At 42.0% G+C, this 72,089-nt stretch overlaps 7 protein-coding genes across 7 annotated transcripts in view; 5 read left to right on the top strand and 2 right to left on the bottom strand.

The window, feature by feature from the left end:
* Positions 1-5,190, bottom strand: part of LOC308156125 (autism susceptibility gene 2 protein-like) — a gene marked incomplete at its 5' end in the record, with an annotated part of 19,897 nt that extends 14,707 nt beyond the window's left edge. The window contains 2 exons of the mRNA XM_080529483.1: positions 4,754-5,093; positions 5,177-5,190. Of these exons, the coding sequence (XP_080385609.1) occupies positions 4,754-5,093; positions 5,177-5,190 (354 nt within the window). The remainder of the gene's footprint in view (positions 1-4,753; positions 5,094-5,176) is intronic.
* Positions 5,191-8,749: 3,559 nt separating this feature from the next.
* On the top strand, positions 8,750-21,045 carry LOC308154926 (polypeptide N-acetylgalactosaminyltransferase 9-like; the record flags this gene model as incomplete). Its single annotated transcript, XM_080528145.1, has 11 exons — positions 8,750-8,990; positions 10,265-10,448; positions 10,687-10,853; positions 11,355-11,529; positions 13,323-13,520; positions 13,799-13,916; positions 16,234-16,419; positions 16,693-16,830; positions 16,962-17,057; positions 20,625-20,792; positions 20,899-21,045. The coding sequence occupies 11 exons, from the start codon at positions 8,750-8,752 to the stop codon at positions 21,043-21,045; spliced, it is 1,818 nt and encodes a 605-aa protein (XP_080384271.1).
* A 6,963-nt stretch (positions 21,046-28,008) lies between these two features.
* Positions 28,009-35,625, top strand: LOC308156126 (sushi domain-containing protein 2-like; the record flags this gene model as incomplete). Its single annotated transcript, XM_080529484.1, has 16 exons — positions 28,009-28,075; positions 28,297-28,495; positions 28,701-28,852; positions 29,023-29,190; positions 29,509-29,683; positions 29,860-30,061; positions 30,249-30,334; positions 30,427-30,695; positions 30,907-31,050; positions 31,661-31,819; positions 32,390-32,641; positions 32,897-33,080; positions 33,607-33,701; positions 33,883-34,059; positions 35,357-35,453; positions 35,589-35,625. 16 exons carry the CDS (start codon positions 28,009-28,011, stop codon positions 35,623-35,625), a joined length of 2,463 nt encoding a protein of 820 aa, XP_080385610.1.
* Positions 35,626-39,134: 3,509 nt separating this feature from the next.
* Positions 39,135-40,223, top strand: LOC308156128 (heat shock protein beta-1-like; the record flags this gene model as incomplete). Its single annotated transcript, XM_080529486.1, has 3 exons — positions 39,135-39,525; positions 39,614-39,677; positions 40,067-40,223. 3 exons carry the CDS (start codon positions 39,135-39,137, stop codon positions 40,221-40,223), a joined length of 612 nt encoding a protein of 203 aa, XP_080385612.1.
* A 17,817-nt stretch (positions 40,224-58,040) lies between these two features.
* On the top strand, positions 58,041-62,298 carry taok3b (TAO kinase 3b; the record flags this gene model as incomplete). The annotated part of the gene is made up of 8 exons (XM_080530129.1): positions 58,041-58,169; positions 59,386-59,622; positions 59,810-59,938; positions 60,211-60,414; positions 60,690-60,929; positions 61,468-61,680; positions 61,801-61,983; positions 62,137-62,298. Exons 2-8 carry the CDS (start codon positions 59,437-59,439, stop codon positions 62,296-62,298), a joined length of 1,317 nt encoding a protein of 438 aa, XP_080386255.1. The 5' UTR covers positions 58,041-58,169; positions 59,386-59,436.
* Positions 62,299-67,603: 5,305 nt separating this feature from the next.
* On the top strand, positions 67,604-68,648 carry m17 (IL-6 subfamily cytokine M17; the record flags this gene model as incomplete). Its single annotated transcript, XM_080529487.1, has 2 exons — positions 67,604-67,729; positions 68,178-68,648. 2 exons carry the CDS (start codon positions 67,604-67,606, stop codon positions 68,646-68,648), a joined length of 597 nt encoding a protein of 198 aa, XP_080385613.1.
* Positions 68,649-71,838: 3,190 nt separating this feature from the next.
* tescb (tescalcin b) overlaps positions 71,839-72,089 on the bottom strand; it is a gene marked incomplete at both ends in the record, with an annotated part of 4,103 nt that continues 3,852 nt past the window's right edge. The window contains 2 exons of the mRNA XM_080530342.1: positions 71,839-71,916; positions 72,071-72,089. The exon at positions 72,071-72,089 is cut by the window's right edge and continues 29 nt beyond it. Of these exons, the coding sequence (XP_080386468.1) occupies positions 71,839-71,916; positions 72,071-72,089 (97 nt within the window). The remainder of the gene's footprint in view (positions 71,917-72,070) is intronic.

The raw sequence follows: 72,089 nt of genomic DNA on the forward strand, positions 1-72,089 counted from the left end.
AGTAAATCCCATGTAAACCCTCCGGTTGTTGGCCTGACAGGGGCTTACAACAAGACTTCAGTGGAAGCCAACTTCAAATCTAGACTGTGCATTCAGTTTCATCCCCCATGAATAAGGGATGTCATCTGCATGGTAACACTAAAAGTCTCTCCATAATGCTCAGTCAAGATGAGTGTGTTCGTGTTAGTCAGCTCCGAGCTAAACAGTAAATGTGCTGCAGCCTGTGCAGTGTGCCGTCACATATCAGCCTCCACCAGGCAGCTTAATATGCTCCTCAAACATTTCACAAAGGACAGAAGATACAAGAGGCCAGAAAAACAGGGGTGTTATGCTATTCAAATCCAATTTGTGTCTGCGGGCAGTGCAAAGGCCACACAATCAGCTAATGGCATAGTAAGTGCTGCTTTAGGCTGCGTTAACTGTTGTAAATCATTAACTAGGCCTACGTGACACCACTTTCTCAAACGTGCAACGCAAGCAGTGGAGTCAGGCGATAATATCACAAAGCATCCACTAACACTGAAAACGCGAGAAATAAGCACTTCTTTTGCATTTCTCAAGACAGCGGAAGATGCAAGACAGCACTTTTCCTAATGACGGTCTACGAGACCTGGATGAATTAGTGTCAACAATGAAAACCTATTCTTTAATTAATTCATCAAAGCACGGGACCTGATGGAATGTGAAATAGCTTGAATAGATACATGTCATGGTGAATGTCTAATCTGTGTGTAAAGCTTCAGGTCTACAGATAACACAGCTGCTTGCTTAGCTGTTCAAGAGCTTAAGCTCCTTATAGACCTGAGATGAAGCAGTTCCAGGGCTCTACATGTATATACAAGTTACACAAATACAGTATCTGGCTTTATATGGATGATGTTTCAGTTATTATCCTCCAGATCACCGACAGAGAAAATGTAGTGGAACCTGTGGATCAATGAATGAATGGTCTTAATGGTCTTTATGATCAAGCACTTAGAATGGTTACTGAGGCATGGCCTCTTCTGTCATTCTGAACTGTCAGGTGACAAACCATCATAGGCCACACCACCATCATACTGATACACACAGCAGCAAGTGAGATTCACGTTTAAGACCCCTGACATTTTAAAGATGCCATAGTGGCTATCCAGAGAGGGTCACTTTTCCTGGGCATAGTTATGGCTTATTCCTAGGCATAACTATAAAAATGTTGTGGCCTGGGGTGGTCCAGGGGTCTAGCACCATGGCCTACAGTGCATACAAATATGTCCATATTGGCATGAGTTTGAACAATAAAAAATAAAAATAAAAATGTAATCGGTGGCTAGGAAACTGTGTCTGTATGTTTGAGGGTCCATGTGGTCATTTGAAAACGTAAAGTCTGGGCTGAGTTGGCATGCCATTTCCCAGTGTGTGCCCCACAGAAATGAGAGCTAATGTAAGAACTCATATACTACTGTACTGTAATACTCTTTCCCTGTCTGACAGGCTGGTCCTCTGTGACAGGCTGGTCTGGTCCTCTGTGAATCAGTTGAGCATTGCCCTGAGAACAACACTTAGGTTGTGGATTTGATTCCCACTGGAACCATATATACTGAAACATTTATGTCAGGTCAAGTAAGTAGCAAATACGATCAGAGGATTTGTTTTGAAGATATAACTGGTGGGTGAGGTGGAGGATTGATTTGATCACATAACGCTGTGTTAACTTTTTTAACCCTAATCCACCAACATAAAGAGAGAGAGAGAGAACAAGAAAGAGAGAGAGGGAACAAGAGAGAGAGAGAGAGAGAAAGAGAAAGAGAGAGAGAGAGTGAGTTGTTTGCACTGTCCCCTAAATTGGAACTCTAAAATTGGAACAGTGCCATATATGGCAGAATAGGCCTACTTATGCAGGGCTAAATAGTATCCACAAAATGGGGCCAACAGTCATTATTAAGCCACTGGATTGAGGTCACGCACAACACTCTACTACATATTCACTACATCTAAATACAACTCCCTGTCAGCGGTCACAGACATGATGTTCCATGTCAGTTTGAGGCGGTTCTGGGTGACTGATGGTTTATTTACAGCACAAGCAGACAAGCTGCAGAACAAAGGGTAGGAAATCACAGAGGGTTTTATGGTAGGGAGAGTCTGAGCCGGCCTGTTTCCTGTCTCACAGGCTGGGCTGCAGGCCCGGGGGGTGATGGTCTGATGGACACACACTTTCACAACGGCTCTGCAAGTTTTCCATTATGTGGAGCTTGGAAGTGGGCAGGGATGAAACATTAAACTTTTGGGCTTTACCTGTGGGGAGGGGGTGGGGGGGGGTTGAGACGAGAGACGTCACTGTGTGCCACCAGAATTAATCATAATCCGAGCCGAACCAAAATCCTTGGATGTAGAGAGAATAGCTTTTGTTGCAAGCGGCCAACAGACAAGCGAGAATACAAAGCAGAGGGAGTAGGAGGGCATGGGATGACCAGATGACACGGAGGTAAATCAATGACAGCCTGGGGGGTACAACACAGTAAAAGGTCCCAGACATGTGACTGCAGAGAGGCTAGGATTTTACAACTTTCAACGGAAAATATTAAGCACTTGTCCACACAAGGTTTTTAGACAGACAGAGAGAGAGACGCACGCACGCACGCACGCACGCACACACACACACGCACACACACGCACACACACATAAACGGTATACAGTATGTAGCTTATGCCAAACATCTGGGAGGCACATACTGTCTGTGTCTGCCAGTGATGATGGCAAACAGGACTACATGAAAAACACATCCACTTAGTTATGCAAGCTAGGGTTGAGATGTCTGCAGCTGCTTGGAGGATGTACAGCAGTAGGATATTAAACACTTGTAACAGCCTGACAGCTCGCTCTACAAATGACTAATCCTAGATTTAGTATTCATGAAATGTTATCCAGTCAAATCCTGGGAGCTCAATCATCATAAAAGAGAGTGTGCGGCAGGCTCTCTGCTGGAGTGCTTGCCTTATTAAAGGAAACAGACTGTGTAACTAAGAAGCATTTCAGAGTTTAATGGGTTCATCAACACTCCTTTTAGAATGACAAAGTTTAAGCTGGCTAACACAAGTGGATAGACAGTTAGATTACATGCTCGGTGCAGGAATATGAAGAGCATTTCAAGTGAGCATGCATATTCAAGAAACAGGTGGGTGCTAGTAGTAGATGAGGTGTGTTCCCCTTTACACACTTGAGTGCAACATGAATCCAATCAATTATCATTGTAATTACAGGTGACATACACTGTTATTATACTCATTGTACCAATTTCAGTGCAAATCTGGAGGCTTGGTGTTAAGACATCCACCACATTAGGAAAATCATGTTGATTTGACACTATGAGACAATTGAATGCAGCAGCAAGTATTTCCAAACTGATTCATATGTCATCATCTCGCTGAATTATTTGGTGTTGCCTAACCTAACCTCTACCTCTGATAAGCAATGGCTGATAGGAAGAGACAAGAAAACACCACCAAAAACAACAATGACTGTGCGCTTTGTTGTTTTTCAGCTTCTGACTTCTGCTTCGATGTAATCATGAAAGCAGTTTCTCTTTCAAGCATTAACATGTCTGTCATAACAAGGTCTCGGACACTATCAAAATGACAACATATAAGTCAGGTTATGTGGGGGGTGGGTCCTGTCTGTCTATGAGTCAGCTTGCGCTTATTACGGCATATTATCTGTCACTCAGAGTCACTTACCACTAACATGTTTACGATTAGTCACCATCTGGCGGGAAGCATTGAGAGAAAGGTCTTTAGCATTTTCAAGTGATTTGTGGTTTGTTTGAATCTCAAAAGCCTTTATGGATGTTTTTTTCCACCTCTTTTCAAAACACATGATCTTCTGTCTGGGAGACGTTCCAAGGCAGAGTTGGGGGCACACTACAGGCTGTGTAGGTCAAATGTCATTTCGCAAGGAATCATTTTTAGAGTGTCTTTGAAAATGGGCCAGTGTACAATTGACATAATCTCCAATATCATTGAGGGGATCGTGATGACTCTGACCACCCAACTAGAGCAGTTATTTCAGAAACATACTGAAATTAAAGTAAGCCTGATTAGATGGACCATGGACACACTTGCACTAGAACTGACACCTCAAAGCGAATATACAATTATTGGACTCTGAACTATGTTTCAGACTGAGGCATAATTGTAATGGACTGTTTAAAATAAACAAAATGTTTCAAATGAATTCATGCCTGAGGCTGATAAAGTTGTAAAGGAAGAATTGCACCAACATGTACACCTCAAAAGCATGAACGTATACTGGATGTTGTTGCTAAGACAAACAAATAAGAAGAAGATGGGACAGGTGCAGGGTGATAGTAGAGGATCAGTTACTGTAACCTATTGCTGGATATGTCAAATATAAACAACACACTAGCAGAGCCACCACTGGACATCATGACACTGAAGTAGTCATCAAATACACAGGTAGGCTAACAGATCTCCTTAATCTAGCCATGATAGATTGCTGGAACTTGTGATTCACTTGGTCACCATATCACCATTCAGTCTGCATGGCACCAGACCAGACTGACAAGTAAAAACGAAACAAGTCATTAGTCTGGTCCCAGTCATTAGTCTGGTCCCAGGCAAACTTACCTCGTCTGCTGATCTAGGCTATCTATGTTGACATGTTTGCTCTGTAAACAGCTGATATGGTAGAAGGCATAGCCTGATAAGTTACCAGATTCAAATAAAGAGATCTGTCAAAATGACATGTCCTTCTTACCTCTAAATGGTCCAGACTCAGAAAGCTGGCTATGGCAAATCCATCAATAATAATGTCCTCCTCTTGAGCCACCGACCCCCGTCTCTTCCTGCGAGAGGGCCGAGGGGGCCGGACATACTGCACATGTGTACATGTCCCATAATCACGCAGGGCCTTATTCACGGCCGGGCTCGGCCCCCGGTCAGATCCGGACGAGGGACTCCGATGTTGGACATTGTCAATCGCATCTCTCCTCCGCACGCGGTCCCGTTGGGATCTTGACCTCCGGCTGCGCTTTAATTTCTCGTCCATTTTAGAACAAGGCGCACGAGACGACAATGAAACGTAGTAGGCTATTATTCTGTTTTTGTACAAGAGGAGAAGCAATTTCCCAGCTTGACAAATCAAATACACACTTTTCTAAGACGTGAGAAAACCACTGACCCATTAATAGGCATGCCTTGGCTGCAAATATTCACAGAATGATTTAATACACTAAAAGATGCTGACCGTGGTTGACAGTCCTTGTAATGACAACACCACGCCAACAGCTGTTACTTTGTTGCGCGAAATTGTAACTCATTGGAAAAGACCTACACGCTTTTGCAACTAAAGTTGCAATGTCTGGCCGCAGCGACACGGCGAGCTGTCACACAAAGCTACAACACGACGCCGTATCTATCATGTCATGTCGGGCACTGTTCTTTCTCACCGCCCAATCCATGGTCAGTCGGTCCAGTGTAATAATAGCCAAATAAACCCCGATTATGCTAAATGAGATAGCTGCAGTGTATTTAAAACACTCTCACACTTCGAATAGGCCTATGGGTTGGCCGAGAAGACTAATAATATTGACTTATTATAGCCTCAGCAATATCGAGAGAGAGAGCCATTAGAACCGTCTACGACGCAATCTACATTTCGTGATTTGTAGGCTAAACCGTCAATTAAAACGTCTCTGTTTTGTTCAAAGCTTGTCAATCTCTCGCCAAAGTGAGCAAAGCAAACCCCCCATCCAGAAAAGGAATCGTCTTTATCCCGAGTCGTTCGAAGAAATCCTCCAGTATCAATCTTCTTCTCTCCGTGTATCTATCGGCTCACGGCTGGGCATTGTGTGTTCCGTGCGCTTTGATCTGGAGTAAAACGTGAGGGTAAATGGAGTTAAAGAGACGCGTTAAATTTAAAGCCCACTTACTTCGCCCTACATAACATTTTCGTTGGTACAGTAATTCCCAGTAGCAAACTGACGTATTTCCGCCACCACTGCACGGGAAGTGCCTGGAATGATTATTGATGGATCTATTCTAGACTTATAATGAAGTGGACACTCTGCACTGTGTTTGAGGTTCTTGAATACTCTTCGTAAAGAGTTTTACATGCTTTATAGTAGTTTACTTTCTGTCATTAATAATGTATGTATCATAATAAACATTCGAACTCATTGTTTGAAATAGTTACTTTATCAATACTTTATACATTATTAGTAAATGGTTAATATGTACAGATACTTTCAACCCTTTTTAAAGGCAATCCTAATGCAAAGTGGAAACACACCGTTCTTCTATGAACAGAAAATGTAAACGCTTCTATAACGGATGAACATAGGCTACATATTTTGGTTATGTGTGACGCAACATCTGCAACATCTGCAAATTAGTTTATCTCTTGACAGGCTTTGTTTGAATCTGACACCGATTTGTTGGGTCTCAAGTTCAAGGCATTGGGCTATGGCAATACATGCACTCAAAAGGAAAACAACAAAAAACGTTGTAGATTTAATCTGACATTGGTTGATCAAGGTGCAATGGCCTTGAGTCTCAAAATAAATTTTTTATTTTATTTTTTTGACAAAGGGCATTTGTCTACCTTGTAATTTAATCTGATTGATAAGAAGAAGAAACGTGTTTAGAAATAAGAGTGACAGAAATTGTTAAAAAAAATAGTAGTCAACTTTTGGAAGGCGCAACCACAGATATTTCATTGGCGTAACACTGCTCTCTGCTGGTGAATTATGTTAACTTAAAAGCTGCAGCGAAGTGATTATGATCAATGGCATATTTACTGCATTTCTTGTGATTTAGAAGTCAACGGTAATGCCTGTAACAAATTACAGTGTCTTAATGCACTTGATGCCGGTATTGTTACATCCATTACTATTGTCAACATATTAGCTACAACACATGCCATCCCATTAGAAGATTGATTTTTAGAGGATGTAGATTCTCAAAAAATATAGTGAGATTTTCACACTTGCATGACTCTCATGTAATACAAACATGCCATTGATGGAACCTTTCATCACCATTGCCAGTGGAGGGCAGCACAGACCTCCCCTTTGTCACTGACAGAAACTACTGAGGGGCGTCGTCTGTTCTTTAAACTTCCTTAGCTCCTTATGTAGCCTTCTGCTGAATCTCCTGACAATATTCTGATGCTCAGTTCTTGAGATCAAAGAACACCTTAGCAGCCATACAAGTGTGACCCACCTCTATGTTAGATTGAATACAATCCCTCTCTGTTAAGCAAAGTGAAAAGAGAGTCATTTCATTTCTATTCAGAATTCAAAGAGACTGCTATTTAAATATCCAAAGACCTTCAGAACTCTCATTATCCCAATGATCAATGCCTATTGAGTCTTCTTTATTGCTATTTTGGCAATTTCTCCAGCCTGTGATGGACTGTACATTAATGATGCACTGAGATGCACCGAGAGCTCTGTTCATCCACAGTGTGCATCCAGACGTCATCCCCATTCTTACCTCTGCTGTGTCTCTATGTGAGATACGTGATGTGAATATCTTCATGTGGGCTTCTGTGAGGCCATGAGGTTTAGCAATGGTTCACAGGAACACCTCCTTTGTTGATTACGTGGATGGAAGGACCAGGATCTGTATCTAATGAGACTGAGAGTTAGGGGGAAAATAACATCTTGCTTTCCTTAAAAAATGCATGGCCCCACAGATGCCCCTGAAACAGACTGCTGACGTGTCCCTCTGGAGCATTTTGGGCTTCTGGTGTGGCTCCGGTCATTAGGCTATAGCAACGGTCATTAGAGCAATGCAAATTCAGCACCTGCCTGCTTTATGTGGGCTATCCAGGGAAATTACTGTAGTCTATACAACAAAAACAACATCAGCAAAACTACACAGAATGATGGCCTGAAGAGAGGTCCTTGTACATTGCTAGTCTTGGTGTTTCCTATAAAGTCTTCCAACACCCTTGACTGACCTTGGTAGCTTGGTTTCTTGAGGATAATAAAACCATGTAAAATTGTTACACACGCACACACACACACACACACACACACGCACACACACACACACGCACGCACGCACGCACGCACGCACACACACACACACACACACACACACACACACACACACGCGCACACACACACACACACACACACACGCACGCACGCACGCACACACACACACACACACACACACACACACACACACACACACACACACACACACACACACACACACACACACACACACACGCACAGAGAGAGAGAGAGAGAGAGAGAGCGAGAGAGAGCGAGAGAGAGAGAGAGAGCGAGCTTGAGATGCTTTCTGCACGATATCGGGCGTTGGGGTTGCTGCGTTAGTAGCCAACCTGCCCCTGCAGCTTCTGATTTCGCATACAGTCTACGGATAGAGAATTATGTGGCGAGGTAAAGCAATCTGTTGGGGCTAAGAGTTCGTCTGACAATCTCTTGAACCACTTTGGTGAGAATGCCCTGTGCAATGGAGTGGAAATGTGATCATCCTACATTGACTCAGTATTGCATACTGCTGTGGTCATCTCTACAAAACAACCGCTTTGCCTCCTATAATATCGCCGCGGCTACGATTATGGTGCTGAAAGAACAGATCATTTTCTATTTGAATGCACAGAGGTGGCTTTGAGGATACCTGCCTGTGGACAGAGACTTGTCACCAAACTTGGTGTGTGCGTCTTTTATCTATCCTGAGATAGATGCTGATGGTTTGAAAGGTTCTATTCGGTTTCATGGCTGTGGCACGGCGGATAAAAACTTTGTTGACTGTCAACATTTTTGTTTTTGTGGGGCTTATACTGTTCTCGCTTTACTGCAGAATTCAGGATCGCTCAGAAGAACTGATGAAAGGCGGTAGGAGCACTGAGCAAATATATAACCGCAGAAATGGCAAAGTTAGTAACTTGGTTGACAAACAAGCTATTCTTCAGAGACTGGAGTATCTTGAAGGCGTGATATACCATCAATTAAACGGTAAATTCATTCATCATTTAATCCGTATCAGGTCAGGATTAGTTGTATTTACATTTATAACTGGGATCATAAGCATAAGAGGTCAACCAAAATGTTAGGGAATATAATGGGATTGAAAGGATAGTATTAAAGCTGACAAATAAATACTGCTGTAAATACTGAAATAGTCTCATAATATTGTATTTAAGGTCATGAACAAACAAACAAACAAAAACCTATTATCATATAAATGTATTTCCAATTTCAGTAACTTATGAACACATTTAAAGTACATTCATGCACCGTTTCAGAGAATTTGCCACATCTCAGCTTTCCTTAAACTCCTGGCATTTACCTAACCTGGCCCACTTCCATCTCATCCATATTCATAGACCTGGCAACATCACATTCGGCACATGTGTCTATTCTACTATCTACTCAATCATTCACAAATAACTCAGACAAAGGGCTTTATTTTTCTGCTAAAATCTTATTATGGGGTGGTGGTAGCCTAGACGTTAGAGAGGCTGACTATTAGTCATTTTAAGGTCGCTGGCTCGATCCCTGCCTCAGGAGGGAGCTGCATGTGCCCATGAGCAAGGACCCCTAATTGCTCCAGGGGTGCCGACTATGGCTGACCCTGTGCCTAGAGCAAAAAATAACATTTTCCAACAGTTAATTGCAAGGCACATAAAACATTCTTTCTTCTTTTCTTATTAGAGCCTCAAGCTTGCTGCAAGATAGTTAAACCAGTTTATTCAAATAATAATGGTTTGAACACTTTCCAAAAGTTTTGTCCATGTCAATCGGACATACTCACTGTATGGAATGCATAATCAGTGCAGATATTTGTTTAGTTAGAAACCAGGTGCTGTTATGTGACTTTCAGACAGCATAATATCTCATTATTCTCACATTATAGTTATACTATCTTGTTCCCTTCTTGTGCATTCCTCTCCATCAACACTGAGAATAACTAAAGAATAATAATAAGCCTCAGCATATTTCTATCTGTCAGATTTTAGGCAGATTCTGAGGATTTTCTGTATAATTATTTAATCCAATACCATCACATTGTTTACAGACAGGTGCAGTCGACCCTCCAATGCATGTCAATGTTCTTTACATCTTTGTAATTATTTTGGAGGACAATGTTGGACAGGTTAAGTATGTGCAAAAGCTTACATTTTTATTCATAGTGGCACATTAGACAGTGAAACTAATTCTAATTAGTGAGGAACTACTGGTGTGTCTTTAATTCTTCTATGGATATGCCTTGGTTTGGCCTTCCCCAGGTCTGGCAAAGCCTCTTGGGCCTGTAGAAGGACCATTGGGCCAACGACATGGTAGGGCCCCTGCAACCCTGAAAGACCATGTTCACGATCCAGACTGGGACAAGTACGAAGAGTATGGCTACAACGCACAGCTGAGTGACCAAATATCTCTGGATAGATCCATTCCTGACTACAGGCCAAAGAAGTAGGTGTCAGAGCCTGTTCGCAGCAGTTATTAACACACATCACATTTAAATCAAATGATATACAGTTTATTTTAGGCCTGGCTTGGAAAAATCATGCAAATGCTTAATTTCTGATGGAGCAGGATGTTTCAAATAACTCCACACTTTACTTTACTGTGTGCTTATTACTGTGCAATAACGTAACTAGCAAATATATTGCTATGATTACAATTTCTTTTTAACCACATTTTTCCACAGGTGCAACTTTATGAGCTACCCAGCTGAACTCCCACAGATCACAGTGGTGTTCATCTTTGTGAACGAGGCCTTGTCTGTGATCCTACGGTCAGTCCACAGCCTGGTCAACCACACACCTGCGTACCTCCTCAAAGAGATCATCCTGGTTGACGACAACAGCGACAGTAGTAAGACAAAGGCGTTGATGTTATTGTGTTATACTGTAAAATGCATAATGCAGTTAGTATGACTGGGTTTACTTGTCATTGTGGCAAAGCACTTTCTTTCTAATCTCACCCATCATGACGACCTTATTTCAGCAGAGCCAGAGCTATTTTTACACTAACTTTGTAAATAGTGGCAGGTTGTTTACTCCTGCTGGGAGCTTAGTAATTGATTTTCTTATCAGGGGAAGAGATCTTGAGCACTCACATTAATCAAACAGGCACTATTTACAGGAGAACATGTATGTGTGTGTGTGTGTGTGTGTTCCTGGGGCTGGTGGGGTTTTTTGGGGGGGGGGCTGTTAGAGAAAGGAGAGAGAGAGAGAGAGAGAGAGAGAGAGAGAGAGAGAGAGAGAGAGAGAGAGAGAGAGAGAGAGAGAGAGAGAGAGAGAGAGAGAGAGAGAGAGAGAGAGAGCAGAGCAGAGTAAAACCTAAACTTTGCTGATTTTAAAATGTGTATGGCAGTAGATCTAAAGGTGAACCTGGACCAGTATATGAACAAGCAGTATCCAGGCCTGGTGAAGATCGTGAGGAACAACAGACGAGAGGGGCTTATACGGGCCAGGATCCTGGGTTGGAAAGCTGCCACTGCACCAGTTGTTGGCTTCTTCGACGCACATGTTGAGTTCAACACAGCGTGGTGAGGCAGAAATTCCATTTCTCCAGATTGACACTTCATTTAAAAAGGCTCACATATTGGGCACCATTTAAACATGAAAGTGCACTGCTGTCGTCACACCATAACACTCTCAATATTCATGGTGGATTTATTTATGACCCCCCCATCATTTCTCTCTCCATCTGATCCCTCGATTAAATAATATCTCAACAACTCTCCCTCCATTTCTAAGTCTAGAAGGGATTAGAAATCACGTGAACTGTTTGTTTCACCAATTACCACATTTTTCTATTTGGATTCAAGAAACCAGATATATTCTTTCTTTGCCTTGTTTCATCCATCATATTCAATCAAATATGCACATTCCACAAAATTCTTTTTTAGGTTAATATGTTTCGGGGCGGCGGTAGCCTAGAGGTTAGAGAGGCTGGCTAGCAATCGGAAGGTAACTGGTTCGATCCCCGCCTCAGGAGGGAGTTGCAAGGCACCTCTAATTGCTCCAGGGACGCCGACTATGGTCATGTTCTCACATGAAAGTCTGAATCGAGACCCGGAGCAAGTGGATGAGTTTGACATTGACATTGACATTGTTGCATAAATTATTTCTCTGATTTGCGTTCTTACAGCCCTTCATGTAAACAAAGTAACATACGCAATCGAAGCAACAGACGTGGTAGTTGAATTTTTTTTAATTGCCCATTCGTCCCTCTCTTATCCAGATCAACACGCCTGCACTGTTGTTTTCCTATGGACTGCCTCGAGCAGCGTTCTCACCAAAAGCAAAGTGAAGCAAAGTGATGGAAAACAAAGTGTTTCTAACCAGAGCGAAACCACCCTTTTCAAGCGGAGCATCCGACGGGTATTTGCTCCGGGAGTTACTTCGAATGTGCGTTCTCACCGCTCCAAACGACGCAGAGCAAAGCGAACTTTATCCTAAACTCTGTTTCAAGTGAAGCAAATGTTCTAGTGAGAACACCCCCTAAGGCTGACCCTGTGCCTAGAGCAAAAAATACCAAATTCCAACAATTGACTGACAAGTTGATTGCATGGCAAATAAAAACATTCAATTAATTCCCTCATCATACCTCCTCAAGTATACCAAGCTGTTTGTGAGACTGAATTCATTAATGCAAGAGCCACAGATAGTGTTTGTGCATTTATCAGTCAAGGCCTTCATATTTGCATATCAGAGGAATTTCTTTTCCACAGCAATCGAAAGATAAGTGGCTATAGTCGTTGCACTATCCATCTTCTCCCAGCACCACTTTGGACACAGCAATTTATTCAGTCAAGGTGACACTCTCTCTCAGAGGTTATCCCTGTTTGTTTGAAATTAGATTGCAGGTGTGTAGACTCCTACACTGCACTCCAATTACAAATGTTAGGACCACAACAGGACAGGATAACTTTGATTCAATGCCATCAGAAAAAAAGTACCACATTGAAAATGGAGAAACCCCCCGAGAAAGCACTCATGACCCCCTTAGTGTATGGCTTTTGCTATATCTTAAATGTATTTTTTAATTTGTTTTTTAACTATATATAGCAGTGTGAAATGGGGTTATCAATTAATCATGAAAGAAGAATAGATGTCCAGTGTAAGGATAGATGGAACCTCCCTCGACATGCAATAAGTAATAAGGATGATTTTATGATGATAACTTGAAAACTGTGTTTGGATGTATTTTCATGTCCACAGATGTATGTTCATACTACCACAGATCTATTTTTGCCATGAAACATCATCAGGATATGATTTAATATTTATAAAACGTGAATTTATGAAATTGGGACCATGTTTCCTCCATCGACAGGGTAGAGCCAATCTTGACCAGAATTGCGGAAGACCGAACACGTATAATTCTCCCGGCGATCGACAACATCAAGTATAACACCTTTGAGGTTCAGCAGTATGCCAACTCTGCCCATGGCTACAGCTGGGGCCTCTGGTGCATGTACATCACCCCCCCTCAGGCTTGGCTGGACAAAGGAGATGAGAGCGCCCCCATCAGGTAACGGAAAGGGACGATAAAAAACACTGATGTTCCAATGTGCTTTTGTATAAAAGATACATACAATTAATAATAATAATAATAATAATAATAGTAATAATAATATTACTAGTGCTATTACTAGTAACAAATAATTAAATACAAATGATTGTATTTATACAGCACCTTTCTAGATACCCAAAGTGCTCACATTGTAAGGGGGAGAACTCACCAAGCAACCAACTTAGAAAACAAGATCACTTATGTTGTCTTTGTGTGCCACCATTGGTTGTATTCAGGACTCCTGCAATGATTGGTTGCTCCTTTGTGGTGAACAGAGAATACTTTGGGGAGATTGGACTCCTAGACCCCGGCATGGAGGTTTACGGAGGAGAGAACATTGAATTGGGCATGCGGGTAAGTTTATAATGTGTAGCCTACTAGAGGTCATGCTTATTCTAAGGGTATGAGGTGTTTGCCCCTATTTGGCATTCCAGAGACCTTGGTAGGAAGGTACTTGGGACAATTCTTAGGATGAAGTTGATTTCAACAAGGTAAAATCCCTTCTTTTGGCAAACCTTTGGCATATCATTACAGTAATATTACTAGGCAACTCGGAACCCAGACACACAATTCAAAATGACCCAGTAATGCTGGGTAAAGTCCTCTATTAGCCTCAGCTATGCAAATGGTTTATTGAACAAGCAAATCATTATGTAATTTGTACTAAGAGTTTTTAAGTGCTTGGAAGTGATGCATGATGTTCAATTAACCTGCTTCACAGTAAAAAGAATGTGGGTGTGATTTAATGGAATATCAATGCAAAAGCAGCTATTGATTTTTGCCCCTCGTTCATTTGAGAGATTGAAATGAATAAGACCGAAAAGCTGCTATTATTTATTGTTGAATATGGGAATATATTGAAAATAACATAATTTGTCCACTGTTTTTACTTTTATGTTCTCTCACTGCATGTTGTAAATATTGTATCAACTGAGATCAATATACAGTAGTATCATTAGGCTCTGTACATACAGTGAAACAAACTATTTGGCATGGAAAGTTGTCCAGTTGCACCACCTGGTATCCTACTGACTCACAAGAAGGTTTCCTTGGAGTGTCCAGAATGCTTGGTGTCTATCATTAACATCATTATCATCAACAATCATTTTAAAACTAATAAGGTATCACTTTAGGACCTTTTTCTTTTTCTCTTCTTACTTTGATGTGTGCCTGCAACCATTTGTTTTGGACTACAGTATATCACAGAATTTGCACCATTTGGTTGAATTGGTTTATGGGTACGGTTTTGTAGAGAGTAAAAGATTGTCTGTTGTGACTTTGGTGAGGAAGTTACGGCCCAGTGTGAGAACTGAAACTGATCCAGGACTCAGCAGTCAGCTACCAGCATCCCACTGGCAAACAGGCTGTTGACTTTCCATGTTTCTCACTTCATTGCCTTAGACATGATCGCAGTGACGTGACTGCAGAGTACAAGAAACTAGAGGGCACATAAGAGATGGATGGATGGTAAAAAGTGAGAGAAGGTGAGGCAGAGGGACACAAGGGAACAGAGAGAAATAGATGCAGACAGTTGGCCAGATTTGCAAAGCATTCACACCAGTACAAAATGTGAACCCTATTACTCAGAGAAAAATCAAGATAAAAACATGAAACTTCTGCTAAATACACTTTAGGATTGAATTCCCTTGATATTACTTTCTGTTCTCCATTGTATATTTCATTCCCTCTTGAACAGGGTGTTGAAATGGGCAGGGAAAGAAAGAGGATACACAGAGAGAGGGCCAGCACAACAACTCAAATCCAGTGAGAGACAGTTGATTGTAGAGCTGCTGAGTTATTGTCAACCATACACAACTATTGTAAGCCCCTACTCCACAAAATTGGAATACGAACAAATGGTAACTATCTGTGCTTGCAACACTTGGAGTATTGAGTGGCACATCGCTCTAAGAGATCACTGGCAACACCACCAACACACTATAATCATGCACGCAATGATTTGTCTGTTTAGTCTGAAAAGTGGCCAACCAATTCAACAACATGGCAATTGTAGATTGTCGGCAATTGCTTCAACAGCATTTGCCCCCAAAAAATGGAACGTCAAATAGTGGTTCATTTTCAACACACATTGAAACAATGTTCTTCTTTCTTTGAAATATTGCTCATCTATTGGCTGTGTTTGTCTTTTTGCTGAACATGACCCCCCCCCTTCCTTTTCTCTAGCATTGTGACTGCTTGTGGCACTTATCCTTATAGAACGTTTTTCCTGCGATGATTGTGATGATAGTCTCCACTCTGGATAAGCGTCCTTGGGTTTTATGAAAGGCGCTATACAAATCCAAGTTATTATTATTATTAAAGGGGTAATCTGGGATTGGTAAAAAAAAATTAGTCGTTGATTATTGAAAAATATAACTTATACATGCTTCACAAACATAGTTCACTTATCCTACCTCATCAGAACCCCCCAAATAAGCCTGTTCTGCGTAAACAATCTAATTGTAAAACTATATTCTTTAACTCATGGAGTCCTGAATTGAATGTGAGTTCTTACATTTCTTCAGCCCCATTCCTCAGTTGATTACCAAAAAAGTGGTCGGGAGAACTCTTTGTTATTGTTTGAATCCAAGATTGCCACAATAAATGAAATAATCCATAATTGTGAAAGTATTTTTCACTCTACAGTGAATTGTCCCCTACTATTATTCAGGTATGGCAGTGCGGGGGGAGTATGGAGGTGCTGCCATGTGCACGTGTGGCACACATCGAACGCACAAAGAAACCCTACAACAACGACATTGATTACTATACCAAGCGCAATGCATTGAGGGCAGCAGAGGTGTGGATGGATGACTACAAATCCCATGTTTACATGGCCTGGAATATCCCCATCAATGTGAGTGCAGTGTAGTTCCCATAGGAGAACAATCAACTGGCCTATTGTGTTGTAATACCTTATATGATATGATTTGGCCATCATAATGTTACAGTACATAAAGTTACAGTACATTTTCCAGTGCAGCGTTATGGAAGTTTGCTTGTAGACATACTGTAGACATGGATCCTGTCTTAATGTTAATTTGTGGGTTTACAACATGAGCTGCCTATTGTAGATTACAGACCAGTATTATTGTATGAGGACATGTTCTGGATTATTTTCTGCCTCCAGAACCCTGGAGTTGATTTTGGGGATGTTTCAGAGAGAATAGCTTTAAGGAAGAGATTGCAATGTCACAGTTTCGAGTGGTACCTGGAGCATGTGTATCCAGAAATGCGTGGCTACAACAACACCATCACTTATGGAGAGGTAAACATGACTTTTTTAGGCATTAGATGAGACATAATTTGCATAGATTTGCATATATACAGCAAATTCAATTGGTCCTACAGTAATATATTATATTAATATACAGTATTGTTTGTGACAATGTCTTTCAGGTGCGAAACAGTAAAGCCAGTGGTTATTGCTTGGACCAAGGATCTGAGGATGACGACAGAGCAATTCTCTACCCGTGCCACGGCATGACTTCTCAGGTCAAGAGATGACTTTAACTGACTCTGTTTTTGCTTTGTTTTGAGCTTCAGGATTTACAGTAGAAGCAGACAGGAATAGCCTTTTATCTTCATCTTTTAGTTTTTCTTTGCTCATTTTTAATCCTCACATACACCTCACTCTTCATTCCATATTGACCTGTGCAGTATCATTACAAACCCTACATGTTAGAATACTCTGCTGAACTATGAATACAGGTCACTTTACTGGGGAACTGCTATACAGCTACTGCTGTAAACATCTGGATTTCAGTGAAGCACATGTTTTCCTTTCTCCACTTGAAATAAATCACAGGTACAAATACTGTGACATATGTGGAGAAAATGCTGTGGATGTGGAAAGGAAAAACAGCCATTCATACTGCTACATGGCATCCTATTTTGTCATACCTTTTAATCATCTGAATGACATCCTCTGGTTCTATCTTACACACGCTATGAAAACATCTACACACACACACACACACACACACACACACACACACACACGCGCACACACACACCACTGATGATTTCAGCCTGTTTTCATCCATATCATCCAATATGTCAATATCCATATCAGCCAATATGTCATCCATTGCTATGCTTTTGAATTTTGCCTGCTACAGTAACCATGGTTCACTTTACTTGATTTTGTCTATCTCTTATCTAGAGTAATCCTGTTACGTAATTAGTTTGATAGTTCTTGTCACACTTAACTTGATCACTCACCATCACTGGGAGTGGTGAAAACAAGTGATTCAAATGATTTGCCTGTCCTAACAGTCTAAATCTTACACCATGATAGTGCCTGGTACAGAGGTCAAACACAATGCCAGCAGCAGGATTTGGAGTAGGTGGGATTCTGTATTGCTTTCTTTGAGTCAGATACACCAAAGCATGGCGCTTCTCCATTGACCAGACCGGGACGGTACAGGACGGCACGCATTTGTATCTTATCCGTACCGCATGGGCGAGCAGTCATAATAAGCTATAAATGCGGCGCATGCCCAAGCCCTTTAATATAAAAAAAATAATTTCAATGTTTGTCTCTCAGTGTGTTTGATCATTTTGGTTAACACCTCGCTCCACTGGAGCGCACACTGGGTTCAATGTCATAGCGGGACCAAGTAATTTGATTGGACAAGAGGCATTCCATCCATCAGATTTCCAGAGCAAATTTACAAACTCAGCCAGTGACAGCTATTATGATGCAATAGGCCTATTATGATGTCATCAATAATTAAAAAGAACATCATAGCTGTTGCATTCTAAAAAACAGGTCATTTCAGAGCATCGCCTCTTGAGAACTATCGCCTCTTGCTTTTACAGTATAGAAAGTTGACTTTATGAGAAGACTCACATAACGTGATCAGATGAATCAAACCCAAAGTGACCCAAATGCCCCCCAAGAGCATGAAGGTCTGAAGGAAGACAATGAGAACAAGGGAAAGAAGAAAACAAATGCATTTTTTGCATTTTTTAAGCTGGCTGCCCTCCTCACTTGCTGTGGAGGATGTTTTGGAAAGAGAAAGGAAAGACGACACTCCGACTCAACTGATATGCCTAACGCAAATGATAACCACAGCAGACCTACCTCTGGACCAAACCACAGCAGACCTACCTCTGGACGAAACCACAGCAGACCTACCTCTGGACGAAACCACAGCAGACCTACCTCTGGACGAAAGACAAAAGGTCACTCACCAGACCCAAGAGACCCTGACAACAAGCAAATGACAACTGGTAAAGAAAAAGAAAGCAAGGGCAGTGGTCAAGTCATACCTGAAAGGTCTAAAGGCAGCCGACCTTCTTCAGCTCAACAGACTCTGGAAAAAGGCTGTGAGCTGACCACAACACAAGACCCTACCCTGCATTCACCTACGACTCAAAGCTCTTGTAGCTCACGTTCGCGGACCTCCCTGAGAAGCATTAAAGGCCGTCAGGAGCTACAGTGGACTGGCAGCTGCCAGGTGTCCCTACCTCATCTCTGTCAGAGGAGGAGAAAGGCAGCCGACCTTCTTCAGCTCAACAGACTCAACAGAAAAAAGGCTGTGAGCTGCTGACCACAACACAAGACCCTACCCTGCATCCACCTACTACGACTCAAAGCTCTTGTAGCTCACGTTCGCGGACCTCCCTGAGAAGCATTAAAGACCATCAGGATGCTACAGTGGACTGGCAGCTGCCAGGTGTCCCTACCTTATCTCTGTCAGAGGAGGAGAAAGGGAGGAGACCAGTGAGCGGAAGATCAGCAAGCAGCTCTGACCGTGAACAGGAGACTAAAGAGGAAAAGAGCACACCAGACAACAATGGTTCTGGCAAGGATGATGACTGCAGACATGACAGCCCTACCAGCATATGTCTGAACGCAACCACTGGTGACCACATATACGGACTGAACGCAACCACTGGTGACCACATATACGGACTGAACGCAACCACTGGTGACCACATACGGACTGAACGCAACCACTGGTGACCACATATACGGACTGAACGCAACCACTGGTGACCACATATCCGGACTGAACGCAACCACTGGTGACCACATATCCGGACTGAACGCAACCACTGGTGACCACAGCTGTTCCAGAGGAGTGACACCAGAGTGTCAGCAGTTTGTTACCGAGATCCTGGAGGAAATGTTGAAGGAAGACGAAGACGAAGATAACCTTCTTTATGATTGAGAATGTGTTGATCTCTCATACCTCAAATGTCATCATAACCATTAAATATATTCATGCATTCATCTTCAAAGTATTTTTGTGTTCATTTGAATGTCGGGGGGGGGGAAATGCGACATTACTGTAACTAGGTCAAAACGCGCGACTATCATGCACAAATCAGCCTAATGTTAGATAGATAACTTAACATTAAATATGTCTACCATCTTTTTAATATTGCCTTTAAATGACTAAATAACTCAATTATGATTATATAATGATTGAAGCACTTTGAGCTGGAATGTTTGCAGGAAAAGCGCTATACAAATAAAAAGTTATTATTATTATTATTATTATTATTATTATTATTATTATTATAACTCAGTAATTTGACAAATTACATATTGTGTAATACAGTAGTTTTTAATTGCCTAAACGGATAATGATTATGTGTATATTTGGCTAGTAGGTAACATGTACAGTTATGTGAAAAACACAGGACACCCCATGAAAACCATTGTCTTTGTCAACATATTTAAACATGGACATTTGATCTTCATTTCAACAATATTGAGAGATGGAGGTAATATAACTAAACAAATAAAACTCAAAATATATCTTTTAAAAATGTAATTACAAATAGAAATACAATTTTCTTTTTTAGGACACCCCCACATTTATTACTACTTAAAATGAAAATTAAAAATTAGAATAAAGTGATCAGGTGCAAATGATTAGAACATTGTTAGAGATCATTTTGGAGGAGCCTTTCTTATTTAAATTTAGACATTTAGTTTAGTTTGCTCTTGATGGTTGAAGTGAGTGGTTTCACCATGCAAGATCATTGAATAGCTATATTTTGGCAGTGTATGAACAACACCTGACATTGAACTATGATTTGCAGCTCGCCCGTTACACTTCCAAGGGGCTGCTGCAGCTTGGTCCTCTGGGATCCACCACATTCCTTCCTGACACCAAATGTCTGGTTGACGAGGGACGAGGACGCACACCATGTCTCAAGAAGTGTGAGGATATCTTGCGGTTGTCACAAAGGCTTTGGGACTTCACTCAGGTATAAATCTTTCACTGTACATCAAGGTTTGGGAGTAAAAAAAGTAATCTTATCAAAGCTGCTAATAAGCAACAACAATAACAGCCGTTTCTTCTTCCCTGTCTAGAATGGCCCAATAATCAACAGAGATACCGGTCGTTGTTTGGAGGTGGAGATGTCTAAAGAGGCCAACTTTGGCTTGCGGCTGGTGGTCCAGAGATGTTCTGCCCAGAGGTGGACGATCAGGAACTGGATTAACCCTCCACGCCACTGAGGGCAGGCTGATGAGGCCGTCAGACCAAGGAGACCAACTGATGTCTACAGGAGGACATGCAACACTTGTACTTGGAATGGGGTTCCTTTGGATTACAGGAGAGTGTCTGCTCCTCGAGGAATTCGAGGAACAACAAGGAATTTCAATAACATTTCAGCTCAAGAAGCATCTTGACTACATGAAAATTAGACAGACTTTGTATGTACCATATCCAATTTGTTGTATTTATTATTTTATTATTATTTATTTTTTACTGTATATCTATGTATATAAAGGTTACCTAAAATGAGGAGGGTAGCCACCTGAGATACAATACAGAGGCCGCACACAAAGGGCAAATATTAGAACGTTGCTCCTTGCTTTTTCTGTCATACCAGCAAAACAAATCCATGAAAAAATCTGTTCATTTTTCAGTGTGTTTTTTTCTTCTTCAAATCCCTGAATTGAATGATGTGCCTTCAACTATATCTTAACCATTAATGCATTATTCACAACTATAGAAAATACTACTGTAAATCCAGCACGTTTGGTGTTCCCATTATGAGACAATTTGTATTCATATCAATAAGATTGTCAAGAAGAAATTGAAGGCATTTGTTGTGTATACACATTCATCAAGATTGTGACAGTACACACGGTATGGTGTAAACATTGTATTGCTGCTTAAAGGTCCTAATAATGTGAGGGGTATGATGTATTTTTGTCTACAGTATGTCTTGATGTGTGTGGGTGTAAAAGTGGTGGCTGAAATGGAAAGGGTGATTTTGAGTGACAGGCGATTGACAGAGAGCTCAATCTAACAGAGTGCTGTTGTAATTGCTTTTAGCACTTGAGTTTGATGGAGAGGTGCTGAGATTGGAGATGGCCCTTAATGGTGGCAGAGTAGGGCATGTCCTTGCACTTGCCACAGTCACCTTAAGCTATTTTGACTTTAAAAACAGTCCATATTAATTCTGAGAAATGAAAATTACTCACACACATGCACATGCAATCATACAAAATGCATGCATGTGAACATAATGTCATTTGTGACATTGAATGTGGATGTCATGATGCTCATAGTGAACCTACTAAACAATTCGTAATTATTTCAACTGTCTTGAATTCATTGTCATCACACCATTTTTACATAATCATATATTACATTATCAAATAATGACAATGTGGCAGGGTCAAGAAAACACTGAATCAGCTATGTGTCTCTGCAACACTTGGAATCTGAGAATACAATATTTGAATGAAAAATGCGCGAGGATCATGAGATACAGAGTGTGATAGCTGTGCTTGCTTTAATCTTGCAAAGACAAATGGAGGCTGCCTCTGACCGAAGACTTATTGCTGGTTCCGTACTGGGACATAGGCTGTTAGGCTGTAATAAGCGATCCCTCACCATGCTACTGTATATGCTGGATGATCCCTCTGCAATAAAGCAGAGGGTTTGGCTGTGAGGGAGAGGATAAGTAGGCAGCATGCCGAATGGACCTCCATATCCCTCTCAGCAGGGGAAAGGCAAAAATAAAACTGACAGAGCTACTGTACTGTGATATTTACACTAGGATGAAACCAATCCTAGTTCAACTTTACACTTAATACGCTTACACAATACCTGTCACACAGGGAGCTGAGCTGATGCTCCAGTATGTCTTTGTAGAATGAGAACACAGTAGAATGAGAACACAGTAGAGAGATCTAGGATTCTAATGTAAGGAGTCTGAATGTCTCAGTTTGCCTAATCTCAGTGCTAATGCTCTACAGTATGATGATACAACTTCAGTGTACAAAAGATAGTTATCAGAAATTCAGAATCCCATTCTTCAAATATCATAGAATATTATTTTATTATTAAAATAGCGCACTTTGAGCTGCAACATTTGCAGGAAAAGTCCTATACAAATAAAGGTTATTATTATTATTATTATTATTATTATTATTATTATTATTATTTAAAGAATGTTCAACATACAGGAAATAAGGTCCGATACAATCTTAGGGAATGGGCATCAATTGGTTGATTTAAAGGATTTTGTTGGATCAGTTCAAAATGGCAAGAGCGCTGTGAGGTAAATTTAAAGTAATCTCAGTCATTGATGTTCAAACTCTGAAATCATAGTCAGTAATCCTTGTCTTATTGGAGAGAGAGGGAGGGAGAGAGAGAGAGACAGAGAGAGTGAGAGAGATAGAGAGAGCGAGAGAGAGAGAGAGAGAGAGAGCAGGCTGGAGAAGGCTTATCAGAACCCAGCAAGCAGTAGTGTTTGTTTGTATGGTAGGTATGGAGGAGAGGATTTCTAACCTGATACCCAGAGCCATGGCTCACTGCCACCACCAACTGTCTGCCAACACAGCCTGGGGCCACATCGGAATAACCCTCCAGCTATTTGTGCCAATCTGCTTGTGTATGTGAATGTGTGTGTGTGTGTGTGTGTGTGTGTGTGTGTGTGTGTGTGTGTGTGTGTGTGCGTGTGTGTGTGTGTGTGTGTGTGTGTGTGTGTGTTTGTGTGAAATAGTTTGCAAAGAAATGTTGTATATTTAGAACTCTGCTTACACCTTTTGATTAATTCAAATACAGTTAGACAACAATCATATAAAAATATAATAAATGATCAATCTGAATCATCAATTGCAATAATTAATAATTATACTGTTCAATACTGTTCACCGAAAAAACAACCGATTATATTGTGTAGTACAGTATGTACATGTACAGTAATTGTACTGGAGTCCTTGCCTAGCTGCACTCTCATCATCTAAGATCTATGATTAGTTTTTTCTTCATCAGATGAAAAAACAGCAACCTACAGCCCAGACTGTACAATGCTGTACCTAAAAAAAATCAAAGGTCGTTACCTAATTGTGATGCTTTGGAAAAAGATAACACACAAATTAAATCACAATAGCCCTCATCTAAGGATACAGTTCTGTCATTATACCAATTTCTTTTGATGCTTTGTTTGTTTCTTTTTTCTTATGGTACAGTGGCTGATAATTGTTTTGGTTTGGGGCAAGAACAGATAGAGGGCTGGCATCAAAGTATTAACTGTATCCATCTGTGTCATTTGCAAATTCCTCTGCCATCTGCACTGCAGCCATCAATAAAACATGGATAGTGTCAGTGGATATTACTTTTTCATAATTGCAAAAGCAATGAATTTGTCAGGTACTGTGACGCCATATACTGTACCATCACATATGCAATTTGCATGCAGAATTCTAATAACACAGTTTCCTCTGGGTTTTACATTTCAATATTAAATGTTGATGTATATTCAGGTACAGTATATAATAAACTGAAATACAGTAGTTTAAACACACCATCCATGTGTACTGTGTGTAGAGTTGACATAGTTTAAGAAATCAGTTAGGTGCTGAGATCATTGAAACAAAACATGCAGCTTTATCTTGTAAATACCCAAGAGGAACGATATATACAATACAGTACATTGTCACTCTAGGTGACATCCGTCATTACCTCCAGAGAGACACTCAGCAGCTCTGCATCAACCGAAGACATAGCCATTTACTGGTTTTGATTGAGGAGATGACAGCTTCAACTCCCTCTATACATTGATGGTTTAGAGCAGAACTATCCCACAAGCTGAAGGGGTCATATCCTCTCCTGAGAATTGAAGGTAGCCTATTTACTGAAAAATGTATGCCAAAATGTATGCCATTTTGTATGCCAAAATGTATGATGTTTTACATTTTGGCATATGAAATTATTCCAAATAGTGACAATACCAGCGCTCATCCGTGATCAGACTTTGCTGAGGTGCTGGAACTGAAGAGTATCAATAGAGTGCAAAATAATAGCATCCGCACACTCAAACACTGTGCAAAAAAACATAGTTTATTGCGAGCTTTCGGTCATAGACCTTCTTCATAGCCTGAAGAAGGTCTATGACGAAAGCTCACAATGAACTACGTTTTTTTGCACAGCGTTTGAGTGTGCGGATGCTGTTATTAGGCATATGAAATTATTAAATGCTTTTCCCCCCTCTTTTATGAAGAGCAGCTGTCAAAGGCTGTTTCATTGATACATCTCGGTATTAATTTCTGTATTGTACATGTACAGTTTGAAATTGAGTGGCCTCTGTTTTCTATCATTGTTGCAGGATACAATTGGTGTGGACCACACTTGTTTAATGTAACAATTCCATTACTATATCCACATACTGTAGATTGTCATGATAACGGTTAATGAGATGTCTTTGCTGAAGACAACAACTTCCCAAAAGGTTGAATTCATCTCCAAATGCAGGAAATGGGCTGACACTGCTGCTATCTGCACACACCATTGCCAATCAAGTGCCAATCAATGAGGGCTTGGAATACATTGATTTGATTGCATTAGTTGTGCTCCCTGATCTTACTCCATTGTCCCTTGATAAGCCATTGAGTGAATGGCACATTCACATGCAAATCATCAAAATCTTCCAGTTGTTCCACTGTATTATCATATTTTCAGTTACATCTTGAATCCTAACAATTGCACACTATTTGCCAGCTTGGTGTAATTTGCATTTTTATCTAACAATTGTATGTACAGCTATGCAGCACAACAGCATGACATATATCTCTAGACCTTAGATTAGATTACATTAAACGTTATTGTCATTACAGAGTACAAGTATAAGACAATGAAATGCAGTTTAACATTTTACCAGAAGTGCAAATAGTGATATAAAACATGATATAAAACATGACAGTGATAGTGATAGGTACAGTATGGCAAGTACGGTAGTTAGAGGTATACAGTTATGAGCTATGTACAGTTAAGGTAGCTATTTACAGTATGGTATGTACAGATGTATAATTAGAGGCTATATCAAAAACAGGTATGTGCAATGTGTAAACATAATTAATAGTAGGGTAGTATTTGGTAGTATTTGTAAACAACAGTAGTACAAAGGGTAATCGAGTGTTCACATTGACCAGGGGTGTGAGCAACCAGCAGTAGTGCAAAGGCTAAATTGGATTGCTCATAGTTGCTGGGGGGGGGATACCAAGAGTTATTGTACCCCATGTTGGGGGGGGGGATTGTTCAACAGAGTGACAGCTCTGTGAAACAAGCTGTTCTGGAGCCTGCTGATACGGGACCTGAGGAGCCTGTACTTCCATCTCTTAGATGGTAGAGGATCAAACAGACCGTGGCTGGGGTGCGAGGTATCCTTGATGATCACACACCACACCGCCAATTGCTGGACCACCTGCATGTAGGCCGACTCGTCGTTGTTACTTATCAGGCCTACCACCGTGGTGTCTTCTGCAAACTTGATGATGGTGTTAGAGCCAGGCATCGGCACACAGTCGTAGGTGAAGAGGGGAGGGAGTAGAGGAAGGGGGCTCAGCACACAGCCTCGGTGTCCAGGGTCAGGGTGGAGGAGGAATGGCTGTCCAACTTGACGAGCTGATGACCCGCTGGTGACCCGCTTGGAGGGGATGATGGTGTTGAATGCTGAGCTGAAATCAATTAACTGACTTCCTCTTATGCACGTCACTACATATTCAACCCTCTGTTGTCTACACGAAGATGTCATGGGAGGATGACCATGTTTCCCCCGTGTCATAGCCAGACACGGGGGAAGACAGTCAAACACAACATGCATTGCGCTCACTGCTCAATCACAGTGGAATGCTACTTGGAATGCTGTAGAACTAGCTCTGTTTAACACATCTGAGAAGGATGGGTTTGAGAACTAAAACCTCCCACAAGGTCGGTCTCAAGTGGCTTTCCACTTCCAGAGGTTACCACGGCAACTAAGTGACTCCCACGTCGCACCGTTAGGATCAATAATGGATATTGTACATAAATCTTCCTTCTGAGAGGTGAGCCTGATAAGGAAGCCTGATAAGTTCGTCATCACACCTACAGTAGATTACACGTTTCTGAAAATCATTTCTGAAACAAATAACACTGAATATTTGAATTCTCTTTATTGTGTTTTCAGCACTGTTGCAGTAAAACAAGACATTCCAGTAACCATCTGTTGATTTAAATGATTTCAGTATAGAATTTAGGTCCCTCCTGGTGATGGACAAATGAGAAACATAGCTGATGCTGTTTTGACCTGGCAGCAGTTTTTTAGTCTGGGCAGATTTAAAGGATAATTGAATGCCTTGAGCTCAATTGGTATTACAAAAAGCTTTCTTTGCATCAAAGTTACCAAATGTCCAATTGCTTGTTGTACACCTCTGGTCTACACCTCTGGTATAGATGGGATACAGTATAGTATGTGCTGTACTGAAATACCCTAAAGGGACAGTGGCACCGGTCCTGAACAACCATCATCAGTCACACCAGGAGACAGAAGACACCCACAGTTATACATACAGGTATTTCATCATAATTAACTGTACTCAATGATAAGGTACTGCAATGCAATTTTATGCAGCTTGTTCCCTCAAAACCATGTCTGAATCTAATCGTTCAAACTTGATCAAGACCCAGAAAAGAAGAACTCTACCCCAATACCACAGCACCATAGTAATAGTAGAGAGACAGTCCTGAAGTTCTTATTTGGATACAAATGGTCAAATTGCTACTATTGATTGAAACTAAACACCTTCTGGTGCTCAAAAACATCTCTCCACTCAGTGATACTTCAAGGTATGTTTCTAAAGGCTGATTGTATGGCAGCTATCGCCACCTGCAGGTAAAGCTTCCACACTGCAGTCTTAAATCTCATTGGTCAGCAGTAGGTAGTGTAAGGGACATGTTCACACACAGGCAGTGCAGGGTGCATCAGGCAACATGACATGCTTGTGTTATCACAATGACCTTTGCTACCATTACCGAATAGAGGTGTTTATAAATGCTGGTGACCCAGAGGTGAAGGATCATCTGACAGACTGTTAGGCATGCTGCTCTATAACTCTGTAGGCTATTCAAGAAATTGCACGTATTTGGATGTACTTCTTATTACATGATATAAAACAGAATAAAGGACAGACTGTTACTACATCAGGATGGGACGAGCCTCTCACCTTGCTCTGATTTTCATCTTTTTGATGTCAAATGTATACTGGATATCAGGTGAGTAGACTAGCATTATAATAGCAATTCATTGTGAGTTGGTCCACATAAAATACATTGAATGGCTACAGTAATACAGTAAATACTAAGTTGTTGTGTCACAGTAAGTGTCTGTGTATACTGTAAATACTGTGCTGTACTGTGCTGCTGGATCTATTTTTTGCACAGTGTCAATTCTCAGGTCTAGTGACCCTCAATGCATTAACCCTTATCTCTTACAGGACAGACATGTGAGGGACAATGTGGAGAAAAACTGGGAAATTGCTCTTGCCATCCTACATGCATCTCTCTAGACGACTGCTGTGAAGACTACAGACAATTTTGTGTGGAGGTCTCTCCATATTCTGGAACACTGTTCGGTGGAACAGATTTTGTTGTCCTCAATGTAATTTTTAACCAGAGCTGCCAAATCATCTGTAGGTAGGATCAATACTTATTGTCACCTCACAATTTACACATTAAAAACATGATGTGCTCTTGATCTGAAATCTAACCAACACAACAAGTTTAAATCTAACCTAGCATACGAGTTAATGCTAGTTCAACCCTGTGGCTTTTATGTTTGAGATCGAGACATAAAACATTTCCCAGATAAGATGTTTTTGTTGTACTCTTATAACGGCAGGTTCAATGATGACATCCAAACAGTGGGGTACGTGGACACAGATAGCAAAAGCCACTGCATCTCACCTCTGCTGTATGAGACAGGACCTGTTCCTCTTCAGATCTCGATAGACAATGGCACCACATTCAGCAGACATGGAACATGGGTATCAGGTACAGTGGGCTTGTACTTAAGTACAAGTACAGTATAAGTGATATCATGCACAGTAGCTATTCAGCACAACAGCAGTCAAAACAGACACACATTTAAATACACCTTCCTAATCCATTCCAATACTCCAGTTTGCTCTGAAATACAGTAATATTCATGTGGTTTTATACAGTTCATTCAGGCAAGTTAGATGCACGTTTCAAAGTGGCTTTGGGAAACTCAACACAATGGCAATACTATGGCACCCCGAATGTTGGAGGCCCCTTAAGCATGACGTGGAACGTCTCCTTGGTCAGAGCGGAGAGGGTTAACGTGGAGTTGTGGGGATACATGGAGCAAGGTGAGTCACGGTACACAGTCTACCCAGTCTTAGAGCAAAAATGTTGTCGCCTTTTGCTTTCAGTCTATGTAGACCTTGTTTCCAATAAGCTCCCGTTTGATTTGGTTATTTTTAAACAAGCAGAGCTCTTTATCTTGTCTTCTCTACAAGTCTGCCTAGTCTTATTTGCACTCTGACGAGTGTTGTCAGTGCATTCAAATCAAAGGTCAGTAGGTCAGTAGCAGGTGAGCCGCAGCAGGTAGTGCTGTTGGCCAACTCAGAGTATCAGTTAAAAAGTCTTATTCCATAGATTGATTTCTGTCATATACTCTCTTCTAGGGAAACCCTACTCAGAATCCTGGCAGGCTGAGTGGAAGTACCTTTACTCCCTGGCGAAGGACCAGCCCAATAATGGCTCATTTAGCTTTGTTCCCCAGCCAGCACAGAAGCCTTTCTCAGACTGGGAGCTTGGCTGTGTGCGAGTCAGCCCCAGCATTCACCGAGATGGGATCTGGTAATGCATTGGAGCCAAGAAACTAGGAGTCACATGTAAACAGATAGAAAACACATGAGTAGTTTACAATATAAACACCATACTATACTTTGAGAACATAGACATGCCATAGGTATAGTAACTCCCTATTCTACTAAACAAACTGATGAACTATGTCTGTGATGCTGATGTCCTAGGAACGTCCATGCAGTGTGGAGTGAGGACCATGCTCTGGCTTGGCATCTGGAGGACAAGTTCAGGCAGGGCTCGGCAGCTTGGGCACTGGATAAGTGCTTGGCTTGGGACCAGCTGGAGAAGCAGCTGCCCAACTTCCTTAGAGAGACCATTGACTGCCCCTGCACTCTGGCCCAAGCTAGGGCAGACACTGGGAGGTTCCACGTACGTGTGGACAGTAACTGTCAACGCCTGAGCTAATACAAGTTAATTATGTGTGTGAGCGACCACAAAATATAAGGAAGCACAACATGGACGTTTTATTTTACATAATCAATGGAGGATCGCTTAGCTAAATATTCTTGCTCAAAGTTTTGCACACAGGAATTTGTGTTTTTATTTCTTCCCTCAGACAGATTATGGCTGTGATATGGAGAAGGGCAGTGTGTGCACCTACCACCCTGGCAGTGTTCACTGTGTGAGGGGCATACAAGCTAGGTGAGTCCCTGACAACTCACTCTCATCACCTTTATGTCAATGGGTCCTTTTTAAGTACTGTATTTAACCACTGCCATATTCATTGTTGACAGCCCTCAGTACGCAGCGGGGCAGCAGTGTTGCTACGACAGTACAGGGGCCCAGGTCTTGACAGCAGATTCCATTGGAGGGAGTACCCCAGACAGAGGCCATGACTGGGGCTCACCCCCCTACAAAAAGCCCCCCAGAATCCCTGGAGCCTCCCACTGGGTATATGATGTCCTCAGCTTCTACTACTGCTGCCTGTGGTCTGACAACTGTCACTACTACTTCACACACCGCCCCTCCAGCGACTGCAGGACCTACCAAGCACCAAAAGCAGGTTAATAGTATGGCTGTTTAAATAAAGTCATCATGTAGGCCACTGCTGATAACCTCACTAAAGGCTCTAGGGGAGGTTTGGTAATGTAAGTGGGTCTACAGTGGTAATACAACTAGAGTTATACCTTAATGTCTGCAAGGTCTGGTTTTCTATTTTTAATAACATTTCAGACCAAGTGTAACATTTTCTAAGTGATGATTTAAATCCCTAGGCGTGGTGTTTGGAGATCCCCACTTCATAACCTTTGATGGTGTCAGCTACTCCTTCAATGGAAAGGGGGAGTACTCCCTTGTGATCTCAGATGCCAAAGAACTGACAGTCCAGGGAAGAACAGCACCAGTACAAGTAACAGATGGTGAGTTCTCAATAACACTGAATAAAAGAGACATGTAATTAAATGACTTCCGTTGGCTTCGGCTATGCATGTTGTCTTTTATGACAATTACTCCATCAATATGATGCATTTATTATTTACATTTGCTTTCAGGTTGATTATTGCTCCTATTACTGCATACAACGGATTGATGAAAACAAACATTGTGATTGGTTGAGAGAGGTGCAAAGCATTTATTTTAATAACAGTAATGTCCCGGATAAATCACCTATTGTAATATTCCTACGCTGCAGTAGATGTGTGTATCACGTTCCCTTGACAACGTTTTATGTTTTGGGAACTACATTTCTCAGCGCAGGACAGAAACCACCACAACATATCACAAAATACATACTTAAAGCATTGTTTTCTTGTCACAATTTTCTGATTTGTTGTGTAACCATATAAACACACTAATGCCCTCGTAGCCGTGATTGGGAATATTAACACTTGCTAGGGATTTGCCTGTCATGCCTAATAACTCCCCCTACTTGTGACAATATTGATGATGAATCATGGCCTTGATTGCATTCTTGTTTAATTGACTGTTACCTAAGAAACCTATTAATATAATAATCATTAAATCTGACAGGCACAACAGTAAGATCAACAAAGCTGTCAGCGGTTGCCATGGCAGAGGGGGTCTCTGATGTAATTGAAGTGCGACTTAATGACAGACAGGACCACCTGGAGGTGCTTCAGAACCAGAAGTCCCTCTCCTTCTCTGAGCAGAGCTGGATGGATCTGAGAGGTGAGCACACAGGGAGCAGACAAGCACACAGGGAGCCTCGGATTCTATCTGAGCCTCACTGACGGTCATGGACACTAGTTATCTCATCCCTGCACCCAGATATATGCAAAAAGTATGTACCAAAACACTACCTTTAGAATTGTTTATGGAACTAACCTTAACATTCATGCTTAATTTTAATTGCCACTCAGGAGTGGTTTAATCCACCTTTGGACTCCTGGTGGAGCTATTGGTTTCATAGATAAAGTAAAACAGTGTAGAGATAAGACAAGAGAGATACTGCTGATGTGGTCTACTGATTTAAAGATGTGTCTGGGTGCCTAGTGTAGCCCTACTGCGTGCACAAATGCAATGGTGGCCTTGAGAAATACCTAACAGATTTTATGGGTTGCTTTGAAAACTTTACTTCTCAAAGGTAGGTTCAAGTTCCAATTAATATAAAATGTAGACATTTTATATAATGTGGTATAGACACTTTGCTGACTTGCTGCTGAAGTGGCTTAGTGAAGTAGATTGGTCATGGATATCTTGGAATTGTGCCATTCTAAGTTGCCAAACTTTCTCTCCCAGGTGTGTTTGTATTTTCGCCTATTCGTACAAATGTGACAGTAATGTTTCCATCTGGAGCTGGGGTGGAATTGCGACTACGAGAGGGAACCATGACAACTACAGTGCTCCTCCCAGAGGAGTTCAACAATTCCACACGTGGCCTGCTGGGAAAGATGAATGGTGACCCCAAGGATGACCTTACTACCAGTGATGGTCTCATTCTAACTGATCAAAGCAATGCAACGGAGCTGTTCGAGTTGTTTGGGGGAAGCTGTAAGTACATACAAAGTTTGTCAATAGCTGATATAATCTATGTTCAGTGTTTTAGCTCAGGTTGCGCATTGTACAGTAGTACCAAGCATTAACTGTTTATTGTATACAGTAGGCCTACTTGTTGAACCTTCCTGTTGCTGTAGCAGACAATGTTCTTTATACTTCAGTCTCCAGTCCTCAGTGGGCCAATACTTTATCATTTTATTGAGTGAAACATATTTATTATTTAACAATATGTTTTTGTATATATTCCAGGGGCCATCTTGAACAAGTCCTCTCTCTTCACATATGATTCAGAGCATTTGTTGAACACATATCTCCATGCTCCCAAACATGACGTCACTTTTGTTCCGGTGTTTTTGGTCCCTGAGGACCCAGACGACCCTCTCGTCAGTGAGGCCACTAAGCTGTGCTCTGGAGAGGGCTCTCTGTACTGTAGGTACGATAAGCACTGATAAGAGATAAAGGATTACAATGTCTGCTGTTCATTGTTAACATGTATGCTTCATATACAACACTATCTCTTACTAAACAGGCACATTCCGTTACATTATGCAACAATTTTAGATTAGATTAGATTAGATCAGATTAGATTAGATTCAATTTAAGATTCAATTGAATTGTCTAATTGTCTAGTCGGTCTAGTCCGCTCTAGTCTGGGGGGGAAGCTGGGTTTTTACACGGACCAGGAGCGCCTCGAAGATCTTCATGGGGCCGGACGTGAGTGCAACAGGACGTGAGCGCAACAGGGCGGAAGTCCTTCAGGTTCACTGCAGCAACGTTCTTTGGCACAGGCACGAGGGTTGTTGCCTTGAAGCACTCGGGGATCACTCCCTGGGCCAGTGACAGATTGTAGATGTCAGTGTAGACCGGGGTCAGTGGTCTAGCGCCTGTCCTGAGCACCTAGCCAGGAATGAACAATAACTTGTGTTTGGAATTCATCAACATTTCAATCCATACTGTAGGTATGATACCTTGATGGCTCGCAGTCTGCAGATGGGCAATGCTACCAGAGTATCTTTTCAAAGCCACACATCTATGGTAGAAGATCTGAAACCAGGTATCACAACATATACAAAACTAGGACATACACAACCACAATATCATTAGAATTTCAGTATTGTGACAATAATAATATCTAACATTTACTGAGAACAGTTCAGGTTTGATTACCAAATTTCTGTTTTCTAAGAATCCTTATTGCTGAACATGAAAAGGCCTCTTAATCTTTTCCTCTTAAGTGGTGTCCTGCGGCTGGCTTTCTCCACCTAAAAATGGAAAAAAGGACGGCACCAGATATCTCCAAGGGGCCATAGTGAAGCTGTCCTGTAATGCCGGCTATGTACTGGAGGGGCCAGAGGAGCGCACATGCCAGGCCAGTGGCCAGTGGTCTGGTGAAACCACGTACTGCGTGGATGGTATGAATCAACGTTGGAATCACACTGTTTTTTTTTATTTATTTTTTTATCCCTTTTTCACCCAATTTAGTATCCAATTATACCCAACCTAGTGTCCAATTATCCCCTGTCGCCTATTGCGTAGGATCGGCCGCACGCGCACCCCGTGGCCGGCAGCCCAGATGAGAGAGCCGATAGACTAGCTACCGGCCCCTCGAGCCCAACACTGTTATTCCGGCACCAGACGGGGGCGGTGTTGCGCGACGGATCCTTATCCGGAAATAGCCTATACCACCCTCGGGAGCGGCCGTCCTATATGCTGCTCCCCGTGGGCCCCGGCCATATCCGGGTCTGGCGAGACCGGGTTTCGATCCCAGTCCCCAGTGGGCAGCTTGCACCAGAGACTGATGCTTAGACCGCTGCGCCACCCGGTATTTTTCTTTTTAATCAGATCCCAAATCATACACTCTTTACTGAAAATCAACAGTGTGATGATTTTTGCAACTATGGCCACAACAACAACTATAGGCAAGACTTGTCACTATTGACTACTTTTAATTTGTTATTGACACGATTGGGTGATGGGAGACTCGTCAACATGTTTAAGATTATATTAACATTTACATTTTGGCATTTAGCAGGCGCCTTATTCCAAAGCGACTTACAACCGATGCATTTGACTAAGCAAGTGAATCATCAATTCACCAGCCGTAACAGGAAGAGTAATCTAGCTCAGGCCAGGGGCCATTGGAAGTCGTCGTGATAGAAGAAGAAAGAAATCATTCTTTTTAAATTTGTTTTATAGACACTGGAGAAACAGTACAATGGGGAAGTAGACATCTTAGGCACTTAGACACAGCATAGGGGGAAGCAGGTGTCTCAGGAGACACAGTGCTGGGGGGTAGTAGATGTCTCAGGAGGAGCAGTTAAGGTGTAACCTGAAGAGATGGGTCTTCAGTCTCCGACGGAAGTTATGAGAATGAGAAGAGAGGAGAGGGAAGTGGAGGGCCTCCGTGACAGCAAGGAGAGCAGTCTCATTGGAGTGCCCAGCCTTGAAGCCGGATTGGTGGGGGTCCAGGTGTTCAATCTTACGGAGATAGCCAGTCAGTTGTTTAGATGCAAGATCATTCTACATGTACGAATCAATAGTACAAATCAATCGTTTCTCATTCTCATCTGCTGATATGTTGATGATGTCTCCTTTACTGAAATTTTAAAGCGATCAGAGTGTAATAAAGTAATTAACAAAGTAATTGATCTCCTCTTCCCAACAGTCACTTTTGTTACAGTTGTTACATGCCCTTTGTTTGTATTGCAGATAATCTCACAGGCATTGTGGTTGGTACAGTTATTGGAACGCTAGCATTAATCACATTGATAGCAGCGCTCATACTTCAGAGCAGAAAAAAGAAAAGGTATGACAACATTTGTCTTACACAATCCTCGTGTGACTAACATGCCCAAAAAACCGACAACATGTACTTTTTGCAAAAATGTACACAGGATGACTCATCTTCTGTTTTCTGTCTTTCTTTATCTGTCTTATCCAGAGAAGCAGCAGAATCTGTTGAAAGTGTGGCTTTCTGATTAGAATTCTGCAGGATTGGGTCAAACCTGGCCGCACGCTCTACAATACATACATATGTATAAGAAATAACTGCTGAACATAGTATGGAGCTACACATAAAGTAGTGAGCTACACATACTTACAGCTTTGTATTTTCTGTAACAGTAAAGATATCACTAATTGCACAAAAATGTTTCTATCTGGCAGCCATTGTCATTGTTGTGTTTAACAATCACATGTTGTTCTGTGCTTCATGTATACTTTATATCCATATTTCTAAATGAATTGTAATGCATAAATTAGGATTTTTTTGGTATGTTAATGTAATGGTAATATCAGTAATTAAAGATGTTAGATTTTTTTCCTGCTAATAAATACAATGTATGTTCAGTGTCTACTCAGAGTGTCTTGCATGCGTGAGAGCTTCAGTTTTAGAATTATGACGGATATGTTTTGGACTTTGCCTGAGCTGTAAAACATTATATGGTTATTATGTGGTATATTAAAACAATGCCACAGTGTATAATTACCAACCTTTCACAAATACTGAAGCACAGGAGTCCACCATGTAGTTATATTTGGAAACTGCATGCAATACCTTACTCAAGAGTACCCATATGGGGTAAAGTAAGTAGCCTTGAGAACCGATGGTCCTTAGGGCAGGAGCATCTCCTGTTTAGCATGGGGTGGCTTAATATACAAGTACACCCTGTGGACATGACGCTGGTATGTCACAGGGTCTTACCCCAAATCCAACCCTTAATGCTGAGTGCCAAGCAGGGAGGCATCGGGTACCATTTTTATAGTCTTTGGTATGACTCGGCCTGGGATTGAACTCACGACCTCCCAATCTCAGGGCGGACACTCTAACTGCAAGGCCACTGAGCTTATTATATATACAGTATACTGTATATACATATACTATATACAGGGTATTCTAACCTTATTGAGACCAGACTTGCTGAGGAAATCCTTCGCAGAAAGTAGCTACAAAGGGATGGAAACCCATTTGAAATGAGGGACGCCTTGCAACATGTCAAACCAATGAAATGTGATACATTCTAATGCTTTGGTTCCCATGTCGGGTTCCGATGTAATGATCTGACTTTTCTTTTGAAAAATGTGAATACATTTCCGTGTAGTCGAAAATCAATGACACATCGCTGGTCAACTAACACAGCTTGTTTTGTGAGCCTGCTGACAATGTAAATTAGTGTTACAGTGTAACAGTGGGGATTACTCACCGAATCCATTACGTTGCAGTATTTTGGCTCGACTAGCGAGTTTGTGTTGTGATTCTCAACAACGTTGAAACGTAGTTCCGAGTTTCAAAAGAAAAGTCTGAACATTTTGATTGGTTGCCGACATGCGGACCAAAATGATCAGACTGTGTCACAAATACCTTGCTTGGGCAGAGCTCCAAAAACATTATTTCGTTTTCTTCAATGTTGCAAGCTAGCATTATGCAGGCAACCACTCTCTGCAAAATAGTCTTACCTGTTCAGAAAAGACAACATACATAACAACAAGCAACCATTCTACGGCATGTGGGTGATGGTTCTTGGGGGGTAGTGGTGGTCTAGTGGATAGTGAGTTGGACTTGTGATCGGAAGGTTGTGAGTTCAAATCCCGCCTGAAGCCACACCACTACTAGTGTGCCCTTGGGTAAGGCACTTAGCCCTCAGTTACTCCAGGGGGAATGTCCCTGTAATTCGTAATTGTAAGTCGCTTTGGATAAAAGTGTCTGCTAAATGGCAAAATTAAATGTAACATCCAATGACATTACAAACACAATCTTCCATAGCTCTGTCCAGTTCAATACAAGCCAGATCGGCTCCAGACCTCCAAAGGAGGTCATGTTAGAACAACATGATTTGGAGGTATGGATACACAAGACTAAGGATACCCAAACCTTTTCAGAACAAGGACAGAGCTCTGTCTTATGTACTGTATAGTGCAAGTGTGCACATCCACAGCACTCCAGTGTACTGTAAGCGAGGTACCCTGCCTGTTATACTGAGACTTCTAGCCAACAAATAAGAATAACTGCTCACTTGAGTGGCAGAGAGACACAACACCCAGCAGGCCTGAAGCCTGGGAGGACTACAGTTACATACCCCTGGCATAAGCCATTACGAGTGATGAATGGAGATCCTGAAGTGTTGAGATTACATGAGGTAGTTCAACATCTCGTAGTTCCATGACCCTCTCAGAGCACTGCTCACATGGTCCTATTACATTCCTTAACCTTTGACACTAAGAGGCTAACCGATTTATTCTTACAGCAGACAGCCAGACACACCCTTGGGTACAGCAGAATAACCATAAGGCACAATTCCTTCATATTAAAATTCCTCACCACCCCTCTATTGCGTCTCACCTCAGATATGGGGGCAGGGGTCAAGATGTCAAGGTCTTATTACATGGCGATAGACTAAAAGAGCCCCTCTTTACAATGCTAAGCTGCTATTTACACACAACGACCACTAGAAAAACTGCAGCTATAGCTTTATATTAGCTTATCCTGATGTGATTTAGAAAATGTAAGGATACTGGGTGGTAGAATGCACATATCTAGTCATGAAAGGAGGGTCCTGAAATTTGATCGAGTGCAAAGCTATATATTTTTACTCACAAATGACCCCTCACGGCAAGTGTAAACTATTGTAAAAAAAAAAAAATACTATATAAAACTTGCAGATACTAAACATAATTGTGACAGTAGCTGGTGAAAGCGGGAACAAGTCGGCAACCAACCAAATGTTCAGACTTTTATTCCGCAAAAAAGGAAATACATTTCATCGGTTGCTGACTTGTTCACTTGTCACTATGTAGTATAGTAGTATAATATCTGATCAGCAGCAACAACAGTGGGTCACGTACAGGTCATGTTTTGGTGTTTAGGGAGAGAACAAAAAGCGTCCCCGTTGTCTAAAGCTGAGGAGTTGCTGAGCCGTCTCTGTTGGGAACGAACATGCTGTTCCCTCACATAGCAGAGGATTGCGATCACTATGGAGGAAAACAAAGAGCACCAGTGTGTGACAAGACTGCAGAGGCCATCAGTGAATAAACCCTGTCGTTGCTGTGGATGGAATCATCCACCAACTACTTGCCATCTACACCCCAGAGCTATAAATATAGATAATGAGCGTTATCCTCTCCAGGTCCTAGGCCAACAGAGGAGCAACAACACTGGCCCATGCCCATCAGCTCATTCTCATCACCATGGATAATGCTTACTGCTTGATAGGTGCTAAAGTGGATCAGCTGGGTATATAAAGGGTGTGAGTGATGCTCCGCAGCTGAACAAAGCTTGTTTGTTCGTGGAAATCCCTCCTCACTATGAGGCAGACTTTCTAAACTGGTTAGGCAAAATAGAGCAGTCCCTTTGTGTGGCGAGTAAGTAATTAAACCTCACTGCATTGGCATAAGATCTGTTTTCAAAAGGGATTCAGAAAATCTAAAGGGTTGTCTGTCAAATCGTTTAGAACTTTTTTCTCCACTACCATTCTCAGGCGACTCCTACGCCATGGCTGACCACAGTAAGATACTACCGCGTCCTCTTTTCCGCCGAGATGTAAGTTGGGATGCGTTCCGTGACTGGACAGAGCCTAACCGCTTGTTCGAACAGGACTATGGCCTGCCTCCTTTCCTGGAGCCCGGGGATGTGAACTGGATAGACTGGGCAAGGAAAAGGCTAGCATCCTCCCCGTGGCCGGGGTACATGCGCTCTCCTCTCTTCACCACTTCCAGTGTTCAACCTCCTGCAGTGTCAAGCCCCAGGCTCCAAAGACAACTGTCTGGAGGAGTGTCAGAGATCAGGACAGGACAGGACTGCTGGAAGATCAGCTTAGATGTCAATCACTTCACTCCAGAGGAGATCACAATCACAACCAAGAACGGCTTCTTGGAAATAGCAGGTGGAGAAAATATTTCCTTGGTTTAACAAACCAGAAAATGTTGGAGCAGTTGACTGGCAGTTGACTGATTTTTCTTGTTCATTTCCAGGTAAACACAACGAAAGACAGGATGAACATGGAATAGTCTCAAGGTGCTTCACAAGGAAATATAGGTAAGATATCATGGTACAATAACAAATGTGGTCACTAACAATGTTTCGATAAAGAGTCAAATAGCCATGAAAATTAAGAACTCGACAATCGGATCTAAAAGAGTAAAGAATGTGTAGAATTGAAAGTCATTACTTCATGTTGTTATAAGGATATCCCATGGATTTATATACTGTATATATAACTTCTTCACTGAACCATTGAGGATTTAGGCTAATGACTTACAGTAACAATGTCTTCCAGTCCAATTCATATTTTAAATAAATAGATCAAGATAAAAGCCATGGGAATTAAGTCAAATGTGTTTATCTTTATGCAACTATTTGTTTGAACAAGAAGTTACACAAGTTGACGGCTGTGTTTTGAGTAAATCCTCACTTGTGTCTCTAAGGCTGCCATCGGGTGTGGACTTGACACACATCAGCTCGTCTCTGTCTGGGGAAGGTGTTCTGTCAATAGAAGCACCCCTCCCCGGGTCAGTCACCAACCTCCCTGGAGAGATTATGATCCCTATTCAGATGAAGCAAGAAGAGGAGCTGGGAAAGTGAAACCAGTTGCCAGATGTTCCATCACATTTAGACCTATAAAGCATTGCTCTGTTTGGGATACCTGATACAGCAGAGTGTCAACAACTTTTTCTTTGACACAAACATTCTTATTCTTGTGTGCATGGACAGTGTATCACTTCTTGGCTTCACGATTTCATTTGCATTAAAGAAAACATTGAGTGGTCTCTAGTGAATGACATCAAAACCCCTGAACTTGATTCATTGTCATAGTAACCACAAGCTTGGCATGCTTTTATTACTGTATGTACGTACGTACATGTACAGTAGGCATATACGATGATTAGCAAAATCAAGCTGAACATGATAATCAGTCAGACTGTTGATTCTGAGATGAGATGTCGCTACTGTCTCTTGACTGTCAAATAATAAATAATCTGAATGTAACAATAACAACACTACAATGACCATACCGCAGTTCTACTAAGCTTACATTTCAAGATTCTTATCTCTATGCATTCCATATCTTTAATGTTGAATAAAAGCAATACATAATCATATGTTTTGTAATAATGTCATATCACAAAATATGTAATATAGTTTGTGGGTAGTCAGTCAGAGCCTGTCTCATAAAGATGCTGTTTGAGGGACGTTATAGGCTAATGAGTGAGGAAGACCAATGGAACGCACCGACTGGAGACTGCATTCCCACTGGAGTCTATGGGTACTGAATGAGTGTGTCCCACTTGTGGCCCAGGGGTGGACAGAAGTTATGAGTTGATTGGTTAAGAGCCCTAGGCACTTGTAAAGTAAGACCACAGTCAGCAGAGGAGATGCCAATAGTCGAATAGGCCTTCGAGCAACTAGGAGGACACACATATTGAGATGAGAAGAGAGAAAGGATATCAGAGATGGCAAGGCAAGTTTATTTGTATAGCACATTTCATACAGGGGCTTATAGCATTAAACAAAGTGCTTATAGCATTAAAAAATACAGAAAAAGGAGATGGTAAGAAAATTAAAAATGACAAGAATAGACACATAGCCTATATATAGAAAATAAATAGATAAACATTTAACAATATAATAAGACAATGAATAAAAAGATGGCGTGTGAGATTGCAGGTACTACGTCTGTGTTTAGCCGCTATCTTGCGCAATAAGCCGTGTTAGATCGCAGTGTAAAATGACACGTTTGATACTGCATCTGTATTCAACCGCTATCCTGACCGATACCGTGTGTGAGATCGCAGTGTAAAATGACACATTTGCAAACACATTTAGCCTATATTTACAGTGAATTCATAGCACTTTGATTATGGATCATAAAACGGATAAATGCTGCAAGTATAAGTTAATGGATAAACGCATAGATAGAGTGTTAGTGTTAGTGTTTAATAATAACTGCTGCAGAACATTAAGGTTTTTAGCTTGGTTTTGGATACTTGTAGGGTTTGGGCTTGTTTGATTTCTTCAGGGAGTTTGTTCGGTGACTGAATGCTGCTTTTGTTTTCACTCTTGGAATGATTAGCTGATTAGTCTCAGCTGACCTAAGGAGCCTTGCTGGAATATTGGGTGGGAGGAGATCTGATATGTATTTTGGTCCAAGACCATTTTGTGATTTGTAATTAGGAGTATTTTGAATTCAATTCTCTGAGAGATTGGTAGCCAGTGCAGGGATCTCTATTCCACGAAGCTCGATAAAGTTCTAAGCCTCGATAAAGTTTTAAGCCTCGAAAATGTTAGCTTGCGTTCGGTGCCATCAATGTGGCTCAAATAATTCGCTGCTTGGTTGAGCTCCTTCTGAGTCAGATATAACTAGCCTGGTCGCGACCAGGCTAAAACACAGGCTATAGTGAGATGCGCGTCGAAAAAGGCTCACAGGCGGAAACTACATCCCGAACGACAGTTCCTCCCTAGGAAATATTAGTTCCCACTTCACACGAGATAGATAGATTAGATAGTTTGACTGTGTGATAGATAGATAATTTGATATTTTGAAAGTGTGATCGATCGATAGATAGTTTGATTGTGTGATAGATAACTTGATATTTTGAAAGTGTGATAGATAGATCGATATATCAATAAAGAAAAGAGTGTAAAAAAAAAAAAATTGTCTCAACTTGCATTGCCGTCATCACAGCGGTCTGGCTGGTGTAGTGGTTAAGGCTGCGGACTCGAGTTCCAAAGGTTGCGAGTTCGAGACTTGACTAAGTCATTCATTTTTTTTTTTTTACATTTAACCGAAGATTTCATGCAAAGGTTTCAAACACCATTGTAATCGTGTCAGTTCTTGTAAATTAGCCTGCACCATAATTTTATAGCCTACATACTTTTTTAGATGAGATTTTAGATTAGATTCAGACAACGAAATGCAGTAAAAAGTGCGCCTGAAGAGGGATTTGAACCACCGATATAAAATGACGAATAAATCCTATGGCAGCGGTCGATACCACTAGGCCATTGTGGCGATATGATGGTTTGTAGCCTGCTGCTGATATCACCACAGTAGTAAATATTCATTTATTAAAATATGAACATATAACAATAACTGGGGCTAGTATGACCTACGCATTTAATCGGTCAGCAATTTCTTGCCAAACCATTTCCCTCGCCTTGTTAATTGCGGCAGTATTGCACTATTTTACATCTTATTTTTCCGTCTTCATAAAAAATCAATAATTCGGAATGCTGCGCAAATGTAGTACCCCTGCAGAGTGGAGTATCTTCATTTCGACAGATCGACTCTTCTGGGCTGCGTATGTCTGCGTGCACGCGCCCATATCGAAGATTTGTAAGCCTGTCTTCTGTGAACACTGATGACACAAGGCTGATCCTCATTCGAGGAATCACCTGAGGCTTGAAATCCAATCTCGAGTTCCCTGAGCGCCGCATTTATTTATAGCGCCGCAATGTGTTCAAACTTCTTTGTTTTTGTTAGGACCCTAGCAGCAGCGTTTTGGATGAGCTGCGATTTACAAACAGCTCTTTTAGATAGGCCTGTTAGTAGACCATTACAATAATCAAGTTGACTCAAATGCATGGATGAGTTTTTCAAGGTCTTGCTTGGACATAAAACCTCTCATTCTTGTTTTGTTTTTCAGGTGATAGGAGGCTGATTTAGTTATCGAGTTGATGTCTAGTTTAGATCTAGAATTACACCAAGATTTCTAACCTCTTTTTTAGTTTGAAGAGAGAGAGAATCAAGTTTTGCACTGATGTCTGGTTATGAGACTACTGGCGGGCTAACGTTACCAACAAGGTGAATGTACATAGGCTACTGGATATTAAACCTGTTTAAATAAAGCCCATTGAACCTGTAAATAGGCAAACAAATAAAATAATAATAATAATAATGAATAATAATAATAATAATAATAATAATAATAATAATCTTTTTAGGGATGCTGAGATGACTCAAGCACCCCTAAAAAGGGTCTAATCGCCCATGAGTATGACACTTAATGAATTGGCTGATTTTCCTCATGGTGGCACTGTTGTCCTGCATTTCCTTTGATCCTTGAAACTTGGCTTCTCTAAGCAAATCGCTTTATTTTTGAATATGATTGAATATGGCCTAATTACACACCATAACAACACTTCCCTCTGTTATATCCTGAGGACTATGAACCTCACCTGTATAACATGTACTACCCAGACAACGGCTGTAACTTGAGTATTTATTGTCATCTACTGTGGAGCCCCACGTTAGATCAACCTAACAGTACAACATGGCATCTTGAATACCCAGTATGCATAGCGTTAACAAAACCATGGCAACAGTGAATACATCACATCTCCTCCCCCCTTACAATAAATGTCCCATTTAACATCAGCTAGAAAATCTTCAAATAACACCATAACTCTATAGATGTCTGTAACAAAAACAATAACAATGTTGCTGTTTAATTCACCAATAAACCTTTGCAAAACAATCCTGGGGTGAGGGTAGACCACCTCAAACCCCTGACTATACCCATGGTATAGTCCAAACGATCAGGAGGCCGCCGCTGTCTTTCAGGATTTCGCCGTGCAGCTGGAACCTCAGAGTCTCTGTGTCTCTGTAGTGGGCTCGGACCAGAGGCAGAATCAGGCGGAGGTGTTACAGTCTCTTTGATTGGAGAGTCAGGTGCTGCGGCAGCAACCTCAGGCTCAGGCATAGAAGGGCCAGAAACTTCTGCAGGTAGATCAAGAGGCGGTGTATCGAGAGGGTCCTTGGCAAGCAGCGGGGTGTGTGTTGGAGCTTGCAATAGCTGGTCGATGTGCCTTCTCCAGACGATGTCAGTGGCAGTTTGAACCGTATATGATACCGGTCCAGTCTGTGCAATGATGGTGGCAGGAATCCACTTAGGTCCACTGCAGTAATTCCTTGCCAACACAGATTCACCTGGAGTGAAAACTCTGAACTTGGTTTGTCCTCTTTGTTGGATTTGTTTCTTTTGCTGCTGTGAAACTGTCTCTTTCACTGACGTTGGCTTCAGGAGGTCAAAGTTGGATCTAAGCTCTTTTTGTAGCAACAAGCTGGCAGGTGATACTTTTGTAGTTGCATGTGGCGTGTTGCGATACGTCAGTAGGAATCTGTGCAGCCGCTGATGGAGGGTTCCCTGCCCTTGTGATGCCTTTAATGCATTTTTCATCGTTTGCACAAACCTTTCAGCGAGGCCATTCGATGACGGGTGATAAGGTGCTGATCTTATGTGCTGTATGCCATTTGCTTGCACGAAAGCAGCCATTTCCTGGGACACGAACTGTGGTCCATTGTCAGAGACGAGTTGAACGGGACATCCAAAATGGCTGAACATTTCTCCCAGCTTCTCAATTGTCTTTTCTGTTGTGGTGGATCTCATGATAGCCACTTCAGGCCATTTACTGTGTGCATCCACAGCGACAAGTAGCATTCTGTCCTCAAAAGGTCCTGCGAAATCAATATGCACACGATGCCATGGCCTTTCTGGAAAGCTCCAGGGGTGCAGAGGAGCTAGTTGAGGATTGTTCCTGATTTTCTGACATGAGGAACAAACAGGCTTTTGCTATCTCCTCTATCTGTCCATCCATATTTGGCCACCAAAAGTAGCTTCTTGCTATTTCCTTCAACCTTACTATTCCACTGTGTCCTGAGTGGAGTTGCTGCAACACTGGTTTGCGTAGAGTTGGTGGTATAACCACTCTCCTTCCCAGGGGCGGACTGGGATCAAAAAACAGCCCTGGCATTTGCGACACAACAGCCCTATTTCCAAACGCAACACACAACACGGATTGTTAACATAAAAAGTCAGAGGACAGATGCCAAACTACCGACATGTTTGCTGTAATTATATGTATTATCAGTAGGCAGTCATCAGTCAATATCTCTTTCAATAGCCTTTTCACACCGAATGTACTTTTTTGTGCTATTTTCGGCCCAATACATGCGAATTTCGGTGCATTCCTACTTCCAACTACACTTGCTCCCTGCATCCAGTTGTTGCACATTAACTGCATCGCTCTCATCAAATTCCCCCATTCTGAAAATGAAAGCAGTGTAACGTTAACTGCTGTTATAAACGGAATGATGACATGAGGTGCGTGTCCACTGGCAATATAGAACTGACTACGATAGTTATGGACATACTCCCTACATAGTGGAGCTCCGCCCCATAGGGGAGCTCTGCTCCTATTGGTTTACCCCGCTACCTAAAGCTCTGCTCCTATTGGTTTACCCTGCTAGCTCCGCCCCATAGGGGAGCTCTGCTCCTATTGGTTTAGGGCCCTGGGCATCCGCGATGCAGAACTGCGTGGATGGCCCGGCCGATATAAAATGTTTTGGGCCGCGGTCTGCTGAAATAAGTTATTTTCAATGAAAATCACCAGAGACAAAATTACAAATATATATATATATATATTTTATATAATACATTCTGAGCGGCCCAGAGTCTCGCGGCCCTCCTGGCATTTGCCAGGCTTGCCCGGTGGCCAGTCCGCCACTGCTCCTTCCCCACAGCAAACATCCAGACTGCACCGTCAGTTCCGCCCTCCTCGCGAGGTAAGATTTCAAAGCACCGTCGTTGCTGCCAGAGTGGCCCTTTACAACAATGTCCAAGACAGCTGACAAGACCGGGTCATTGCGTGTGTCCTTCTTCACTTGTTCAGCTGAAACTGGCGCATCATCCACCTGACTGAAATAGGCAACGTGCTCAGTGTGCAGCTCTGGTTTGGTGACAGGGAGTGGCAACCTTGATAAGCCATCGGCGTTGCAATGTGAGTCTGCTTTACGATACTTTATGACATATGAATGCCCAGACAACAGCAGCGCCCATCGTTGCAGACGGCTCGCGGCGATTGGTATGTGGTCCAAGGATGGTCGTAAGAGGTCGGTGATCGGTAAGGAGTGTAAATTTCCGTCCATATAAGTACTGATGGAATTTACGAACGCCAAAAATGATGCTTAACGCTTCCCTCTCCAGCTGAGCATAATTGGCTTCGGCTTTGTTTAAAGTCCTTGAAGCAAAGGCAATGGGCCTTTCATCCCCATTTGGCATTATGTGTGAGATAACTGCACCCACCCCGTATGGAGATGCATCGCAGGCCAGCTGGATTGGGAGTGACGGGTCATAATGAGTTAGGACCTCTGACCCCACTAACACATCCTTTGATTTCTGGAAAGCCTCCTGGCATGCTTTATTCCATTCCCACGCCTTGTCCTGGCAGAGTAAGTCATGTAGTGGCTTTAGTAGCGATGATAGATTTGGGATGAAACGACCGTAGTAGTTGAGCAGCCCTAGGAACGAACGCAACTGACTGACGTTCTGGGGTGGCGGTGCATCCATGATGGCTGCGACCTTGGATGGGGCCGTGTGTAGGCCCTCGGCATTAATGACATGTCCCAAGTACTCCACGGAAGAGCGGAAAAAGTCACATTTTTCCCTGCGAACCCTGAGTCCATATTCCTTTAGTCTTTGAAGAGTGGCGTCCAGATTATGAAGGTGCTCGGAATCGCTGGCCCCTGTGCAAAGGATATCGTCTAAATAGCACTGAACACCAGGCAGGCCACTGAGGATTTGATCCATAGCACGTTGAAACAGTGCTGGTGCTGATGTGATTCCGAAAGGTAATCGGCGGTACCTGAAGAGGCCCTTGTGCGTTGTGATAGTTAGCAGCTCCTGTGAGTCTTCATGCACATGCATTTGCAAATAAGCTTGATTAAGGTCTATTTTACTGAACTTTTGACCCCCACTAAGTCCAGCAAACAGGTCCTCAATATGAGGGAGTGGATACTGCTCTACAGATAGCACAGGGTTAACTGTTACCTTAAAATCCCCACAGGTCCGGATTCCTCCATCCTTCTTAGGCACTGGCACTATCGGTGTCGCCCAATCACTGGTAGTGACTGGCTCCAGTACTCCACTCTTCATAAGAGCATCCAAATCAGCTTCCACCTTGTCTCTTATAGCATATGGTACCGGTCTAGCTTTCAAAAACACCGGTTTGCTTTCAGGCTTTACATGTAGCTTTACTGTAATGTCCTTCATGCTTCCTAATTCGTTCCGGAAAACCTCCTTGTGTTTTTCCAAGACAGCCTGTAGGCCTGTGGAGCCGTTTGCTATCATGCGTACTGCTTGCCAGTCCAGCCTCATTTTGTCTAGCCACAGACGTCCCATCAAGGCTTGATAATCTCCATTAGTTATGTAAACAGGGAGCTTTTCAATTTGTCCATTACACTGGACAGTCACATCTGTCATACCCCTCATCGGAACGGGCTCTCCTGTATATGTTCGAAACTTGGTGTCTGATGCTCGTAATGGGAGGTGCTTCATGAATTTCTTGTAGACTCTATTTGGGATGATTGAAGCCCTTGACCCAGTGTCGATCTGCATTTTCACTGGAAGTCCTTCCAGCTCAGGGGTAGCCCAGTAGCAATCGGAGCCCTCATCCATGTTGAGTACTCTGAGAAAACGTATTCTCTCCTCCTCCTCTGAAGAGTCACTAGCTGTCTTTCCCTGCTCGACGGTACGAACATGTCTTTTCTTTTTGTCATAACCAGTGTTTTTCTTGTATCCAGACTTTGTTGGCCTTTCAGCGCTCTTTTTGTTTCTACAAGCCCGCTCTACATGCCCTTTCTTTCCACAATTATGGCAGTCCAGGTCCTTACACCAGCACGTAGATGCAAGATGTCCTGTTCTCCCACAACGAAAACATGGACCCTGGCCACTTTGCTCCACACTACTGACCTTATGCACTCGGCTCGTTGTATGTAACTGCTGGGCTTCCTTTGCCGCCATTTCCATAGTCACGCTGATATTCTCCAGCGTCAGATCACTGACTGTCAGTAGCTTCTTCTGTGCTGATTCACTACTCAAACCGCACACAAGACGATCTCTCAATGTGTCATTTAATGTTTGTTTAAAATCACAATGTTCAGCTAGCTTCCGTAAAGCTGCAACATACAGGGTAACAGACTCGCCTTCTTCCTGGCTGCCTCGGTGGAACCTAAACCTCTCAGCAATAACTAAAGGCTTCGGTGAAAAATGGAGGGCTAGGATATCAACTATTTCCTCATATGTCTTGGTACCTGGCTTTGTCGGCTGTAGCAGGTTACGTAACAAATTGAATGTCTTAGGGCCCATAATAGTCAGGAATGTTGGAACTATCTTGTCATCATCAATGTCATTTGCTGTGGTGAAGTAGTCAAAGCGCTCTGTATAGCTAGACCACTGTTCAATACTCTCATCAAAAGGTCCAATATTACAAATAATTCCAGCCATCTTTTTATTTTCCCTTAACTGGATATCTTGGTCGCTCCTGCTCCATACACTGCGCAACGCAACACAGCGAGCGGGACGCACTTTACTGTTACTCCGGGTGCAGGCTAATAGCATTGGTGGCTAAAGAAAGCTAGCCCAGCAACCGAGCAAAACAACTCGCCGACTTCTTCCGGTCGCGCACACGTCGCGGATTCAGACGTCCTCGTCGCCAATTTATGTTATTCAGATTCAGATTCAGATTCAGATAACGTTTATTGCCATTATGCTTGACACATGTAGGAATTTGCTTTGGCATTTACAGAAGGTGCATTTTATGCTTTTTTCACATATACATGAACAAAACAAGTACAAATACAAATGCAAAGACAGGCAAAAACAGGACAACACAGGACAGACAGTGCATGAATAGTGCTGTATATAAAGTGCAGTGCAGAGTTATTCAAGGTCCAGTGCATGTTCAGTCCTGGGCAGACTTGGAGGCGGGGGGGAGTAGGAAGCCAGAGTCATTTAGCAGCCTGGCGGCTGAGGGGAAGAAGCTGAGCCTGTGGCGGGCCTTTAATGCCTTAGGCAGCCGCAACCTTCTTCCAGAGGGAAGCAGGGTGAGGAGGCCGTGGCCGGGGTGGAAGGGGTCTGCCATGATCTTCCTTGCCCTCCTCAGAGCCCTGGTGTCATGCAGGGAGTTGAGGGAGGGCAAGGGACAGCCGATCACCCTCTCTGCTGAGCGTATTACCCGCTGCAACTTGGCCTTGTCCTTGGTCGTTGCAGCAGGGAACCAGGTGATGATGGAGTGGGTGAGGATGGACTCTATGATGGCCGTGTAAAACTGTACCATCATGGACCTCGGCAGCCTGAATTTCCTCAGTTGCCGGAGGAAGAACATCCTCTTTTGGGCCTTCTTCGTGAGGGCCTCGGTGTTCCGCTCCCACTTGAGGTCCCGGGAGATGGTCATGCCTAGAAAGAGGCATGACTCCACGGAGGCCACCGGGGTACCTCCCAGCGTGATGGGAGGGGGCAGGGCTGCTTTCCTACGGAAGTCCACCACCATCTCCATTGTTTTTAGAGCATTGAGCTCCAGATTGTTAAAACTGCACCAGCTCTGCAGCCCCTCGATCTCACCCCTGTAGGCAGATTCGTCCCCCCTGGAGATGAGGCCCACCAGGGTGGTGTCGTCTGCAAACTTCAGGAGCTTGACCGAGGGGTGGCGGGAGACACAGCTGTTGGTGTATAGGGAGAATAGTGCTGGAGACAGGACGCAGCCCTGCGGGGAGCCCGTGCTGGTGGACCTGGAGCTGGAAATGCTCTTCCCCAGCTTCACCCGCTGAGACCTGTCAGTCAGGAAGTCCGTGATCCACCTGCAGGTGGAGTCCGGCACCTGCAGCAGGGATAGCTGGTGCTCCAGGATGTGTGGGAGGATCGTGTAGAAGGCCGAGCTGAAGTCCACGAACAGGATCGAACAGGATCCTGGCGTAGTTGCCTGGCGTAGTTGCCTGCAGTGTCTAGGTGTTCTAGTGCGTAGTGCAGAGCCAGTCCTGAGGACTATGAACCTCACCTGTATAACATGTACTACCCAGACAACGGCTGTAACTTGAGTATTTATTGTCATCTACTGTGGAGCCCCACGTTAGATCAACCTAACAGTACAACATGGCATCTTGAATACCCAGTATGCATAGCGTTAACAAAACCATGGCAACGGTGAATACATCACACCCTCAAAGTATAATTAACCATGTAAGACACTTTATGAAATGGCAAGAGAATCAGTTACCAAAACCCCCTCTAACCTATTATCTGTTGGCTATCTTGCTGATGAGGAAATTCACTGTGTTGCATAACTTATAGTACAGGCATTTTGTGAGAAAAGAGGGGGGAACCTCAGACAAATTGCAACAGAAAATCTTTCAACTATTTATTGCTCATAAATGTCTCCTATATGATATTTTTTTTACTATAACCTGGTAACACGTTTATGCTTCCAAAAATGACATTATAAAGCTTTAAAATGTTGAATCACTAAATTAATATACTTTTATACAAGGCAACATAAATTGGCAGTAATCAACATTAATATAGGCATTGATTAACAACAATGGGTTAACCCTAACCCAAACTTCTGTAGGTGACCACTGAGCATGTTGATGAACTGCTGCTTGTTTGTGTTGTTTGAAAGGAACAGGTCTTTATTCATCGTAATAGGCATGTCTTCATCCATGGTTACGGCTGCTCCAGTCCTCCCACCTGCTCGCCTGCGGTGTGTCATGTCTTTTGTCGATGTGTCTGTGTTTCCCGGAAGGTCAGGTGTGAGGAGCTCTTCTTGAATGTGTACTCAGCAGTAGTCTGTCCCTCCATGCTGGCCAAGATGGTGTTTCCGATGGTCTTTGCCTTTTCAACATTCACAGAAGGGTGCGCATGGACCCCAGTTGAGACACTGCGCAAGCTTGAATCGGAGCAGAAGGGGTTTCTCTCTTGGAGAACTGTCAGTGTATTCTTCATGTGACATGCTTGTCTTACATCTGTCATGTCCTTGTTCTGCTCCCCAGTGTTGTGGTTCACCCCTGTCAGCTCTTGCATGGCATTGTTGACTTCAGCACAAGCTGGCATGGAGAGCAGCCATGTCAAACGTTGCTGCTCTGTCATCCCTCGCCCTCTTGTGAGGCCACCACAGGTTTTCATACTTCTCATCAGATAACGAGATCTACAGACAGGCCAGCCCATAAGCAATCACTTCATCTGACCACATGGAATCCCTCTCCAAATCTCTGGTAGATATCTGGATGTTCCAACTGGACCCGCCTCCGCCATCAGACCTCTGCAGCTCATCCAGAACGCTGCTGCCCGGCTGGTGTTGAACCTCCCCAAATTCTCTCATGTCACCCCTCTCCTTCGCACCCTGCACTGGCTCCCGATAGCAGCTTGCATCAGATTCAAGACCCTGGTGCTTGCATACATAAAGGGACAGTCCCTGCCTACCTGAAGGAAATGGTCACCCCCCAAACTCCAGCCCGTTCACTCCGCTCCTCCACCTCGGCTGGTCGACTGGCCCCACCACCTCTACACCAACACGGCAGTCATGCTGCCCGATCACGTCTCTTCACAACACTGGCTCCCCGCTGGTGGAATGAGCTTCCCACGGCTGTCAGAACTGCAGAGTCACTACCCATCTTCCGTCGTAGACTGAAGACCCATCTCTTCAGGTTACACCTTACATCTACAGAGATCTACAGAGAGTCGTGAGAACAGCACAGAAGATCACCGGCGCCCCCCTCCCCTCTCTGGAGGAGCTGTACAAAACACGCTGTCTCAGGAGGGCCTCCAAGATCTCCAAGGACCCGACCCACCCTGGGCACGAACACTTTGTCAAGCTGCCCTCGAACAGGAGGTACAGGACCCCGGCCGCTAAGACAAACAGACTGAAGGACAGCTTCTACCACAGGGCCGTCAAGGCCCTGAACACAGAAAAAGCCTAAGTTCTGGGCCCAGGACAGTCCGGACGGATTGTATGGCAGCTAGTGCTGAGGCACAAACATGTACATTTTCAAGCCTGCAAACTGTGACACTTTAAAATAATGTGAAAAAATACTTTCTTGTGAAATATGACAACCCTAGTTGACTATCTGTGCAGTATAGTACAGTGGATTGTGTACATAGCCTCTATTGATGTAAACCAGCTCCTTACCTTCTTGTGATTTTATGCATCTATGCTTTTTCTAAAATGTGTTTCTTTTTCCTTTCCTAAACACCAGGGGAGCCTCCCCTCCTAAGTTTCGTTGTTTGGTACCTGTACTGTAGCAATGACAAATAAAGTCTATCTATCTATAACTGCTCCTCCTGAGACATCTACTGCACCCCAGCACTGCGTCTCCTGAAGACACCCGCTTTTCCCCTCTACTGTGTCCCCTAAAAACTTCTATTGACCCCCTTGTACTGTTTCTCTGTTACTCCAGTGTCTATATATAAAAAACAAAAAACAAAAAAAACAACCTAGGTTTAGAAGAAGGTTTTTCCTTCTATCAATGGCCCCGGGCCTGAGCTGGATTATTCTTCCTGCTACGACTGGTGGATTGATGATTCACTTGCTTAGTCAAATGTATTGAGGGCAGCTGTCCTGCTACAGGATTTTAAGTATTCACTTTTGCTTTTGAGTTGTTCCTTTATTCTGAGTATCACATCAGCATTGCAAGCCTTCTCGGCATACACTGATCCCTCCATCAACTGTGCATAGAGGACAGCAACTTCATCCAGATCAGATGCATGCAGGTATCTTTGACCCTCTTATGGAAGCTTGGGCTTAATACAAAAAATACTTAAAAAGTGTAAAAGGTCAACTTTCTTTTTTAATGGGTTACGGTTAGATGGTCTGATATATATATTTTTAGGAATACCTGGAATATGAAATGATAAAAACCTTTCATTACAAATATATTGCAAGAAAACGAACCCACATTGATTAACAACAATGGGTATTGATTAACAACAATGGGTTAACCCTAACCCAAACTTCTGTAGGTGACCACTGAGCATGTTGATGAACTGCTGCTTGTTTGTGTTGTTTGAAAGGAACAGGTCTTTATTCATCGTAATAGGCATGTCTTCATCCATGGTTACGGCTGCTCCAGTCCTCCCACCTGCTCGCCTGCGGTGTGTCATGTCTTTTGTCGATGTGTCTGTGTTTCCCGGAAGGTCAGGTGTGAGGAGCTCTTCTTGAATGTGTACTCAGCAGTAGTCTGTCCCTCCATGCTGGCCAAGATGGTGTTTCCGATGGTCTTTGCCTTTTCAACATTCACAGAAGGGTGCGCATGGACCCCAGTTGAGACACTGCGCAAGCTTGAATCGGAGCAGAAGGGGTTTCTCTCTTGGAGAACTGTCAGTGTATTCTTCATGTGACATGCTTGTCTTACATCTGTCATGTCCTTGTTCTGCTCCCCAGTGTTGTGGTTCACCCCTGTCAGCTCTTGCATGGCATTGTTGACTTCAGCACAAGCTGGCATGGAGAGCAGCCATGTCAAACGTTGCTGCTCTGTCATCCCTCGCCCTCTTGTGAGGCCACCACAGGTTTTCATACTTCTCATCAGATAACGAGATCTACAGACAGGCCAGCCCATAAGCAATCACTTCATCTGACCACATGGAATCCCTCTCCAAATCTCTGGTAGATATCTGGATGTTCCAACTGGACCCGCCTCCGCCATCAGACCTCTGCAGCTCATCCAGAACGCTGCTGCCCGGCTGGTGTTGAACCTCCCCAAATTCTCTCATGTCACCCCTCTCCTTCGCACCCTGCACTGGCTCCCGATAGCAGCTTGCATCAGATTCAAGACCCTGGTGCTTGCATACATAAAGGGACAGTCCCTGCCTACCTGAAGGAAATGGTCACCCCCCAAACTCCAGCCCGTTCACTCCGCTCCTCCACCTCGGCTGGTCGACTGGCCCCACCACCTCTACACCAACACGGCAGTCATGCTGCCCGATCACGTCTCTTCACAACACTGGCTCCCCGCTGGTGGAATGAGCTTCCCACGGCTGTCAGAACTGCAGAGTCACTACCCATCTTCCGTCGTAGACTGAAGACCCATCTCTTCAGGTTACACCTTACATCTACAGAGATCTACAGAGAGTCGTGAGAACAGCACAGAAGATCACCGGCGCCCCCCTCCCCTCTCTGGAGGAGCTGTACAAAACACGCTGTCTCAGGAGGGCCTCCAAGATCTCCAAGGACCCGACCCACCCTGGGCACGAACACTTTGTCAAGCTGCCCTCGAACAGGAGGTACAGGACCCCGGCCGCTAAGACAAACAGACTGAAGGACAGCTTCTACCACAGGGCCGTCAAGGCCCTGAACACAGAAAAAGCCTAAGTTCTGGGCCCAGGACAGTCCGGACGGATTGTATGGCAGCTAGTGCTGAGGCACAAACATGTACATTTTCAAGCCTGCAAACTGTGACACTTTAAAATAATGTGAAAAAATACTTTCTTGTGAAATATGACAACCCTAGTTGACTATCTGTGCAGTATAGTACAGTGGATTGTGTACATAGCCTCTATTGATGTAAACCAGCTCCTTACCTTCTTGTGATTTTATGCATCTATGCTTTTTCTAAAATGTGTTTCTTTTTCCTTTCCTAAACACCAGGGGAGCCTCCCCTCCTAAGTTTCGTTGTTTGGTACCTGTACTGTAGCAATGACAAATAAAGTCTATCTATCTATAACTGCTCCTCCTGAGACATCTACTGCACCCCAGCACTGCGTCTCCTGAAGACACCCGCTTTTCCCCTCTACTGTGTCCCCTAAAAACTTCTATTGACCCCCTTGTACTGTTTCTCTGTTACTCCAGTGTCTATATATAAAAAACAAAAAACAAAAAAAACAACCTAGGTTTAGAAGAAGGTTTTTCCTTCTATCAATGGCCCCGGGCCTGAGCTGGATTATTCTTCCTGCTACGACTGGTGGATTGATGATTCACTTGCTTAGTCAAATGTATTGAGGGCAGCTGTCCTGCTACAGGATTTTAAGTATTCACTTTTGCTTTTGAGTTGTTCCTTTATTCTGAGTATCACATCAGCATTGCAAGCCTTCTCGGCATACACTGATCCCTCCATCAACTGTGCATAGAGGACAGCAACTTCATCCAGATCAGATGCATGCAGGTATCTTTGACCCTCTTATGGAAGCTTGGGCTTAATACAAAAAATACTTAAAAAGTGTAAAAGGTCAACTTTCTTTTTTAATGGGTTACGGTTAGATGGTCTGATATATATATTTTTAGGAATACCTGGAATATGAAATGATAAAAACCTTTCATTACAAATATATTGCAAGAAAACGAACCCACTGGTTCATCTTGACCCACTTACCTGTATGCATCTATGGGTTAAGAATGTCCTTTTACACACATATAGTACTGCATCCAACTCCATGTCTCATGTAAAACAGTTTCTGGGTGATTGTGGACAGTATTGAACACTTTGTGTGGACATCAGACAAGAAGACATGCATAAAAACATTATTTAACATGGGTGTCAATGGGAAATTGTGGCATCACCAGTTTCAGTATTTTTCAATACTTTCCACCACTTGGATTTCTTAAGACTTTTGATATGTTATGAAGGACATATCCATGAGACTAGGACAGTTGAAAGAGTTTCTGTTGCAATTTGTCTGAGGTCATATTGTATAATGCCTGTACTATTAGTATAAGTAGCTTTAATAATTGTTCATGAACAATGTATGATAGGATGTATTCAATAATAACATAACATTTTAAAGATATCCATAATGTTGAGAAAATACCAAAAAGTAGTTTGGTATACATAATAGCATAATTTTCTCTACAAAGTTGTAAAGATGTCCGGTCAAGTCTGGTGGTTACAAACAGCTGTTGTTTTTTTTGTAACTGAACCAGGTAACAGTGGCACCCAGTGTTTGAGTTGAGAATGGTCACATGCAGTAGTATTTTATGTGTTGGTTACATTTAAAATTTAGAGTAAAGCAACAACATTTAAACAAATATTGCAAGGCTTTTTTTCCTCATTTCCTAGTCCTCAGTTCTTGCTGTTGATGATGATAACATTGCCTTGTAATGAGTTCCCATCAGTCAATGCTATATTGTGGGCATCTGATCCCCTTTTAACTGAAATGCTGCCATACTGCTGTTGACCGATCCAGTAAATTGTTGTGACAAAACACTTAGCATTGTGGGTCTCAGGTGGGAAAAGATTATAGGTGTAAACACTCAACTGATATTGTCATTGAGTGACATTTTGTCTGTGGTGGTTATTCATTTGTATGCTTTCTTTTCTCATTATGTTACCTACCCCCAAGGCAGAATGTCCCATACAGAAGGTATCTATCACTCATGGAATCAAATGGCAACATACACAGAGAGCCAATTACAATGATAAAGGCAACATTCATAGGTAAATCAGAAGACAGTCACATCACATGACACATCACACAACACAGGTGAATGATTATAACTTTGAGATTGAAGTGGGAAGCAAAAGCAAGAAACAAACAAACAAACAAACAAACCAGAGACTTTTTGTACAACTACATCACTGGATTTCTACTGTATATCCTTTTAAAATGCTCACTAAATAAATGCAAATGACTGCAATATATGTAGAAAGTAATCTGATTTAAAAAATAATCTGTACAGTGGGACAGGCTACTTAAATTATATTGCAGATTTTTTTTAACTAGTATTCATAAGGATATATTCATATGATTTCACACGATTAATTCCATTGTAGATGCTTAGATATTAAGGTACTGTATATGATTATTCAAACAACATAAAAGGGATTGAAATTAAGGCTCAACCACATAACATATTCTGTAAGAGGCGACAGTAGACTGGTAATTTGGAGCTCAACAATTGTATTCCACAACAAGATCCAGTGCATGAAACATTGCAGTGTCTCTTTAAATGAAAGGGGAGTGAGAGGGATGGAGAGTGAGAGCTACAGAGATGACATAGAAGGCACTAGAAACAACCATCCTGCCCAAGTGAGCACCAATATCTGACTGAAAATGCATTGGAATATACAGTATAAGGGAACATCTGTTTAATTACTGTACCATTGTCGTAGGATAAATAGGCTTTGGATGCGTGTCTTTTTCGATTTGCATATTTTCACAGATCAAATCATGCATTATCATGGGAATACAGGAAAAAGAAATGTAGCTCCCCATAATTTTTTGGTGTGATTTTGTGGTGAAGAAGAGGAGTGCAAACAATCTCTCTTTGTCATTTTTCTCCTCTTCTTTTTCCCCCCCTTGATTGTGTGTGATAGGCATTGCATAATTCACCCTTTCCCACCGGATCCATTTGGTTCCTCCTCCTCCTCAGGAAGTGGAGACGCCAGAGACAAGGACTGCCTTCAGCTCCTGCCTCCTTCCTGACTGTGCCTGTGATCGCTCTGCCATGCCCTGTTCTCTTTTAGCCAGGAGCTGCAGGCCGTAGCGAGGGACCACGCAGGGGAAGGATGCATTTAAAGCAGGATGTGTGCTGGATGCTGGGAGACACGGCAGTGATAGCAGCAGCAACAGCGAGCACGGAGGGCCTGGGAAGCGCCCACCCCCTCTCTCTCCTCCTTTTCCTCCCCCCCTGCAGGACCATGCTTGCGTGAGGGATGAGGCTGTGCACAGGGACGCCAGGCCAGAGCTGCGGCCTACTTCTTCTCACAAGAGCCGGGCTCTCGACTGCAAGATCTGTGAACGCTTTGCCACCATCAAATCAGCATCTTTGGTAGGCAGGCTCCCTCTCCCCGCCGTTTGCATAAGAAATAGGGGGGTCTCTCTCCGTCCTCTCAGCTGCACATCTGTAGTCATGGCAACCGGATCCCGTTAATGAGTGTCATTTTTTCCATCCTCCGTTTCCCTCTCTGCCTCTGCTTCTATGTGTGTGTAATTGTTTGACATTCTACAAAATCTCTTTCGATATCTGTTTATCTAGAGATGTCATGTCTGTTTGTTCTTGATTTCAAGCAGTGTGTTGCCATCTCTCTACCATTTCCATCTCAGAATAGCAGGCCTGCATATAAGGCTTATTCCTATTGAGCTTTCCATTTCTAGCTATATTTATTTCATACACAATTATATTTACACTGTTATTTGTCTATTGTGATATTCAAGGCACCCTCATATGTTCATGTATAAGTGGTTTATTGATACATGGATGCTAGTGTTATGTTATTTGTATAAAATCTGAGCCATGATCAGTCAGTGAAGATTATTATGCCCTGACCAAGGCTATGTACTGTAGCAAGTTGTATATAATGACATACTATATCTATCTATATATATTTATATCATTCTATCTATCTATATATATCTATATATATCTATATATATCTATATATATAGATATATATATATATATATATATATATATGTGTGTGTGTGTGTGTGTGTGTGTGTGTGTGTGTGTGTGTGTGTGTGTGTGTGTGTGTGTGTGTGTGTGTTATTCTCTTGGTCATGGAAGCCATAAGTCATGTATTATTTCATTGAAATAATTAATTGATTGGACTTTCTGTGGATGTGCTCAGTGACTACAGTTGTAATTGGAGTATAGTTAGTGTATTGTGGAGTATTATGGACTGTTACCGTGTATGGAAACTCTTTACAGGGTGACATTCAAGCCCTGTGCTCGACAGTGAGCTCTTTTCCACTTAAAGTAAAGCCAAAGCAAAGATATTCAATTTGGCTCAGGTATACACACTTATTGTTATTGTTATAATTACAATGCATTTTTTGCATGCAAAACAATGTATTTGTTTGTGTATTACAGTAGTTCTATTTGTTTGTCCCACATTCAGTCTCAATGTTCATATCTCAATGCTCAATGCTACAGTATAATCCTCCTTCTCAGGCTGCAACACGTTGATATCTCTCTCTCTCTCTCTCTCTCCCTCTCCCTCTCCCTCTCTCTCTCTCTCTTCCTACTTTCTGACCCCTGGCTCCAGGTCACCAGGTAGATCCAGGAGCATGAGCAGGACTCTGAGCTGCGGGAGCAGATGTCTGGGTATAAGCGCATGCGGAGGCAGCACCAGAAGCAGCTGATCGCCCTGGAGAACAGGCTGAAGGCGGAGATGGACGAGCACCGGCTCCGACTGCAGAAGGAAGTGGAGACCCACGCCAACAACACTTACATTGAACTGGAGAGACTGGCCAAACGGCACGCCGTTCACACCGACAAAGAGGTGAAGGATACTCTACATACAGTGGTAGATACAGTTGGTATGCATGACATGTACAATTGAAGACAGTCCAACTTCTTTGTTTGATGGCGTACCAATATGCCTTTCCAGCATAATGTTAGAACGTTTCATAGCTAATTGAGGTGACAATAGTCATGATTCTGGAACATGTTTGTGTATTCACACACAGATCAAGGCAGCTACATCCGAGGAGCGGAGGATCCAGCAACAGATCATAGCCCAGCAAAAGAAGGAGCTGACCATGTTCTTGGACAACCAGAAAAAAGAATACAGACTTTGCAAAGACAAGATCAAAGAGGTGAACACAGTCTTCGTTTACAGTTGTTCCTTTAATAAATAAAGCAGCTAGAGACACTGATGCATTTTCTAACATGACCCATATCCATAGAGCCAGAGGTCGTATTTCACAGGATTTGATCCTGTTTTCAAACCTTGCCTCTTATCTACTGTAAGCAAGACATTGACATTACCTACTGTAAGCGAGACACTGACATTTACACATTTTAATGATTTGACATTAGGTGTGGGTATCTTTAGCACTAAGCCGTGTTTGTGTACTGTGTGTTGCAGGAGATGAGCGAGGACCCTAGTACACCCAAGGAGGAGAAGCAGGAGCGTCTGTCCAGGCACAAGGAGACGGTGCAGCGCTCGCAGGCTGAGGAGGAGGCCCATCTCCTGGCCCAGCAGAGGATGGTCTACGACAGGAGCTGCCGGGCCCTGAAACGCAGGACACTGTTCAGGAGGCACGAGTTTGAGCAGGAGCAAATGAGAGAGGTAAAGTTCCCGATTCGACATTTCGGCTAACACACCCACACAACATACAGTACTATACAGTGCCGATGATGCTTGGAGCTCTATCATTTTACCTCTTATCAGCTAAAGTATGATTTGATTTTCAATTCATATGGCGCTACAGTGATAGAGCTCGTATCCCATCTTCTTTTGTTAGCCAGTTTACTTTGTAGATAGACTAATAGTACAGTGTATCTGCCATTGAAAAAAATCACCTGATAGTGACGACATCTGAACATGAGAAACGCATGTTACAGGAGCTGAATAAAAAGAAGACCCAGAAGGAGATGGAGCAAGCTCTGATGATCCGGCAGGATGAGTCCACCCAGGAGTTGGAGCGGCGGCAGCTGCAGACGCTGCAGAGGCTGCGCGTGGAGCTCATCCGCCTGCAGCACCAGACAGAGCTGGAGAACCAGGAGGAGTACAACGGCCGGCGGCAGAGAGAGCTGCACAGGAAACATGCCCTGGAGCAGCGGCAGCAGCCCAGAAACCTCAAGGTGCCGTAGAGTTCATGGTAGATGCTAAATGGGATCCTTGGGATGACCCTTCCCTAAATCTGAACCCTTACTGTCACCGTTACCTTAATCCTAACCCTAACCGTCACCTTAACCATAGCTGTAACCATAACCCTTATCTAAACCCAACACTAACCTTAACCCTTATCTTAACCATTTTAAATAGCAATTTAAATAGGGGGACACCAGAGTTAACATTTATCTAGAGTTTATACAGTACAGCAGATATACTGTACATTTGGTTGACTATGAGCCAATGTTAAAGTGAGGGTATGGGCTATGGTTAACTCAGTGTGGGTCTAGTTCTCAAATCAGACATTTGAAATAAATCACGTAAAAAAAGTGATTTGAGAGTTATGACCCGTTTTGTGGATTACACAGTGCCAGATTATGTGCAGGTAGTCCTAGAATAAGATGAAGAAGATTAATAATTAGGATGTAATATATTCATTAGTTTGATGATGATGAAGATGCATTTCAGATGCATTTTTACTACATATTTGTATTCCTCCCTCTGGAGACGTTGGAGATGCAGATCAAGAAACAGTTCCAGGACACATGTAAGGTGCAGAACAAGCAGTATAAAGCCCTGAGGAACCATCAGCTTGAGGTCTCCCCCAAGAGTGAGCACAAGGCCATCCTAAAGACGCTAAAGGAGGAGCAGACGCGCAAGCTGGCCATCCTGGCTGAACAGTACGAGCAGAGCATCAACGAGATGATGGCCTCACAAGCGGTACGAATGATTCACTGAGAAGATCAACAAATGACTACGATGTATTCAAGTACATACAGTTCATACAGTAATACCATGTTCAAGCATATTTTTGGTCATTTTCTCTCTCATGGTCTACAGATGCGTTTGGAGGAGGAGCAGGAGGTGGAGTGCGAAGCACTGAAGCAGCAACTGCAGCAGGAGATGGAGCTCTTGGACGCCTACCAGAGCAAGACCAAGGCCCAGACAGAGGCCCAACACCAACAGGAGCTGCAGAAGTTGGAGCAGAAGGTCTCCTTACGTAGAGCCCACCTGGAGCAGAAGGTTGGTTTCCGTTCTATTATCGTAGATGTAGCAGGTAAATCAGAGTACATTTTTTTGCATAACAAGTTACATTTACATTTCACTCTCAAAAGGAAAGAAATGTAAGATGCTCATATTATGTCAAACTATAAAACATCCTAATTGTGGTTGCAGATTGAAGAGGAGCTGGCCTCACTTCAGAAGGAGCGCACTGAAAGAATCAAGCACCTGTTTGACCGCCAGGAGAGGGAGATGGACACTTTTGATGCAGAGAGCTCACGGCTGGGGTTTGGGAGCTTAGGATCCCTGGACTTCCCCAAGGAGGATGACAGATGAAAGTGGATGTGTGTGTGTGTGTGTATGGAGGACCTGACTCTTCACTGCTGATGTATGGTGTAGACACACGTGCCTGCACTGACTCACTGTCAACTTGATCGCCCATCGTCACATCCACAGTGACAAAGCTGGAAAACTCTCTCTTTCCCTCTCCCCCCCCCCCCCCCCCCCTCTCAGCAGTCTTTTAGATATCACATCATAGCATTCACATGTTATGTGCAATGGGAACTTCTTTTGTGACACTCAAAGGGGGAAAATAAAACAAAATAATCCACAACAACAACTGAAACCAAGTGTGTGTACTGTAACTCAAAAGGTAATGCGTTGGTGATTACAAGAAAGAGATGAACATAAATAAGAACAGACTTTTTCCTCCCATGCCATCACCCTCCTTTTGGTATGAATTGAGTAAATTCAGGAAATTTTAGTAAAGATTAGCACTTTGATATGTTTAAGTATTATCCCATCATGTTCATATGATGCTTAAAGCGTATGTTACATCGAGGGACATTGCGATTGTGGAATGTGAGCTGCGGATTCCACCGTGGTGTTTAGCTGCTTTGTCTTTGTTTCTCTCACTGAATGTGAATAATACTGTATGTACATACTGTAAGCTAACAGAGGGTATTGGAATGGTGATCTTGTATGTAGACAGTTTTATGGAGAGCTTTTTACATACTTCCATATTGTGCTAAAGCATACTGTATGGTCCTTCACTTTTTAAAAGAAATTAAAAAATACTTTATTTTATTCATTGTTCAGTATTTAGGATTAATTGGCATCAGTTTGATCAAGCTGTGTATTTTATCACAATGATTCAACTCAAGTAAAAACTGCTTATTATTGCATGCACTTTAAAGACAAATTCAGGTTGTGAAGTGAAGCATGAATCTGTCAGAGATTTTAGCCGTTTGTAAATAAAAGTGGTCATAGCATTTTTTGTTTTAATGCCTATTGATAGTGGACATAAGCGCCATATTTAATATGACAATTTCACAAATGCCTTTATTTAAGTTGTGCCTACCAAGCTGTTTTTATTTGTTATTGTTGTTCTTTTTATTTCGTTAAGCACGGCCAGCACCATTGTATGTTCCATCCAGAATTGTGAATCATTTGATGTTCACTAATCAAAGGTCTTGTAAAGAGAAATGGTGAGAATTGTGCTGTATAACTTTTGATATAAATATTTGTATTTGAGAACATTAATAGCAGATACAAAAGTATTGGTCATTACTGATGACAGAACTTCACATTATAATCAGAAAAATGTTTTTCCTTTTCTTATCAATAGAACGGACATGGTCATATAGTAGATACACATAATTAAAATCCAAACCCCTAAAAACTTTTATCAGATTGTATAAATGCAGTATAATGCTATTACAGAATTACTGTAAGTACATGGACTCATTGATTTCTTAAAGCTGTCTGGTTATGGTTATCCCAGCAGGTTGTTGCTATGGTCTGGGTTGCATTTAAGTCATTGCTGTTTAGTAACCAGATTTACAATGTTTTGCAGTGTTCATGGTAGTAATTGAACCTGAGGTTGCACAATGTTTCTATTACAATGTCTAGGAAGGAAATTGTGAGGTGCTCGATTTCTAATACCACCATTAGCCTTTGTAGTTCTTTGATATACAGTATACAGAGGACTAGATTGAATGCCTGTCCATGGATGTTACAAAACATTTTTGAAGTGTTCAGTGTGATCAGTTTTGAACATTGTTAAGATCTTGAATGCAACCCTGGTAATTTCACAGATACTCTCTAACTTGCCCCCAAATCTTTTGTTATTAAATCCTAGAACTCATATCAATGATCTAAAGTCATGCTCGTCAAAGAGGTGGACCGGGCAAGTGAGAATTGTATAACATCTGACACACAGACATTAAAGAGAACTTCTGAAATTCAAATTACATATATAAACACTTTATGGAATATGTGTATGCATTCTATACTGATGACATACAATAGCCAGATTCACAGGGGGTACAAGTTAATCCGTAGGCCCTACATTCTGGAATCATTTGCATTATGTAATCCTTTCCTTTGGATAGGGCATGTTAAAAGGTCAGGAGGCCCCTCATGTGTTTGTGACCTTTGACATCCTTACCAAGCTATGGGCATGTGGTAGTTTACCTCTCTCATGACACTATGAAACCCTTTATCTGGTAACAGTTGAAGCTGTCTTAACAAAATGGTTGAAATCCATATCCATATGCTCCTCTCTCTTGGAACGTGTGGGAGACTGGTTTAGGCCTGTAATGAACCAAGCTGATTGTGTGGACTACAGTTATTAGAAAGAAGATGTATTTAGCTAGAATAAAGGGGACTTTCCTAAACAAACCCACACAACATTTCCTGTGTGGTACAGAGATGAAATAAAATAGATTACCTTGAAACATGATGTCTGCATCAACATCCTGCATCCAATGTCAATAGTCCCCTGAATGAATGTGCTACCATTCTATCCCAAAATGGTTAAATGCTATATATATTATACATACTGTATGGGCCTATGAAGCAAGTGTTACCACAACCATACTATTGCTTATGTAATCTCAGGACACACATAAATAGTTTGTGCAATTCATACTGCATGCAACAGAGGGAACAGTCCAAATCTCCTATACTGCTGCTGTGACCTTGTGGTGAGGGAAGTTACAATGTGGTGCTTCCTGTGTTTTTGATGTCCCGTGGTACCATGTAAACTGTTTGATCTGAGTGTTGGGGAGTCTGTATGAACTGGCAAGAATTCAACAGTTCCTTGAAATGTTGAATAGCTGTGGCATCAGCAGCAAAATGCTTTTATGCCATTGGGCAACTGGAAAGTACCCAAGGATGGTAGACGTGTTGTGGTAGGGGTGGTCTACCCTTACCTGAGATATGCTGACGAGACTGTGGTAGCGTCTGTGTTCCCCCTTACTATTCTCAAGCAGTCAGTGGTCTTATTTCAGAAAAAATAAGCCACCTTTGAAACGCAGTAAGTAGGTCAAAGTCATGAACAGTGAAATCAATGCAGTCTCTGCCACCCAATGTACATGATTCTCACACACAGCAACACCGAGACTAAAGATACCTACCATACAAAGATTTACACATTGTCTGATCTGTCTGTCAAGTTTAGATCAATGACTCATTGGATGTCTCTATGAGGACAATAGTTTTCTACTCCCACCAGTACTGTTTATATTTTTGCCTGACAAGAATAGCTATGCCTGCTTATTTCCCTTATCACATCATCCTTGGTGACTTTCTAAGTGATGATGGAGATTATTAGGTAAACCAGATAAATCTGTCTGTTAAGAGATGAGGTCATCCCCTTGTCCTTCGTAGAGTCTTCTATGACCAGACCCATAAAGATAAATTGCATGGGAGTGGCACAGAGTGAAGATCTCAGAGGCTAGATGAGTCAGGTAAACAGTTTGTCAAAATGTTGAAGTTAAGGAAAACTTTTTCCGGTGTAATTTCATGAGTCGTCACCCAATGACTGATCAGTGTTTCACAGTCTGGTCAAGTCTGGTCTGTGGTTAAACAATAAGGCAATCCATCTATTGACTACAACATGACATTGTCTGACCAGCATTTGAACTATTCTCAGGTGATGAATAACTCATCTGTGACAAAGTGTTATACTGTAAACAGTACTATATATATACTGTTTCAGGATTATCCAGACGGAGTACATTTTGCATATTTCAAGAGTCAAGGAAGTATGGCTAATCAATGTTATTATTTTAGTGCTATGGACAAAGGAAGGACAGTACCCTAAGCATGTGTTGTGGTGACATGGTCGCCTGGCCTAGTTAAGCAACCACAGTGACCCCCTTTTTACGCACTAGCGAAAGTCTCTGATGGAGCAACTCTTCCTGTGAACTCACAGCTTCCTGTACTCTAAGCACGAATATAAGTGTTTCTCGTGAATCTGAGAAAGTGTAAAGGGTCTTAAACTGACACAATCTATTTAATCTATTTCTGCTTCTGATAAGAGTACAGTAATACATAACTCTCTTAATGTCAGCATCTACAGTACAGTGTGTAACTCTTGACTGCTCACTAACTCACTCAACAGAAGAGATACGAATAATACATTCAACATCCTTCATAAGACTATTAGAAAAAGGTTCAAGGTTTTTAGTTCAGAGATAGACTTACTTTTAACCAAGCTACTGTACGTGGTACACTGAATACAATGATTAATCTGGCATCAAAGCACTGTCTTACACATGGTTACACATGGTTTGAATTCATGAAATTGAGACATGATTACAACCATACTCATCATATCACTGGCATCCGCTGACTTACTCTAATGCAACTTATTAGTCACTAGGGGGCGATAGCACTGACAATCTACAATGAACTGCTGAACTCAGAGTGGATGGTGATGTCAGTCATTGGTGTGTAACAAATGACCTCATAGGTGTGTACAAAATTACTAACTATTGTACACTTTGCTACAGTAATTAGTAAGTATATAATACTCAGATGTAAGATGTGTGAATATATGTACATTATATGATTGATGATGATTTAATCACAAATAGACACACCTGCAATACATACACACTGTAGATAAATGCATCATCCATATTGAATAATAATGAAGTCAGTGAGGGAGGTACTTATTCATATCCATATGAAAATAATAAGAAAAAATCTTTTCTGATGAAAAAAAAAAGATTCTGGGAAATTTAGTTGCTTCACACACAGTACGTCATTTCCTCTGATGACAAATGTGTGGTTTCAGTCTTTAAAAAAGTTGTTCAGGGGAGTGATCATGACTAGTCTGTGCACTGGGCCTATATCACTGTGTGGGAAATGTATGGTCATGTAAAGAGCATGTATCTCCAGCTCTCCATGTTACAACCAGCAACAAGTAAGTACTATAACAACATCAAACCAGATAATTTATTTCATATAGGCTACTGAAAAACTCTCTTTGGACATTATGTAAAATATTTAGCTTTGCTGTGATATCACTTTCTAACTGGGGGCAGGTACTGTACTGTGGCTGTATTGATTATCTGCATGATTGGACACCTGGACCTATTTTTGTGAATGAATGAATGCATGTGTACTGTACAGGTGCAAATTAGGTTGCCAACATACTTCACCTCTGCTCATTATAACAAAGCAACTTATTGCAACATTGTCTGACTATTTCAGCACTTCTCTATATGTGTAGTTTAGATTATAATGTAACACAGCAAGTCACATAATTGAGTGACAAGGATGTATGCGTCATTAATCATTAATCATTAATTTCTCTTTCTCCTTAGCCTTGCTCTATCTCCTATTGGTTATGGCTATTGATACAACAAGAGGCAGCACATCATGTAGGAGACAACAATGTGGGAGTTCCCTGCAAAGAAGTTTGAAGCTTACCAGGCTCACACACAAGGAATCGACTGACCTCCTAAAAACATATGTAAGTAGAGAATCAAAGATATGTATCATTCTCTCTCTAGTGTCATGTGTCCTTGTGCAGTGAAACTGAGCACAGTCTAGTGGATAATCTAACTAGTAACTTGTAACTTGTAGGCATACAGTGAAAATACTGTATATTGTTGATTGAGTAGCCACTGGTTGATAGTTTTAACAGTGTGTTTGATTGAACTTGACAGATGTCAGTTCACACTTAATCATAGTGGTTAGTTACAGTAACATTGGAATACCTGACAGAAATGTGATTAGAAATGTATGCTCTTATTGCTTGTATAATCAACATTGAAAAGAGAAATATGCTGTGCCTACCAAAGGGTTTGGGCTTAGAAGTTGTTTTTAATGTTCTGTAAGATATAACTTACACCTGTACCAAAATCCATTTGAATTTGTATGCCAACTGAATCCCAACTGTTTTGTGAATTGATCTGCAGAAGGCCAGTCAGGGAGACATGTCAGAGCTATTCTGCAAGATGTCAATCGCTAACGTTCCTGACCCAAACATTTCTGGTCTGGATCCATCCGAGCGGATGCTAAGCACCTACTCCCACTTCAGGGCCTTTCTACCACACCTCAGGAGGGTCACCGAGCAACAGACAGACTTACAACCACCCTCAAGCCCCCTGCTGAGTGAGCTAACCAATGCCTATAACCGCACCAGTGGCCTGGCCAACCAAATAAACTGCATTTACCAAACTGTCTTCCCAAACATGCCCATACCAGTCCCTGTAGATGGGCCTACGTCAGTCCCTCCCTCCCAGAATGTATTCCAGCAGAAGGTTTATGGCTGTGTGGTCCTGAGGAGATTCAAAGAATTCCTGTCACAGGCTACGCGTGAACTAAAGACCCTTAAAGGCCAGGTTTGCACCCAAAAAAGGAAGACTCAGGAATATGCACTTTTCTGAGGATGACGTCCAGTGGACTTGCCCAATCACTTTTCCACATGCACACTCATTATGAGCTGCCAGGTGGAGACACAAAAGGATAACTGAGTAACAAGGTGACTGACTGACTGATGATCTTTGTCTAGGTCTTTATTTATTCTATTTATTATTTATTTCTACATTGTGTCTTTGTAAATCATGAAGACCTTGAATAACATAAAGATATTATGTTTTTGTAGATAATATGTTAAATTATGTCCAATAATAGAACTGTCCTGCAATATTGTTGAATGGTCTGAGATACTGTGATATGTGTGATACTGTATGTACCTGCTGTGTGTACCTGAGAGAGAAATTAAAAAGTTCTGTAACTTAACATGATGCTTCTTGCAGTCTGTGCCTAATTAAAGTGTGAAACTTCAGGCTATCCCAACATGAGAGGTTATTGTCAGCCAGGAAGCTCTTGAGACGCTGACTCTGTGATCTCAGCTCACTATGACGCATGTCTTGAAGATAGCACAGCATCAGATAGGAAAGATTTTGTGAAACTGGCTGGCTGTCTGGCCAGTCACAAGGTGTGGGTGTTGTTGTGTATGGGTCAGATATAGTACTGTATGTGCATGTACAGTGAATGTGTGTGTGTGTGTGTGTGTGCGTGAGTGCGTGTGTGTGTGAGTTCAAAAATATGGTTAATAGTAATCTACACCCCTCCCTACAATATCATCATCATCAATGTGCGTCAAATGGCATTTAAATTAATACATTAATTAATGTGCATATACATAACTTGTCCTTAATGCCATTGTTACCTGCTTTCCAATGCAGTATATCAGCAGCCTGTACTGACACTGGTGCTGGCAGTACCAAAGGATGAGTCATAATTTATTTAGATTATCCATTACACACAATATAATACATACTGTAGCGAACTAGCAACTGATACGTTTAATCAAACAGGTGTCAACTGTAGCATGCTACCACCAAACCTGAGAAGCTGGTCAACAGAGGGCGATGCTCTCTGCATTCTAAATACCAATGATAGTTTGAAAAAGAGCTTAACTCGATCATTTAAAGTGAACTTTTCAAATCAAGAGGTACAGACATACCAACAAAGACTTCATCTATCCTTTCCTCAGGTCACGAGCTTGCTTAAAACTGGAAGTTGAGGAGGGATTCACTCTAGGTCATGAATCAAGTTCCCTGTTTTAACCCAGGACTTTATTTAAAGCCAAGAACCAAGGGGGTACGTCTGGCCAACATGATGTAATGTTTAACACGTGGATGTACTGTATTCATCCTAAGAAGTGATGGTGTTTTGTGTAAATTATGCATTGAGGATCAGTCCTTTTCGGATTGAAAATTCTTCATTACCAAAATGATTCGATTGTGCCAAGGCACTGCATTTAGCGCTGAAGTTCAAAATAAGACAAAGGTCATACACAAACCCTGAAAGGGAGAGGATTACAAAACCTCAATGTCAGCTAGAAATCTGTCAACAACTTTCTGAGAAATAGGGAAGACATTTTGGGAGGAGTGTCTGCAGGAGTGTGTACAGGAGTTGTTCATGTAGATGGAAAATATGAGAAGCACTGATTCTCAGTTATACTGAGAACAGAGTTGGAATTGAAAAGACGTCAGAGGGACTGGGTTTGTGGTTTGTTGTTCATGGTTAAGAGAGGTAAAGTAAAGGGGAGACCCCCTTACCACTTCTCACAACTCACATACTGTACAAATATATGGCTCAGGGAGAACAGCATAAACATATGGGTCGGTGGGACAAGAAAATATGATAAATCAGGCACTTTTTGACTAAAGCTTTTTTACACAGGTGTCCTTTTGTCAAACTGAGGATTTCAAAAACCATGACAAATATTTCCCAATCAAAGATTTTATTTTGCAAACGTTTTTTTTATAACAATTTGAATGCAATAATGGGCAATAATGAGATAATGTGAATATAAAGAAGCTTGTGCGGGTTAAGTGAAGTCATTACAGATGTGACTACATTCAACCAATCAAATCCATGCATGCTTTCCATATTGTTGAAGAGCAGATAAATAAAACTAGACATTTGCCTTAAATGGATGTATGGACGGTAGGCCTAGATCATTTTACACTGCATAATATCATGTATTTGAATAATACAAAGTATGGGGAAATTCAATTTCAATGTGGATGTGTGTGACATTTTTCACATTCTTTGGTCGCTAGAGGGCAGCACATACTAATAATCATGTAAGAATGTACCTCAATGTTTTGTTTGCTGTTTTTCAGTACCCCGGAATCATCAGCACATTTATTTGGACTCTCGAACAAACATAAGACATATTCAGTCAGATATTGCTTTGTGTAGTTGAGAATAGAGATTTTCTATTTCAACTTTGTAGTGACAAAAACATGAGCTGTGACATATAATATAATACCACCATTCCTGAATAGTTACGGTACATATGGCCCTGCAATCACAGCACAACAGTTATTAACTAGGTGTGCCATATTGTAAATCAAAGAGGAAACATGTAATCATGTTACATTTCAATGTGCACACTTGGTGTGCAATGGCCTTTAACTTGTACACTCATTACATGCAGCTCATACAGTAACTCATGTAATAGTGCCATGCAGATATTGGTATGTGAAAAGCTTACAGTATCTTAATTTAATAAAGCTCTGTATATGGATTCATAGTAAAACAAGAAAAACAAGTTGTTACATTACCATTTTATATAACTCTGACTACTGATAACCTTTGAGCATCCATAAGTAAACTGTATTTTCTTTTACAGAAGCACCTGCATTGATTATTGCTTGATTGTACTGTTATTGTACTGTCATTGCATTTTGTAATTTAAATGATTATTAACTGATTGAGTGCATACTCTTCAATATACAGTAATATTGAGTGACAGGCAGCATATGAAACTCGTTCATACATACATACATACATACTAATCTCTGCATATTTGCATAGCTATATATTTATATATTCAATGCATTTGATTAGTAACAATGTTATAGTGTAAAAGGCATCTACTGTAAATAGTAATACCTGAATATAAATATACTCTTTCTGTAACAACCCCAACGCAAACAATATAAACATAGGCCTTCTATTGTTTGTCAAACAACTTTAACTACCCACTTAATAAAGAGAAACGTAAATTGAAATAGTGCATAAGTGCTGCATAGTCATTGAAAATGTGAATGATTTTCACTTGCACAGTGTCGTTGTATCCATATTCAAGAAGCGAATATTCATTCTTGTCTCAATCTCGATGTCTTTCAATATCTAAAAAAAGAAAAAGAAAAAAGGTTTTTCTATCAGTGAATTGATTAGTTACTAAAATGTTATGTACCAGCAAAACATTATTATTTATTAAATGATGAAGTACATGCTTTTTATGAAGTATATTTTTCTATGAATATCAAGCTTTCTTACAAACCTTTAAGAAATGTTCAAAA

Source organism: Nansenia antarctica (genome assembly GCF_963989245.1).
Source record: "Nansenia antarctica genome assembly, chromosome: 4".
Classification (NCBI taxonomy): domain Eukaryota; kingdom Metazoa; phylum Chordata; class Actinopteri; order Argentiniformes; family Microstomatidae; genus Nansenia; species Nansenia antarctica.